Source organism: Echiichthys vipera (genome assembly GCF_963691815.1).
Source record: "Echiichthys vipera genome assembly, chromosome: 18".
In the NCBI taxonomy this organism is placed as follows: domain Eukaryota; kingdom Metazoa; phylum Chordata; class Actinopteri; order Perciformes; family Trachinidae; genus Echiichthys; species Echiichthys vipera.
This window is the reverse complement of record NC_139843.1, coordinates 8,253,786-8,325,200: the sequence shown is the minus strand read 5'-3', so window position 1 is coordinate 8,325,200 and position 71,415 is coordinate 8,253,786. Positions and strand designations below refer to the sequence as shown.

The window sequence follows — 71,415 nt, the reverse complement described above, 5'->3', positions numbered from 1 at the left end:
GCATCTGTGTGCATTGACTAACCATCTAACTTAATTTGCTTGTTTGCTTTTTTGTTTGGCTGACAAAAGTTACATTGATGAAAGCTGACTTGCAAGGTATATCGCTTTGTGTGAGCATGTGAGACACGTGTAGGAGGGTGGGAAAATGTGTGTGTGAATCTGTGTGTGCGCGTGCGTGTGTGTGTATGTATGTGCGCGTGTGTTGAAACTACCCAGTGGTGTCCAGTGTTGTGTGGATCCCAGTGATCCAGAGTCAAAGGTCAGAGGCCTGACCTGTCCTCTCCTAGCCACCATAGTGACTTCATCACAGTAGTGACATCACCACCGCCTGACTTGAGTTGACCACAGCTCCACCACCCGGGTTGCCTAGCAGCATGCTCTTTAACCCCTCCTACTGACTCCCAACCTAAACTTCAATACTCCATTAGTGAATCCTTTCACATGCTTTCCTCCACGCCTCGTGTTAGCAGTGCAACGGAGGAGAGCTACGTTTAGAGCTTTGTCATTCTCCTCCTGTGTGGTTTTAGCACGAGGCAGGGAGCGAATGGTGACAGACTGCTGAAGAACGAGTATTGGGATGAAGGCCTTTAAACATAACTCTGCCCTCTTATGTTTAACCTCTCCTCCTGTCCTTGCCCCATTCATCTAGCCTCACCACCTGCATGCTCTCCACATTCGGCTCTTTTCACCAAGTACCACAGATTCAGTTCAGTTTATATTCATAATCTAGTATCTAGCGGGAGCCTATTAACAATATCCTAATGATTTTCTACTAATACTACTAATCACAACATCATTGCAGCACAACAGTCTACCCGGCCTTTTTAAAATTTCTCAGCGAAATGCAGTCTTACAAAAAACATACAGTACTGGCATACTGTTGTGAAAACGCTGGGCTCCAGACAAAAACATTTTTAAAAAGTGTGTGTGTGTGTGTGTCTGTTTATCTTATCTCCTAACTTTTGCACTCCTCCCACCCCACCACCTCTCTCACTGCAGGTCCCAGCACTACTTGTCAAGAAGACTCGTGCTCAAATCAGGGGGTTTGTTTGCAGCAGTGGGAGGGCTTTACCTGTGACTGCAGCATGACATCGTACGCTGGACCGCTATGCAACGATGGTGAGTCTTTGCTTCTCTCTCAGACCTAGGTGAAGATAGCTACAGTAGGAGTGGGAGCTGCAACGATTAGACAACTCATCGATTAGTCGATCGACAGCAAAATAATCTGCTCCTTTTTTTTATCTCAATTGTTAGTGGTTTTTCATGCAGAAATGGATGAAAATGCTGTTTTCAGCCTCTCAGATATGAAGATTTACTGCCTTTCTCTGTTTGATATCGTATTAAACTGAACATCTTTGGGTTTTTTGACTGACAAAACAAGACACTTAAAGATATCACCTGGGACGTTGAGAAGCTTGGATGGACATTTCATAGAAGAAACGATTAACTTAACAATCTAGAAGTACAGCGATAATGAAATTAAGTGTTAGTTGCACCCCCAGTAGGATGACTGAGCTTATTTCGACCTGTAGAAAACATCTTAGTGTGTGTCACATGTTTTCTACACACCCTGGTGAATAACTGCAGGTCTAAAACTGATGCACCAGCTGATGTTGGTCTCTGAAAGCATTTTTTTTGTGTGTATTTTATCAGAGCCACCAGGTGAGGGCACTGTCAACTGTTCATTCTGAAGTGGGACAAAAATACCATTTGCTCAGCGTAGTTTGGTTATTCTAATTCTCCTTAATAACGTCCTCTTTGCATTTCCCATCATCAGTATCATCAGTAGAAGTAAGATTATTAAGTCATCCTGCAGTGGGTCCACTAATAGGCTGTTTTGTTTTTTGAGCGTGTAAGAGGAAAAGAGAAAAAGTAAGGCCAGTCGGCTGTGACATTTTCGAGTTTTGCTATTATTTCCCAATATGACCCTTGTGTATTAAACATTTAGGTGAAAAACAGTAGCAGTAAAGAACCCCTGATGATAGATAACACTCTTTATGGCATATAGACATGCTTGCAATTACATTTTTTATATCCGTGTGGGCCAGCTGGGACCACTTACATCTTTGGCCGTGATGGCGGTGTGGTGGTTTACACGTGGCCCCCTAACGAACGTCCCAGCACCAGAGCAGACCGGCTTGCCCTCGGGTTCAGCACTCAACAGAAACACGCCATTCTGCTCCGGGTGGACAGCGCGTCTGGCCTGGGAGACTACCTTCAGCTGCAGATAGTAAGTACAGTTATTTTACTCTGCCATAAGGAATTCATTTCTTCAATGCATATACTGACTAGACACGCTGTGCTTTTATTTCTGTAACCACAGTTAACCACAGAGTTTCATGAGATACATGGGGTCTGTCCCAACAGCCGCACTTGCAGTTAGGGGGTTGTGCTCATTCACAGGCACTCAGGTCAAGTATCCATGAAGATGTCTAAGTTTATGACATGTTGAATTCAGCATAAATATTATTATTCACGTCCAAACAAGACAAAATATTGGCAGAACATGCACAGACTACAAGTGTGAGTGTTTGGACAGACGCGCTGGGAATCTTTCAAACACTTGAATGAGTGTGTGTGTGTGTGTGTTTTGTGTATTTAATGGGTTTTCAAGATTTCAAAAGGGCTTGGAATTATAATTGAGTACTTGAAGCTGCTTGAAATTAAGGTTATGTAGGATGCCAAGGCTACTTGCAAACAGGTGACACATTTTGAAAAGGGAACATTTTTTTGTGTTTTCCTATCATTTGTTACCCTTTTAATTTGTGTAAAATGTTGTCACGAAACATAATTTTGGCTGTTTATTGCACAAAACATCAAATGTACATGATGAAGAAGTTCAATAAACAGTATGCTGTATGTACTGTATACGAATATGTCATTTACCACAGCTGTAACATGCTGGAAAAGCTTAGAAATGCAACTTGAAATGCTTGAAAAGGGCTTTAACTTGGAAAGGGTGTTGGAACGCTGAAGGCAGTCACACAATATGTTAGGCATTTAGTGCAATATACTAGGACCTAATTGAAGAAATAGAAAAAATGACATTGTTGCCTTCTTAAATGATTACATGACTGCATTTTCCTGTCTTCTCCTCTTTCTCCTCAGGATAAAGGCAACATCAGAGTAGTGTTTAATGTCGGCACTGATGACATCAACATCGAGGAGAGCTCCAAGTTCGTCAACGATGGAAAGTACCACATAATTCGGTTCACCCGCAGCGGAGGCAATGCGACCCTCCAACTGGACGACCTGCCAGTCATAGAGCGCTATCCCTCAGGTAGGCCCTGCCCCGCCCACATAAGCCCAACCCTCTGACCCACCACAGCACTGCCTGTCCTGGGACAGAGCTAACTACACCTTAGTCCAAATCAACCCAGCTGCTGATTGGTGAATCACATCAATGTTCCTATCAATGTTTATATTCAAACACTGAGGTTGAGAAATATAATTTTGTTTTATGTTCTTGTGTTTGAAATGAAATATGTTTGATCTGATATGAAACGTGACTTTTTAAACCATTAAAAGAGATAGTTATTACAATAGCTTGTATATTAGCCAGCTATGTCATGTCAGGCCTGTTAAATAGTGTTAAAGGTAATTTATGAAAATATTCAATTCAGGTGTCAGTTGTTTTTCTCACCATAAAAGAAAATAATAACAGTTGGTGCATTTTTGGACAAACAATAATTTAAAAACATGTCATATTTTGAGTTAAATGTATAACTAGAGAGAAAAAAAATAAGAAAAAGAAAAAAGTGTACTTTGTTGAACATAGTATTTGTTTTTATATTTGTTTGTTTTTATATTTAAAGTGGTAATATAACACAATGAGGTCCAGGCTTTAGGTAGCTGATAGTTAAAATGCTAAATGTTAGTTGTTGTGAGGTGTGTGTGAGGGTTCTTCCTGTATGTAACTCTAAACTCAGTCAGTCATATAGGCAGTATGTGGCAGCTGTAACTTTATTTCCCTGTGCTCTTGCAGATGTTAACCCCTGAAATGTCTCTTTAAATTAAACCCAATGAACAGAGAGTAAGAGTCCGCTCACTGGAAACATAATGAATTTAACTCCTCTTCTCTTAGCACATCAAGCTTACCTTAACGCAGTGACATGCTAACAATGAGCAGACCATTACTTTCTTTTCATTGCTGTTCTTTTTGTATCCAGCTCCTGTACCACGTTTGGATGTGCGTAATTACTACTGTGTTTTCATCTCTAAATTAAAGGCAACATTGATAACGAGCGCCTGGCCATCGCCAGACAGCGAATCCCCTATCGGCTCGGTCGAGTAGTTGACGATTGGCTACTCGACAAAGGTAAAAACCCTGATTAAAATTCCTTAAAACTTTGAGCTTAAATAATACAATTTGAAGGCAGTTGAATATACTATATTGTGCACCATCAACTAACATCTAAAAATAAATCCATAACTAAGTATTTAAAAGTTGGGCAGCTGTAGTGTGTAATACTGTGTAAACTGTAGTGCCTGTGAACGTATCTTGTTAGTGTGTATCTGATAATATCAGGTTAAAGGGACGATGGAGAGATTTAAATGTGAATAAATCAGATAATAGAAAACGAGTACTGATAAAAGATGCTTTATTAAGACTGGTAAATAATTGTGTTTATTATCAAATTGTAAACAATAAAGCATTTATTAAAGATTATATTTTGTAATCAAATTAAAGTACATGCAAAGTATTGTGACATGGGATAATTATGTAAATTTGAAATGACTAATAGAGCGATGCTTTTTGAAAAGAAATGTAAAAGTTTTCCTCCTAAACTTCAGCAGAGCTCCTTAAATAGCCTCTAGTCCCTTTAACAGTGAGCAGAGCTTATAACCTGTGCATGCTTCATAGGGCTGTTACAGCAGTTCTCTAGATCTCTGTCTCTCTGTCTGCCTGTCTGTTGCTCCTTCAAATACAATATCGTGCCACACAGCCATCACCATAGCAACCATCTGTCAGCCCCGTCTTCTCAGGACCCTCTGACTCCTCTCATCTGCTGCCTCTTCCTCCTCCTTCTGTTCTATGTCTCTTCATCCTCCTCCTCCTTGACTTCTCAGTCTCTTCACCCCCCTCCTTCTTTTCCTCTTCTTCTTCCTCCCCTCTGTTTTATGTTCCCACTCTTATCTCTCACAGTCTCAGCCCTCCATACGGTTCTCCACAGCTTCGATTTGCTCTGCCATGCTTAATCTATCCCATCCTCTCACCATGGCTTGGGGGTGGTGGATTGTGTAACACTCAAACACTCTTGTGTGTGTATGTGTGCACGTATGTGACCACTGGTATGTATGTGTGTGTGACTGTATTTGCGTGTGTCTGTCCACCTTCCTTCCTGGTGTGTGTCTCTGTGTGTGTTTCGGTGCGCGTGTCGTGTGTGCGTGTAGGTCGCCAGCTGACCATCTTCAACAGCCAGACGACGGTGCGCGTTGGCGGAGCTGAGCGGAGCGTAGGTATGTTCCAGGGCCAGCTGTCCGGACTCTACTACAACGGCCTCCGCATCCTCAACATGGCCGCTGAGGGGCACCCGCACATCCGAGTGGACGGCAGCGCACGACTGGTCGGAGACATGCCGTCCTCCTCCATCACACCACAGTCCAGTGCTGCAGCTGGAGGCAACCGCTCTGACTCCGCTCCCTCTATAAGTGACATCACAACCACCACGGCCACCAACAGGAAACAGGGCGCCACACAACAGGTCAGAGCACAATCACACTTTCCACAAATCTCTTTTGCGTGTGGTTGTACAAAGATGTACTTCCTCAGATATCTTGTACATATCCTTTTGGCGTGACAATTGGTAATTACAAAGTTTTAATTTGCTTTGATAAGTTTCTTTAAGGGGATTAGCAAGCTCACAGCCCACTAATCAAGGACTAGGGGACACCAAGATATGTCAGGAGGAGTGGGATTGTTTTAAACTCCACTCGAGGCAGAAGAGTTTATTTATACCACATATCGCTGGCAAGGACCACGCCAACAACATGATGTGTTTTTTCATTTATTGGTGCTCTTCCACTTGCTGACAGCGTTGTGGAGAAGCCTTGGTAGGGAATATGACGTAGCACGACGGACCCCCTTTAGGCCTCTACAAAGGAGAGTTAGAAAGAAACCGGGGGGAGAGGAGAGGGTTAGGTGGTTATTTAAAGCATAGGGTTGCTGGAATAGGTGTGGTCCTGCTCTGAAAATTCAATTTGTACACAAAGGCAAATCAAAGTGATTTACGTAAGGAATTAAAATTAAGAAAACATTAAAAATACAAACCGGAAATATGGAAAAACATTTAAAGACATATGATTGTAGTTCAGGATCGAAGCACAAGGTGGATGAAAGAGATGGAAGAGTACATACAGTTTTCTTTTAGAGATAGAACAAAATGCAAAGCTGAAAGGAGATGAGGAGGTGTTAGAGGAGTGATGACAGGCATCAAAGGTCCACAGCAAGACTCGAACCGCAAAAGTTTTAGACCTTGATTTAAAAGTCTTACATCATCTGCACTTTTAGCTGTAGATTATTACTTTATTTGACAGGGACAGTGTATATTTATAACATTTCTGAATATGCCAGAGTTCGCCAGAAGACTTTTCACCTGTAGTCCCTGGACAGGCAATAGTTAAAAGTGCAGGCATTTAGAATAAAAGCTTTGAAAATACAAATCAACAATAAAAAGCAGTGAAAAATAAGCATATCAAACGGCCTGCACTACATAGAGACAAGAGAGACAGCTCTTAACTTCACACTGAATCAACAATTACACGACACCAATGAACAGATGGCATGACGATTCAATGTTAGGTAGGTAGGAGCACCTTGTAAGACCACAGACAAAAAAAAATACACCTCACCGTCCTTGTGTTCACAAGTTTGGTTTCTAATAAACCAGGCTCACAATGTAATGGAGAAGGACCGGTAGTTGGCACAGTTTCTTATGCGTCCCAGTTCTTTGAAGCAGAGTAACTAAATAGTGCTTTTAAGTACTGATTTACAAATCTATACAATGTATCACCAGATATCTGTAAAGTCTACTTGAAGAATGTCCGACACACACGCAAACATCAATAAAAATCCATAAGTTCCTTCTTTCAGGAACGTCTTCTTCTTCTTCTTTCCAATGAATGATTCATAGTGTTTTATTTGCTCGGTAGCATCATCCTTATCGAAAGTTGCACGCATAAATTCAAGGGAGCCCAAAACATTTCATCAAATAAAAGATTCTCACACGCATTTAATCTTTCTGCTACAGCACTTTTCACATGAGTGGATTAGATGGTGAATTCCCAACTAAGTGGTCCCTACCCTCTAAATTACAGGAGGAGAAAGCTTTGTGTTAATGGAGGCTGTAATAGATTTTCCATCCAGTAAACTGATGCAAAAGGGACTCACCGATAGACACACATAGCTGTTGTTCGAGACGTCTTTATAGTGGATGCAGCTGCAAAGTCGGTGCTAATGTCAGAGGATACATTATAAGCAGGTACACCACAGACTTTTTTGCTCTATTGTTCAGATCACTTGTGGGATTTTGTCTGTCTCTTTGTGGGCGTCTGTGTGTACTGCAGTTCTTCTTCTGTGTTATAAAACTGCCTGCCTGCCGCACTGATTTTTTTTTTTTCTCCAAATGATACAAGTTGCCATGGAGATAGTGAGCCCCACTACCCGTTCGTTGCTTGCTTTTCTGTCTCTCCCATCCAGACTCCCATAGAGAATAGCTCCTCTGTGTATAAACCGCCAGCTGTTTCAGACATAAATAATAGAACGCAGAGAGCTGTGAGCTAAGCCTCAGGCATCAATAATGGATATGAGAGCTGGATGGATAGCACCGCAGAGTGACAGCGTTGTCACAGCAGCTTGTTTTCACACTTCGCCTCTCAATCTCGGCCGGTTTATGTGTTTTTAAATCAACTATCCCTGCTCTTGTGATATGCTGATCTAAGTGCTGAATCTGGGGTGCAGAGTTGTGCACTGGAGTCAATATTCCTGTATAAGAAGTAGGTCAGACCAAATATATGTTCAATATGATGCAGTGTGTGCTTGTCTCTGTGAGTCGAATCACTCCTGCTGGCCCCCAACTCTGTTCTGGTTCTTGTTTAAGAAAAATCTACAGCTTCTCCACTGAGGCTGCCTAGTGTTGCCTGGCAACCAACCTGGCCCTAACCAGTGTACGCATACAATGTGAACACAGAATGCATACACACACACACACACACACACACACACACAAACACTCAGGTGGATTGAGAACAACTGGCTTGAATTGCAGCATATTGCATCAGAGGAGGGGCAGTGAGAGATGTCGTCCAAAGGTGGTTCGGGTCCAAGCAATTTATCGATTTCACACACACACACACACACACACACACACAGAGGCAGATCCACTTCAAAACACAACCAAACATCGGGCGTGTTTTGAAGTGGATCTGCCTAAGTCGCCCCATGGGTACACTCTTACCATCAGTACTTTGTGCAGCACGAATGTGTGCCTCCACAGTTTGTCGATTTTTTGCATGTTGAAAGGTGGAAGGGAATAATAATGCATGGCAGCTGAGCACCAACAAGGAGGTGTGCGTGTGTGTGTGTGTGTGTGTCTGTGCATGTGTGTGGGTGCGTGTGCATGTGCGTGTTTATGCTAGAGGCTGCTCTGAGTCACATATCTTGTGTTTTGGTTTTGATGTTTCTGTGGATGAGTGCGTTTGTGCATGTGTGTACCTGTGTTTGATGGAAAGACGGATAGAAGAAACCAGAGGCCCGATTGGCTCTCAGGAATCAGCTGACCCAGACACTTCCACAAGCCCTCTGAACATCTATCTCTTATTTGCTCCCATCCTCCTCCCTGTCTTATTTTTCCCCCTTGCTCTCACATCTTTTTCTCCCTCTTGCTTTTCTTCCGCTCGCTATCCATCTTCTGGAGATACTTTCTCCTTCCTCCCTCCCTCGCTCACTTTCCTCTTTTCCTTTCTTCTCGCACTCCTTTTGCTCTCTCTCTCTCTCTCTCTCTCTCTCGCTCCCTCGTAGCTTTCCATATTTACCCGGCACTCCCCCCTCTTCTCACCTCCCTCCCTCCCTCTTTCTTTCTGTGGTTGAGCTCCAGTGATAGGCTGTTAATGCAGGCGGTGTATGAGTCTATCTCACCATCTGCAGTAGTGGAGCTAGCTTCTCTCCTCTCTCGCCAGGATCTCTTCATCAGCCTGCCAACTTCAACCTGATTTGCTTGTGTGCCTGTGTAGATGTGTCTAAATAGAGAGAGAGCAATGGAGCGTGTATGGCTATTATAGAGGCTGTGTATGTACATGTGTGTTTGATATTCCAGTTGTGAAAGTAGCAGCCAAGCTGTTGAATCTTCTGCGAGAGTGTGTGAGGACAGTGTGCAGCTACTATGTGTGAACTAGGCAGTCAGGGAGGCATGGACGGTCGTTGGCACTGTTCGGCTGCTCAGGTAGAAATTTTGCTCTTTCAGCATGCAGATGTCCTTCTCCTTGTGCTCTCTCGCTCTCTTTGTGTCTCTTCTTTCTCCTCCTGTCGTTGTGCATCTGTGTCCATCAGTATGTCAGCATGCTCTATTGATAGACGGTGAAAAGATGGGGACAAAGAGGGCGGGATAGAAGGAGGGTGAGATGGACATCTTCTATAAACTTCTGGGGTGTATCGATGTGATTTAAGTTGTGCTTGGCATGTCTCTAGTTTTCCTTGCGTGCATTGTTTCCCATGTGATAGGTGGATCGATAGTCCAGTCGACACCTTGCCGGTTGAATGGGGTGATCAGCTGACAGGGGGATGTCACAAATTAGAGGAGAGGCCTGGTTAAATGTACTTGTCTGCTTTTGTTTTAGCTGAAATCAGGATTCAAAACAGTGGAGGGCACATAGGTGTCCTGGGGATCAATAATCAAGCATGGTGGCTCGACGTTGATTAGTGACAGACAGGGGTGATGTGTTTCCTACTGGCTGATTGGTTCTCGTGCTATTTGAATCCTGGCAAAGGCACAGAGGTTTATTGACTGGCTGGATTCCAGAGGCTAAGCTCAGCCTAGCAGCATTTGACAGCCCAGTGGGCAGAACTGATTGGAAAAGCATTGGAGGAAAGAGACAAAGTCAAGCATCAATAACTTGATATACTGTATGTTTCAGGCCAAACTAAACCACAGTAGACTCGTCAGCACCAAGACCACACCACACGGGCACGGTGCGGGATTTTTTCAGATGAATAAACTTACTGATTGCTTATCTAACCTTATGTAATGTCTATGTTCTTACAAAGGAGGCAAATAAATAGAGAAACCAAGGACAGAGAGCAAGCTTAATGAGTTTCTGTTTGATATACTGTCTGTAGGTTTCAGCTAAGACCATATAGTACTTTGATTCGGTTCCGATTCTGTTCTTGTCTGGTTGTACTCTGCCTCTAGAGCTCTTCTCTTTTATAGCTCTGCCACTCTCTCTTTTTATTCTGTGTGTTACTAACATCCACTGCAATGCATCACAATCCAATTTTAATTTAGTGCTGGCACCGAGCGCCCAGTGTGGTTAAAACACACACACATTCACATCTCAGCGTCAACGCGGGCGATGTTTAACAGTAGTTCATGAATATGCGGAGCACATTAGCACGGTGTTAAGTAAAGACCGCAGCACTTTGAAGTCCTCCTCCTCCTATCCCGTCTTCTCCTCTCTCTCTTTCTCTCAAAATTCCCCTCAAATTCCTTTTATCCGTCCATCTATCTTTAACTCCTTCCCCTCCCTTCTCTTCATACTCAGGCTAGAATGACAAATCAATGCACAGGTCCCCACTGAGGGTGCACAATCCTTTTTTTAATTATTTTTTTTTAATTATTTTTTTAATTATTTTTTTTTTATTCCCCATCATTTTTAACAGCCTGAACTTAGTGTTGCCATGGCAACAGGAGGAGCAAGGATGGAGAGGAAAAAGGGCGCCTTTTCCATAGAGAGGGAGCAAGGCACAGAGAATGAGTGGTTGTTGAGAAGCTATTACTTGGTTGATACAGGTTAGAGGTGGAAGTGAAGTGCGTTGTTGACATGGTGCTTATAGAGAGGCATTCAATAAAGGAGATTTAAATGAAGTGCTTAGCTGGAATTTTTAATGAACACTGGCAGGGGGAGAATGTTGTATTCCTCTCTTTTGCTTCACACTGCACACTCTCCAACACTCATGAACACTAGCCAATATCAGATGGAGAGAACCGAACAAAGGCAAGCAGGGAGGTGTGAAAGATAGAAAGGCCAGAGAAGGAAAAAGAGGGGGAGGGTCAAGAGAGTAGGAGATAACTGACTGAACCCTTGTGGTTTTGAACAGAATTCAATGTTTCTCTCTCCTCCCTCCTCCTTTCTTCTTCTCTCCTTGGGACTCGTGGTGTTTGTGGAAAACGGGTGGGCGATGGATTGGTGCTGTATGCTCACGCATGTAGAAAATAAGCAGAGGGGGTGTGGAGCACAGGCAGTTTGTGGATTGCTAGCATCTACATACGTGTGTTTATGTTCCTACTTTTTTTCTTGATCCTCTCTCCGTAGTCGGCAGATGACCTGCTGGTGGCGTCAGCTGAGTGTCCCAGCGATGATGAAGACATTGACCCCTGTGACCCCAGTTCAGGTGAGACTCCTGCTCCCTTCACAGAGTACACACATCATCACACTGCCTCTTTGGCTATATTTTTGTCCTCCTCACTCAGCGGCTCAGCTCTTTCCTGCCGCTTGGTCGCTCGCTACAATGAATTTTTCATTTCCACTTAGGTTTTTGCCTCCAGGCATTACCTAACATTCTCCATCCACTCCCCAATCTTCATCTCCATCTCTTACTTTGCTTTCAACCCCTCCCCTCACATTCTTTTGTCCCTTGTTATTCATCCTCTCTTTTTTATTTTCCCCTTTAACTTTCCTTTCCTGCTTCCCCCTCCCTCACCTCCATCAAGCCATGAAGAATTCACATGCAAATTATTTTTACAATCACTTAATATGGTGTCATACTGTATGTAACTACTTTACAGGCCTTGCTTCCTGTGCATGTCATAAAGTGGCAAATGTATGTAATAAAACTGATTAAATGTGCACCTGTGCTCTGGCCCTCCTATCAATATGGTGTAATGTAATCTGTTTACACATTATGTGATAATATGCAAACAGCTTTGGCTCTAAGCTGCAGCCTTCCCTAGCCAGCATGTAACATTATGCGAAAAGCATGTCAAATTATTCATCATGATGATGCATTGTATCTTCCCGCCCCAGCCCTCTACACATCGCCTTTACATGTAATACAAATTAATAATGCATGCAGTAAACTGTAATGCTATATCACACGCCTCCCCTCTCCTCTTACAGCCCGCCCTCCCCTTCCAGAGGTGAAGGTGTTCCCAGGTCCATCTGAGGTGGTTCGGGAGAGCAGCAGCACTACAGGTATGGTGGTGGGCATCGTGGCGGCCGCAGCCCTCTGCATCCTCATCCTCCTCTACGCCATGTACAAGTACCGCAACCGCGACGAGGGCTCCTACCACGTGGACGAGAGCCGCAACTACATCAGCAACTCAGCCACACAGCCCAACGGCAGCGCCAAGGACAAGCCGCTGGGGATCGCCAAGATCTCCAAGAACAAGAAGAACAAAGACAAGGAGTATTACGTCTGAGGCGGAAGACGTCCGACACACAGACATATACGCATACACCTTTATATATAACGGTATATGTACATAAATAGATATATTCTCAAAAAAAAATACACACATACACATCGACATGCTGATGTTAATGTTTACTCTCCAATAATCACATCTGCACACATGCTGGCAAGCACAAACATACACATTCAAGCACACATACACTTAAGCACAAACATACCCACAGACACACGCACACACACACACACACAGACAGACTGGCCCATGGGCATGGACCCTTATTGTACAGTATTTACCAATGAGCAGAGCCTCTGAGAGAGGCTTGTTTTATGAACACAAACACCATTCCAAATGATTTAAAAAAGCACCAGTTCAACTCCCAGCTTAGAACCATTTTGGGGCCAGCCAGATAAACAAGACCAGTCACTCCCCTGCCACAGTAGGACCTCTCCTGTTGGACTCAGGGAGGTCAAGGAAGACTTTTAAGTGAAGCACATGGCAGACTGAGAGTGTTGAGCAAGGGGATAGAGCACCTGAACAAAGATGACGTAAAAGCACCAAGACAAGCACTAAGTGTCTCTTACAAGCTTCTTGGCCTTCCTCCCTGTTAGCAGACAGGACTCGACGATGCACTGAGGACGCTGAAGAAACGAGCACAGTGACGTTCCAAGTCTCACCCCAAGCAACAGGACAGGAAATCAGGGTGTAGACACAGGGACAGTGAATTATGAGTGAATAGGCAAAGGCAGGGCTGCTGCCGTTAATATAATGGATGGTCTGTGGTGCTGATGTTTTACAGCACTCTGTAAATCAAAAAAGGTGGAATCAGCGGAAAACTGAGAGATACTTTCCTGGACAGGATACTTGAGACTTCAGATGCTACCTACTGACACCAGTCGTGCGTGACTACGATGTGTCACACACACACAGACACACACACACACACACACACACACACAAATAAATCTAAACAATCTATACCTGCAGACATACACGTACCTGCGATGCTAAAGACCCACCATATCTTCATAAGTGACACTGAAGACTATACAAGAAGACAATGGTGAAAATGACCATTATGATAATTGTTTTGGCAATGATAAAGATGAATATGAAGAACATTTGGGCAGTATAGACTCTTTTGGGGAGGGAGGGGGGGGTCTTATTGCACGTGAATTATCTTACTCCGTGTGATTTATAACGCGTTGAAACTCCAGAGGTTACACCGTGATGCACCACCAACATAAAAACCTACCACCATTGCTTGAATTACTCCTAAATACGCACTTCAAACGGTTTTCGGTCTTTGGGATTCAACCCTGATTTAATCACGGAATCAACTCTCAGTTCAAAATCCTCATTGACAAAGTGTGACCATCTCGAGTGTGCTGCATGCCTGAGTCTCTGAGCTGTGCTGTGAAGTAGTGGCGTGTCCCACTAAGTCCAGAGGTGGTAGGTGTGTTTGTGGGAGGTGTAGGAGCAAAGGGGGTTGTTGCGGGTTGCAATGCAACTCCGGCGCGACGCCTGGATGTGCGCGCCCACCGCAGGCCACGTCCTGTTTTCTAGCCTGATGTCTTATAGGCCACGCCCACTATACCTGCTCTAACCAACCACCTTTTATAGCAAAAACCAGCCGAGGAAAAGAATCAAAAACAGAACAAAGTAAGTGTTACCATGTGTTGCAAATAGATAGAAAAGTCCAGTTCATGATGCCATTGACTATTTGACAACCTGAGTTGCTTTGATTTCATTGGCTCTCCCTTTTCTCTCTTTCTCTTTGCGTCCTTTTGTCTTCACGCTATTGGTTGACTGATTCATCAATATTCATGACGTGACCGATACAGGACAGACAGATGGGTTTCCGGCCACAGTATAATTATCTGCTTATGGACTTTCGCAATGTCTGAGCCCTCTACAGCTTAAGAATTGTAGCTCCATGATATATCAATACAAACAGTGCCATGACTTGAACGAGCCCCTCCCGATCTTCCAAGCAACATAACCAACCAGTCAGATGCATGCAAAATGACCCTAAAGAAAGGAAATGAAAAGGACGTGAGGTCAAAATTAACTTAACATATTCCCTTATTCCCTCCATCCTTTACTGGCCTTGACCTCCTTTTCCTCCCTTCTCTCGTTTTCCCCTTGTTAAGTATGTTTCTCTATCCGCCCTCCGAGTTCCTCCGCGTCTATCTCTGTTGTGTTGCCATCTGAAACAAAGGAGGTGTCTCATCCAATGGGATTCTACATCTAGGTGTTCATTAACCATGTTTATTTTCTATATGTACAATTTTTCTACAGTATTTACTTTTATTTTTATTGTTACGGTTCTTTGATGAACATAAAGTGGAAATTTATTATGAAAAATAGTTTTGAAGATTAATGAGTAAATAAAATATTACCCAAGTGAGCCTGGAGTGCGTTTGTGTGCTGGTTTTTGCTCCCATTTTTCTACAGATGGAAATACTGTGTCTGTGTCTCTCTCACATCGACTATGAGAGCCCATCAATGGACAATTAAGACGAACTAAAAGCAACTCAAATTGTGTTAGGACGCAGATCTTACAGGAATAAATGAGCATTGTGGGAAATACAATTCTTCACTTTCTGGGGAAGAGTTAAATGAGAACATCAATACCATTCCTGTGTCAGTCCATTAGATACACTAATGGAAACAGGGAAATAGGCAGAACCAGCTCACTGTTTAACACAGCACGTCTTGTTTGCTTATCTGTACAAAAACAAGATGGAAAATGACAATTAGCTGTTTTATGGGGGGTTATGTACCAGACGATTTCTTTTAAACACTTAAACAAACACAACACTTCATATTAAATAGCTTTAGAGATGCTGGTAGGGGACTTTTTTCAACTTTGAACTGCAATGATTAATCAATTAGTTAAAAAATAATCAATAAGTTGGATAATTGATTGTTTAAAATTGTAATCTGTAAGATTTTCATCTATTGAATTGTCTATTAAGTAACTGTCTATCAAAGAGTGACTTAACAAAATGGTGATTGATCATATGACCGCCTTATGAAAGCAATTCTACTTGCCTTTTTGCAGAGTGTCTGTGGCGACATTCATGGGCTAAATCTAAATACGCCGCCATAGTGACGCCATAGTGACGCCACTGACGGCGGTTGGTCTACCGGACCAGTCAATAACTCTTATGCTGTGTTTACTTGTGACGGGAAATCGTGAACTTCCTGTTTCTAAATCAGGCTTGTAGTAAGGGCAGAAGTGTAACAGGAACGTATGTGTGTGTGTGTGTGTGTGTGTGTGTGTGTGTGTGTGTGGATTTAAGAGGGTGACATATAGGGGACAGACTGGAAGTAGTAGTAGATGTGAATTTGTTTCAATAAAGTTTACAAAAGCACAAAAAAAATTAACACGTAGTGACCATGAACGTGACAAGATGGAGGCTCTGACAGAACAGGCCCATCTGCAGTTACATCTTACTGCCAAAGGGGCCGCTAGAAACAACGTATCTCAATTCTTATGGAGTACAACTTTAAGTATTTTTTTAAAGCAAACTGTCTGGGCTAGCCTCTTTTTTTTCATTTGTCTTTCTGACAAAAATTAGGTTTATTTTCTAATACAAATACAAATCAGTTTGTACTTTAGCAGTTGCTATTAGAAATTGAAACCTTTTTGAACAAACATAATTACTTAGTTAGCATGGGAAAAAACTACAGCTCCCATAAAAATCTACAGCAATGCAGGTACTTTTGCTTGCTTAACTAAACAAAGACCAGTAAAGAATAGTTACATTTGAGGAAACAGAAATCCCATCTGTTGCATGTCTGCTATTTATGCACACAATAAAGTACTCTTTTTTTAAAGTTTGAAGCACAAATACTGTATAATATTTTAACGTAGATTAATTTATAATGAAAGTTATTAGTTCCAGTTCTTTGGAAACAGCTAACCAGCTGCTGGCTGTGGCTGTAAACACAAATCAGTGCATTTCCCAAAACGTGGTAATATTCCACTTCAAACGATCAGCACATTGTGTTCCAACACCTATTCCCTTTCACCTCTTATTTTATCAAAGTAAGAAAAGTAGCATCTTTTTTCCCCAAGTCCCACTGTAACTGGGACAGTAAACACACATAAATATCCCCTCGCACACACTGCACAGGGCTTTGAAGTATGATTCAGTGCGGTGAGCGGCATAAGTCTCTGCAGAGTTGTTGTTTGTCGGATGAAAGATCCCTGAGACTGCGGGGTTGAGCTCGCATCCTCAGGTGGAGGAAGCTACAAGGACTTGCTATTTCAATAAACACCTCCCTAGTCGTGTTCTCTCTCTGTTTGTCTATCTTTCTACTTTCTTTTTGTCTTTTGCTGAACAGTTTGTGCTCAACAAAGGGCTCGTGTTAGGCTGTAGCCATCTGCCGCTGTGCTGTCCTTGACCACAGCCAGCTGAGATAAAGACACAGCCCTGCTATATCCATAGAGTAAATAAGGAACATCTTCAGTATGGAGCCATACAAGTGCCACAAAAAAGAATACATGTGGAAGTATAATGTCTAATAACAAAATATCAAATCCTTTTAAGCGTGATTTCACATTTATTTCTCTATAAGAACAGACAAAAGCAACAGGGAAAGGAATGTAGCCTTAAGCCACTTGAGACTATAGCGGTATGCTTTAGCCTAGATATCCTTTCCGCTGCATCAGTTCTTATACTTTCCACTGCAAGTCCAGTAATGTTATATACGTATAAGTGCAATGCTAAATGAATGTGTGGTTTTCTCAACCACGAGTGACACAAGAATTTAGTCATTAGTTTAGAGGGGTAGAGTCATGAACTTAAATGTTGGACAGTAGTCCCTTTTCACAGCAGACGTGTTGACCTGTCAGCAGGAAAAGTCCAGGTGTCAATCATCACAATAACGATGGCTTCATGTCAGTAAGTGAGTATGCAACCGTTATTATTTTGTATTAATTTCACCTGTGCTTTTCCTGCATTTGTTTGTTCGGATCTCCTTTAGCTTCAGCGTGGCTAGAAGCTATTCCTCCAAGGGTTCTGCAGTTTTAGGTTGTGACAATACAATTCACACAATCACATTAAACACAATACTCAAACAGTACATTACACAAGATACAACTCAAATAGTGGCAGAATTATAACTCATGGAATTAAACAAAAAGCCAAAAAACAGACAATACACGACTCCGAATGAATCCATATCTAAAAAATTAGTGATAAGAAAAGCCCATGCAACCAACACACTACAAGAACCAGCATTAGGTACTGAAGTTTGGTTGAAAATGATATTCTTTAAGTGATTTTTTAAACCTATATTGAGTGTTTTGTTGTTTAATATGATTTGACAAGTCAAAATGTGTGCTGTGAAAAGGGTCTATAGGAAATACAGAAACAGAAACCATCATAAATGCTCCCTTTTCACATCAGGCATTTGACCACAGGTTGATCTAATATCATTAACGTCGGCTGTGTTCCATGAAAGTGCTCCACCAAAGCGAGTCTTAGTGTATCAAAATGCACACAAGCAGGACCCTGGAGCTTGACCACCTGAATGCATTGCAGAAGAAATATTGAGTTGTTAAAAACAACTTCTACACATATCTGCCCCGCACAGGTGCGGAGAAATCAGAGTAATGTTAATCAACAAATTCATATCATGCTTTTTTTACACAAACACACACACACACACACACACACACACACACACACACACACACACACACACACAAACACAGACACACACCTTCCACAGTCCTTTATGTCCACTCCTTTCTGCAGCTGCAATTTGTCAGACCCTGTCAGTCTTGCTGTCTTTCTTTCTCTCCTTCTGTTTCTTTGCCTTGTGTATAAGCAAAACTCCGGGACTGTGTGCATGTGTGTGTGTGTGTGTGTGTGTGGGTGTGCGTGTGGGTGTGCGTGTGCATGTCCGTGTGTGTGTGTGTGGTCATATCAGGAACTCAAGGCTGCATTTTTTTGCTTTGGAATAAATCATAAAGAGCTCTGGTCATCTGTATAAAGTTCCCACAGGACAACACACGCCGTGTTATCAATAAAGGAGAATGTGTGTTGAGAGTAGAACCTGAAGATGCATAAAAGAGAACATTTAGCCCAAAAAGATATATTTATAACTTGCAAAGAGAGAGAGAGAGAGAGAGAGAGAGAGAGAGAGAGAGAGACAGACAGAGAGAGAGTGAGGGTCCTTGCAAGCTGGCTGTCCTGCTGATGTGTGGAGAGTGCAGTGAAAAGAAATATTATGTCCATCGCTATCAAAGTGTGCTCATCTTTCAACACAAGTCTGTTCCCCTTAATTATTCTTTTGTTAGTTTGTTGACACTACTTTGAAGCTAAAAAGGAAGACAATCTGCCAGAAATATCCTCAAAGCCATTTCAGTCAAAAGCAACTGGACTGGTTATTTGTCTAGGAAGAGGCTTCATCAGTTCATGTGCGCATCTGACCAGTCCCAGCCTGGTCAGATGCGCACATGAACTGATGAAGCCTCTTGGATGAGAGGTGAAACGTCTTCCTAGACAAATAACCAAGTCCAGTTGCTTTTGAATGAAATTGCTTTGAGGATAACGACGACCTGGACGAATGAGAACATTCACAGGCCTGCCAGAAATAGTCCCTACCGTCTGTACTTTTTACTCCAAAACTATAAATAATCCAGATTTGCTTGCTATTATGCAACCAAATCACAACAATAATAATCTATTTTTAAATTGAAATGTAGCGTAACGTGACTGTGGAGCCCCAAAACTGACAAAATGTAACCGATGAGGTTATCAAGACAAGTCAAAAATAGAACTGAATACATCATAATTACTTTTGTTGGTTAAGTAATTCTAATGGATTGTGAAAAGAAATATAAGTAGTGAGGTAAGTAATTTCACTTCTCTACTATATTAGATTTTTTACTTTATCAAGCCTACTATTCATTTTTTTCAGCTTTCTCCTCATAAGAATTAACTTTTAAAGGTGGTGAATGAGGTGAGTCTTATTGCAAAGGATTGTTACAGTGTATGATTTTCAAATCTGTTTTGAATATAACATAATTACCGTTTTTTTAAGAAAAGTCTTATTAGAGATTTTTAGGTCAAATGGAAATGAATGAAAAGTGAAAACAGATTTTTGGACGGACAAGATCATGTCATCTTTCAAGATCTGTGCACTACTGTGATGCTTTTTTTACACAAACACACACACACACACACACACACACACACACACACACACACACACACACACACACACACACGTAAACACACACACAGACACACACACACACACACACACACTCAACCCAGCAGAGACCTCCTACATCCTCATACACCCTTAAGGCTTTTCACACGCCCCCATTATTCACCACTGCATGGCAGAAAGCACCAAAGCACGTCTCACTTCTTCTGTCTTTCGATCTGGCGATGAACCCACAAGTGGATAGACGGATAAACAGGCAAAAACGTTTATTTCAAACGTGGAGTGTGGGCTCTGGTGGAAGGCCTTGATACATATAAAACACCACGTGGGACACAGAGGGTCCGAAAAACAGAGACAAAATCGGAGTGGGAAGAAAAAAAGGGGAAGAAAAACAAGAAGATTTGAAAAGTGAAAACCTAAAATACAACAAACCGGACTGTGTGGTCAAACTGCAAAGATGATGGTGATGATTCTGATCATGTTCTTGATTGTGCTGATAAAGACGGCAGCAGCGTCGGCGCCTGGTCCTGAGCTGAACATTAAACCTGGAGTTGAGACCGGCTTTGCCAAACGGACGCTGCACTTCTGCTACCAGCTGGGCTTTGGGGTCACAGAGATTCCCTCCAACATCTCCAGCAACATCCAATGCCTGTGAGTACACAACTGCACATGCATACAAGTGGATGCACAAATATCTGCAGCATGTTTCCGTTTCACCTGCTTGCTGTACAGCTGTTTCAGATCTCAAATGAATTATCACAATGCTAATTTAACTCCAAAGCTGCACAGCTCTTAATACTCTTCTTGTCTGCAACTGCACGAAAACCGCAGGATAAGCTTTTGTTGAGCCTATTGTCAGAATCATCTTGTGCTTTGGACTCATTCCTTTCATTAGATGGTTTTGTTGAACATGTATATTTGTGGGTTTTCTTCTTTTGTATTAAACAAAGACTTACAAGAGAGATTATAAAAAAAGAGAAGGGCCAGAATTGTATCAGCAAAAGCAAGACATCCTGACTTTTGGTCTCCCATAATGTAGCTCAATAGCATTTTTGTTGGACCCTCCATGCCTGGACTCTCTGGCATAACTCTGTAGTCTCTAACCCTGTCAACATGGTTATTTTTCGGTCTTTAAAAAGCTCTGAATTCATTATATAGCTGTTTTCACAGTCTGACTAGCACTCCTTATGATGAGTAAACTGACTTCCATGTGTAAAAGCGATGTAGTGTCGCTCTACCCACAATAAGTGACATGCGTCAATATTACATAGAAAATATCCAAATTCTCATCCCATCTGACACGATACAGATTTAGGGAGCATGCCATGCTTACAATTCAATATCACATCCATGAGCATGCATAATCATTTAGACTTTCCTCCCTAATCCTTGCTCATTTCCTGCTGGCTGAATTTTGCACCAAATTTGCAAATATTGGGTTTTATGTAACATTCATTTACTTGATGGAATTTATGCAAAGTGTGTCTGCCCATCTTCAGTGACCCCCAGTTTCTTGTAAACAAGTAAAAGTTATATTTGCGTTCAGTGTTTCTCACAGAAGAACATTGCGTACAGTACCTGTGCACTGTTTTGACAATCAAGTGAAGTTTCTCAACGCCGCCAAACTCCTCTGAAAATGCCTGCACACCTCGATCTCATCCTGTTAAATGCCATGGGTGATAAAGTACGCAAGAGAACAGTATGAAACTGGTGGAATGGACTGTATATTGTTTTGTCCACGTGTTTGCACCGCTTACATCCTCAAACGACAATTATGGGATTAGTGCTGAAAGTTAGTATCACAGTAGCACAAAAAAACAAAAGTGTCATTAACATTAACCATTCTAATCTATTGGTCATATGGGCCCAAGAGTATTGAACTTAGAAAGGGTGCATTGTCTCTTAATTTCATCATCTCATGTACATGACTGTCTGTACGGTAAATATCAGGCTAACAGCACCTGGATCATTTAACTTGGGGACACAGCTTGCCCTGTTATATTGTTGAATTGATGCATGTTTTTGTATGGATTGATGTGATAAATGAGCCCTGGGTGTGCATGTTGTTGTCAGACTAGCTCTTTCCCCCAGCTTCAAGTCTATATGCTAAGCTAAATTAGCCAGAGTGGTATCAATCTTCTCATCAGAAAAGCTCAAATCAGAGTGATGTTCTGTGTGGCTCCAAAGGTGTTAATCAAAAGTGCTAGTGGTTTAAGTGTCAATGACAGTGACACAGCAGAGGCCCAGATATACACTGCAGCTGTTTTTGTCCGGTGAAACATTTTGAAGGAATCTCAAGGCCAGAAGGGGGATGGGATGATGGGGGCCGAGGGTGAGGGTCAGTATAAAAATTAGAATCGCCTGAAGCATAAACATGGACCTAGACATACACAAGAACAGAGTACAGATGTACATAATCTTACTCAAATATACAGACGAAACACACACACACACACACACACACACACACACACACACACACAGACGAGGACGTACTTTCCCAAGAGACGTTCAGGGAACTCCCAGGTGGCAATGTGTGTGTTCTCATCTGTTCTGTTCTGCTCGAAGGTCGAGGGTTCAGGAACAGTGGGGATATTTACAAGTATGCAGCAATGGAGGGCCATTTCAAATGTGATCTACAACCACCAGATGTAAAATAAGCTTGGGGTCTTTGTAAAGACATTCTGTGCACAAAACTGTTTGTTTCCTGCCTTAAAAGAAAATCCCCAACATGAGTGAGTATCTGGCCATGGCCTCTCAGACCTCCCACCCTCGCCCCATGACCAAAATGGCCACTGATGACTTTTTAAGGATGCCTCTTCGCTGATTTATGTCCCTGTTATCGGCCTATCACTGAGAGCTGATGTGAGCGGTGATGTGTTTCTGTACCAATAGGGAAGTTAAGCAGACGCAGATCAGAGTGATTCCCCAGGGCGCCCTCACCAGTCTGCAGCAACTCAGGAAACTGTGAGTGTCTGTCATTCATGTTGATTCTTTTAATGTGGAACATAATAAACGGAGGAGGTCAAAACACTCAAGATGTGGCTCATCCAAACAGCGGTAAAGTGGTCGCTCCTCACCTTCATCTCTATACATAGATTTGGTGTTATTCCTCCAAGTTAAAAAAAAAAGTTTTATGGTTAGCAGGATGTTAAATACAGTGCATGAACCTGGAGAATTCAAAGTATCCCCGACATTCATCATATTTCTACATGAGGTTAAATTACTTATCCTTCAACCTAATGGAAGTCAAAAATACTGAATTATATTTGGGCCTCAAACTTGACTTTTTATTGTGTGTTTATACAGACAATAGTCACCATTATACTGTATATCATTAATCATGAATTTCCTAAAACGAATGGAAAACTAGAGTTCAGTTCAAGCGTACGTTATTATATTTGTGCTACAAACTTTATTTGTCTTGTATATTGTACGTTTCGTGTATGACAGCCCACATGCAGCAGATGGGATTTTTGTTTGCTCAAGTTAAATGAGTCTCAACAAAATCTGATGTATTTACATGCAAAATGTCTTTTTCTGTGCTCAAAATGTGCCATTGCACACTCAGAATTGACTGAAATGATCCTCTATATTTGGTGTTTTTGGCCTTCTGGTTCCTTAGCCTTGTTGTTTTGGTGTGTGGTGATTATCTCAGTAGTACTACTGTTAGTGTAAGATGACAAATGTCTCCTTGTATTTTATTTACAACACATCCTCAAAACAAAACCAAAGTCAATAATGACTAATTACGTGACCCTTTTTAAACATTTGGTTAACGCTTCAAACCGGAACTTGTTTGGGTTTAACTGAGAACGTTTGTTACGGACAGAAGTCTGCAGCGTGGTTACATCCGTGTCATAGTTACACTGGTTAACTTTCAAAGAGTCGACAATGACTTTTGGTTTCACGAAGGACACAAACATCACCCATCCACCACCCCGATGTCCTCTTTATGCAGACTTTGGCGCTCTTTATTTTACGTCAGCTGTAAATATGGGTCATAATAAGCTGCCTGCACAATCAACCTATAAGGCAGTTGTTTTTTGAGAGGAGGGTTGATTTACTTGGGACCATAATTGTTTTTGACTGAAGTTTCAATGAAGACTGTTAACAAGTATATCTTAGATATTATCCTCTTCTCCCCCCCTTCCACTTCCTCCAACCTTAGTACCCTATCGGGGAACGACATACTGGAGAGCATCGGCGAATTTGCCTTCGCCAGCCTCCCTCGGCTCACTGAAATGTGAGTATACGACCGCGGTTGGCTCGTGACGTATTTTATCCAAAATGCTTGTGGGTTTGTTATGGAACAAGAAGAGCTGCACACTCTGAGAACGCTGATCACCCAAACAGCTGAGGAGCAACTTTGGCAGGGTGGTAGAGACATAACACCTCAAATAATAAGTGTGAATCTAATGTGATCCATGCAACAGATCTGCCATAAACCCTACCTTTATAAACATTATCATGTTCAGTTTTGATTGACACTGTCAAATAGGTATTTATGTGTTTATTATTGATGTTGTTTGCAGCGATGTTGAACTGGACTGCATTGTATTAAGAGGTGTTTCTAATATTTTGTCCACCTATTTATGTATAACACTGCTGCAAATTACAGCCTATGTCCCCCTGAATGTTTAGAGCGTTTGCATTATGTCATATTCTTCTCCACACGTTTGTGTTTCCCTCAGCGCCATCTCTGGGAATGTTGTGTTGAAGAGTATAGGAGCTTTTGCTTTCTCTGATCTTCCTGAACTCATTGAGATGTGAGTATAACTGGCAGGATAATAGCAGTGCGCTGTGACACTCTAATGGTGAGAACAATCGCTTATAATGAGTACATGGCTCCGTGTGTTTCTTTCAGCACCATAAAGAATTCAAAACACCTGCGACACATCCATCCAGACGCCTTCAAGGACATTGTGAAACTAAAGTATCTGTGAGTATCTGTGAGCGTGCAGCAGAGAGGAAAACTTTCTTCTTCAGTTGGTGTTTTTAAAGCTGGTTGGGAGTCCGAAATGGGTCATGGGTGCTGACAGGCCTACTTCTAAAGGGCCCCCACGTGACCAGAGACATCATTTTTTAATTAGCTTGATTCCCTGGAAGAGAAATACCAGAGTCACACTTTCATCTCATGAAAAAAACAGTGATCCATCATTTCAGCCATGTTTAATGTATTTGTTATATACAAAGCACAATACGTCGCCAAAATCCCTCTCTGACAATTATCCTACTTTGTGAGAACTGGGACAGATAAAATAGGGAGTTTATGACACTGAATTATTAAACGATTTAAACCAGGACACATTAGCTCAAGAGCATTATATTTTGAATTACCTCAAATATTTCATTTCAAAACTTTTCTTGAACCTTGTTTAATATTTTTAACTTGTTTAAAAAAAGGTCAAAGGCATTGCATTTGGAGATTGAATACAAAGATGATTTCATCATCATCATTCAGTCATTCAATGTTGCATAAGAATTACCCAAAGAAGCCAATTTCAGATCCATACATGTATTGATGCAGAGCGCAGAGCTGATACAATTATAGGTTGTTTCAAAAAATGGTTTGATATCTAAAATGTTGCCTTTCAAAAATATATATCTAGCCGCTTAGGCACCTGTTGTTCTCACCGTGTGTTAGCGTGCCAGTACTCAGAACATGGCAGATATTATATCTGATAAACATCCGCATATGTTCACTTCACCATGTGAGGATGTCATGACTATGGCGTCAAAGGAGTGCCTTAATAAAATGAATGTTAAGATATTAAAAAGAATAAATTAAGGAGTAAATGATAATTATAAGCCTTTACATTTATTTTCACATTATTGTTTCATTTGTCTTTTTATATGTGCTCATATATTTTTAAATAAAGATCTATATTCCTCCTCACATTTCCACATTTATTTTCTTATTCCTTAACAGATGTTTTCTTTTTTTATTGCACTGGTTACGGCTTCATAGTTACCATGACAATGCAAACGTTTATACTCACTTTATACTGTCCCAATTCTGAATAATCTGTGTTTTGCAGTCAAATATTTCAATTATACAAAATGTTTCATCTGTTAGCAGTTGTTGCCCAAAAAAAAGGACAGTTATTTGGAACAAGGAGCTCCTTAAATGTCAGATGTATCTCTCCGCCACCTGAGCTTCTCTCTGAATCTCTTCACTTGCTAATTTGTATCTCTGTCAATATAATGAATGGGACATTGTCAGATTGTATCACAATGATTCACTGCACAGAGTACCTGTTGTTCAGTGGCCGTGGTGTGAATGTCGTAACATTTACTGGTTAATCTGCACATCACAGGAAAATCTCCAACACTGGATTGAGAATGTTTCCAGACTTCACCAAGATCCACTCCACGGCCGTCGACTTTGTGTTGTAGGTCTCAACACAATACACACATGAACTACAAATGCCCACGCACCATTGTTCCCACGTGCACACAGAATTAAATATGCAGTGAATACCAATGCACTTAGTAGTCCTTACAGAACAGACTCAGGAATAGAAAACATCTGTCCCTGTCCCCAGCATTTAAGGTGTAATTCCGAGGCAAAATCATCCCGTGGACTTTTTCGGCGCAGCCATCAAGACAGGTTTTTTTTCATATATGAACTATTAACAGAGAAAGGGAGAGACGCTAAGAGCCAGACATGCCTACCACTGATTAGCTTGGGGCAGTACAGTGAAGGCATTTAAACGTCTTATTAAACACTAATACTGTTCAAAACAACACCAAACCTCTGCAGTAGCATGAGAAGAGTTCTTACATATAATACAAAGCACCAACAACGTAGTTTACTAAAAGAGCATTTTGAAAGACTTACCTACTGGCTCCTGTACCAGCTCCTCTCATAGTAAAGTGCATTAAAGTGGATTAGCAAAGTCAATCCAAAAGGAAGGAGCCCATTGGTGCTTTGTTTTATGGGTAGAGACTCTTCTCATGCTACTGCAGAGGTTTGGTGTTATTCTGAGCAGTATAAGGGGTTAAAGAAGCCGCTTTAATGCGTTCACCGTACTGCCCAGAGCTATCGGTGATAGCCACGTACGGCTGTTAGCAACTCTACAGGAATTCTGCGTTATTAGTTCATACACGAAAAAAACTGTCTCAATGTTTTATTTGATGTATTTAAGTGCTGAAAAAGACCATGGGGTGATTTTTAGCCGGAATTACACTTCAAGGAAGTGGATTTAAAGGGGATTGTAGCATGTATTCCTGATATTTTGCACCTTAAGGATACATATATCTGCCGTTTTTACTATTTACGTTATCAACATTTGGTATTAATCATTGTGCTTTTTATCCATGTGCTGCTTAGTGACCTGCAAGACAACAGCCTCATACAGCGAGTCCCCGCCAATGCCTTCAGAGGTCTCTGCACTCAAACTATCACCGAGATGTAAGCGATTCATCACTCAATATTAAGAAACACGTGCACCACCCTCACACAGTTCAGTGTGGGCATTACACAATGACGAATGTTTCCTGAAATGCCCTCTTTACTGTGTCGTGTCTTCTGCTATACTGATCTGATCATATATACTGTACATATGGCCTCTTTATGTTTCCCACTCAGTACTTTCCATTTTCTGCATTTTCTCCTATTTTATATTCATCCTCCAATATGTTTAAAAAATTTAAAAAGGGAGATGTACTTTTTACTCTCTTACTCTCCCCCTCTATCCTATCTCTGGATACTTGACAAATTAATATTTTACATAAAAAACATGTCAGCAGTTAATAAAAGATGATGCACGTTGTAGATTAAACTGTCTAACAAAACGGAAATAGTCAAAGGAGCTCCCTCTCAGCCAGTTGCGACATTAAAATGCATCTTAAATGGTCATGCATCAGTAATACTATCTGATGTTTAGGCCGTTATCATGCACTGTTGGTACAAAACAGTAAATAAAACAGTTATTTTAACCCAAGCCACAATCTTTCCTAAACCTAACCAAGAAGTTTAGTTGCCTAAACAGGTTGTGCACTGCAGGGGGCACATTGACTGACCACTCATGTTGCTGGACAGACGTCTGTGTGCACACTGTTTCATCACATATATGTATACAAACTGTTGTATGGGACACTGACAGTTCTTCCACATTGTAATTCCCTTTCCTTTTAAAAGCCTACTTTAACTGCCTTTTGCTAATAATACCCCATAATACTTTAACTTGATAAAGATAACTTTTACTTTGTAGTATTTTTTTTTTTTTTGTTCAAGCAAATGTAAGACATCTGCAAGAAAGTGTGTTCCCCAAAATGTTGAACTGTTCCTTTAAATAACATGTTGACTGCATTACTTACAATGAAGAACTTTTAAATAGTGGTCTTGCTACTTTTACTTTAATAAAAATCTGAATAAGCTGCCAAACATATCCAGCAAATGTAGTTTGTCGACAGCTTCCAAGGTCTCTGAGGAAGACTTATATAATAATACTAATTATAATAAATACAATTAATTGTTGAGTTTTCTGTGTGCCCTTCTGCAGCTTTTGTAACTGAGAACAAAATAACTAAACCTGCTAAAATTAGCTTTGATGGTTCTGAGAAGTTTATTGCTGGTAATTGTTTGTGTTGGAGCCACGTGACTGTAGTTTGGCTTGTCTTTCTGGTGACAGACGGCTCTCCAAAAATGGCATCAAGGAGGTGGCAAGTGACGCCTTCAACGGCACAAAGATGCACAGATTGTGAGTCACTGGCAGAGACACGATAACAAACAGAAGATTTGCCCAAAAAAAAGCTCTCATATTTAATTTGTCCCTCTCTCTTAGGTTCCTAAGAGGAAACCAAGAGCTTACTCACATCAATCCCAACGCCTTTGTGGGTTCCAGTGAGTTGGTGGTACTGTAAGCATGACATCCAACAGTAACTCATGCCTACATGATTCATCCTCCTCATTATCACTCTTTAAACTATGAGAAAACGAGAAACAATGTGGCATTTGTCTAAAGGCTCAGAAGTAAGAAACATGCCAGGTTTACGGTAAAAATAAACTGAGAGCAGGTTACCTGGTGGAGAGGGGGATTTCTTTTCACCTGCTCATTCCTCAATCAAAGAGACACCCTTTTCTACTGAAGTAGTAACCAGGGAAACACTATTGTTTGTTTCTTTTGGTCTGTCCAGCGATGACAGACCAGAGTGTCTTTTGACTCCACATCCCTGCAATCACTTGGCAATCAAACATGGGCTCTACCTGGAAGTTTTCAGTGTTTCATTCTGAGAAAAACTGGAGGGTTTCTTCCCTAAGAAAAATAACAGCTTTTATGAACTGATCATAGGTCAAATGCCTATTATACTGTATAAAACAAACAATGAGGACATCTGTTAAACGTAGCATGGATTCTGAAATTATAATAACTGTTACTCCTCTGTTACCAACTTGTTTGTATTTGATTGTGCAGGGACATTTCCCAGACAGCCCTCAGCTCCCTGCCGGACTACATCCTCGGTGGACTCAAGAAGCTGATCGCAGAGTACGCCGTGGATCTAAAAGAACTTCCTCCTCTGCAGCTTTTCACCAAACTCCGGCAGGCCAACCTGACGTACCCGTCACACTGCTGCCTCTTCCAAAACATAAAGAGGAACAGGTACACATGCATTATTGTCAAAAGGTGTCTGAACACATTATTCTTGCAGATAGTTAGAAAACTAATATTGTATTGCACATAGAGTCTTGATCTTGAGGTTTTAAAAGAACGTTTGCTTATTAAAATGATGAAAAACTGAAGGAAAAAATGCATGTTGTATGATAGGTCGGGGTTGCACCCCCTGTGCTCCCACCCCAAGGCTCCGGATGACCTTCACTTCCACAGGGACTACTGCTCTAACTTCACCTTCACCTGCAGCCCCACCCAAGATGAGTTTAACCCCTGTGAGGACATCATGCCTGCCATCCCCCTACGGGTCCTCATCTGGATCATCTCTATCCTCGCGCTGCTGGGGAACACAGTGGTACTTCTGGTCTTGTTAGGTATAAAATGGGAACATTACCAAGTCAATTCATTTCTTTCTTTCTTTCATTTTTCACTTTTGGCTTTTCTTTCTTGTGTTCATTCTTACATTCTACCTCCTTCCTAATTTCCTTCAGTCACAAAAGAATATAGTTAATTGTCTCGTCTTTTTTTCTTGTGTTGTCAGGCAGCCGCTCCAAACTAACTGTTCCACGTTTCCTCATGTGCCACTTGGCTTTTTCGGACCTGTGCATGGGCATCTACCTGATAGTCATAGCAACTGTGGACACGCTCACCCGTGGCCGGTACTACAACCACGCCATAGACTGGCAGATGGGCCTGGGCTGCAGCGCTGCGGGCTTCTTCACGGTGTGTATGGCTGCATGCATGGAGTCCTTTACACACATGTGAAGGCTCTACTTAAATAACAACACACATAAACGCCTGTAAATGTTTGTGTCAATTACAGGTGTTTGCCAGTGAGCTGTCAGTGTTCACACTAACAGCAATCACACTGGAGCGCTGGCACACCATCACAAATGCTCTGCGGCTCGACCGTAAACTTCGCCTGAGACACGCCTGCATTGTCATGACAGCAGGCTGGATCTTCTCGTCCCTCGCTGCTTTGCTGCCCACAGTCGGGGTCAGCAGCTATGGCAAGGTGAGTGCACACTCTCCATTCAAATCCTTGTGAAAAAATACACAATATGTTCCTTCTAAACTCATATTCTACAAACTGACTTATAGGCATCAAAATATGCTCCAAAATATGCAAAACAACAAATACGATTTAATGTTATTGTATGTCTGAGATGTCATTCAGTAGATAAAGGGCGGTTGTTATCATTAGCGATTAATCAGCCAATTATTATTACTCGATTAATCGTTTGGTTCATAAAACACCAGAAGAAAGTGAGAAATGGTCGTAACAAATTCCTTTTTACTGCCATGTAAATATATGGAATATATATTTATACATGTGTATATATTGGATTCTATGTATGTTATGTACAAAGTGTTTTATTTGCTGACCCACTACTGCTGTGACAAAATAATTTCCCAGTCTGGGATTATTAAAGTCATTCTATTCTATTTTATTCTATGTAATATAAGAAAAAGCAGCAAATCCTCACATTTGAGAACCTTACATGACCATTACATGTTTGTAATTTTTGCTTGAAAAACGACTTTTCCAATTAATTGATTATCAGAATCGCTGCAGATTAATTATTTTCATCAACTAATTAATAATGGACTTAATCTTTTCAGCTTTAATTAGAAATATACAAGCACTATTGTCACACAGAGTAGAGAGGAGCATCTTGTACAGCAACGTGTATAATGGCTTCACCATGTGTTTGTTATTGCTCTTTTGTTTTCTGTATATTAAATTCATTTACTGACCTTAAGTTGGCCTACTTTTTTAAATATAATATGTCCATATAAAGTGGGTGTCTGTTTGAATGAAGCCAAGGACGGCTGTCTTTGCCAATATTTTGTTCCATGATGCATCTCGAGATCATAAGTTAATTATTTAGTTATCTCGAGAACATGAGATAATTATCTCGGCATCTTTATTTATTTATGGGCACATTTCATATAACTCAAGGTCACCTTACAGCAGCAAAACAAGTCATTTAAAACAAGAACACAAACAGCTATATAAAAACAAAACAAAGAACAAAAACATCATTGTATTACTTATAATGTTGATTAGAGATCAGAAGATAAAACGGCCCAGAGTGAGCTGTGGCGAACACTCTCCACATCATGCAGCACCAACAGCCCTATGATAACAAAATGGCACCTTACGGTATATAGGATGTCTAACTAATGAGGTAGAGCCCATTCCCCATGTTGACATGCTCCCCTTTTGACGAACCCCATATCCCCATAATCATCCTTCTATACACGTACATCTATTTAGAAACACAACCTCATCCCCAATTCCAGCACGTTACAATAATAAAATACTCAGTCTTCCACTTTGAGGCCCCGGAACTATAAATATGGTGCCTGATTCCTGGGGAGGCCTTTTGCCTGAACACCCTGGAGACAAAAGAGACTGGGGAGGGTCATTTCACACCCACACACACTTTACCATTCCCAATATACTAAGACACACACACACGTTTGCACAACATATATTAGATTAGTCACATCATGTCATCTTTGCGTTCATTTACCTCACAAATGCACATTAAATCTCATGTCCCTCTTTTGCAGGTGGAACCATGTGGCCATCACAGAACCTACCAGCACAGATAACATTTAAAAGGACAATGAATATGAAAACTATATTTAAGAGTGAAAATATGCAATTTGCCATCTGTGCAAATCCAATAAAGTGCAATTGCTTTCCAACGGTGCCTGTGCATGTATCCCTGTTAGAGTGCATTGTGAAATATTTCCCCCAACCCCATCTCACGCTCCAGGGAACAAAGTCCTCTTCATTACATGAGGAAACAATCTTTTATTATCTTGTGATCTCAAGATAACAAAATAATTAACTCATTATCAGAAGAAAGCGGCATTAAAAAAAGATGATTGCAGACACAGCCCTTCTGTGGTATAACATACCGGCCCACAAACCTTTACAGAGTCCGTTAGCTGGGGTTTAACTGGCCCAGAACTCTGAAGTGAAGCTTTTTGTATCCCAGGTTATGTCATGGAAATAAAGTACATTCAAGGCCCTTATACTTATTTTTTTAAAATGTGTCTGCATTTGTTTTTTTGCAGGTGAGTATCTGCCTGCCCATGGAGGTGGAGTCTCCGGCCTCTCAGGTCTATGTGGTGTCTCTCCTCCTCCTCAACATCCTGGCTTTCTTCTGTGTGTGTGGCTGTTACCTCAGCATCTACCTCACCGTCCGGAACCCCTCGTCTCCGCCGGCCCACGCCGACACCCGTGTAGCCAAACGCATGGCCATTCTCATCTTCACTGACTTTGTCTGCATGGCTCCCATCTCCTTCTTTGGCGTCTCAGCCGCCCTCAAGCTCCCTCTCATCACCATCTCAGACGCTAAACTCCTGCTGGTGCTCTTCTACCCGATCAACTCCTGCTCCAACCCCTTCCTGTATGCCTTCTTCACCCGCACCTTCAGGAGGGATTTCTTTCTCCTCACAGCTCGCTTCGGCCTCTTTAAAACCCGGGCGCAGATTTACCGGACAGAGAACTCCTCCTGCCAGCTGCCCGCTTGGACCTCTCCAAAGACCAGCCATGTGACGCTGTACTCCTTGGCCAATTCATTAAGTCTAGATGGGAAACAAGAGTGCTGACTGTCAGTCAAAAATCCACAGATGCAGACTTTCAGCTGTATTTCTCTCCCCCACAGAAGTCATAATTCTCTCAGGCAAATCAAGAGAATTCCTCTTATACCAACACACTTCTTAAAGAAAGTCAACTTTGTTTCCCCTTCTTTACACTTGTGTGTCCGTGTGCAAGCTCTGGAGACACTGAACAGACAACATAATGCCCCAACTTATCATTCTTGTGCATTGGATGATATTGAATTGTTGGTGTTTATTTTTTATCTCTGGTATGTTGCCGCTCTGTGAGAGTCATGTACCTCTGCTTCCACCTCCTGCTCCCTGTGCACTACAGTTATTGGTGTCTGAGACTTCTCGGCTCTTCCCTTTAAAAAAACAGGAGTTATTGTAACTTATTATAATAATAATACTGTAATATAGTGTATTTAAAAGCAAAAAAATGCATTGCACAGGGAAACTAAAAAAAAGATGAACTTACTCCCAAGCTGCTTTGGTGGCTTTTCTTTCTTTTTAAACATTTTCTCGTTTTTTTTTTTTGGTTTTTATTGTGTTTATGAGCTGCTTGATTTTCACAACAGCCCCAATGTACAACACTTGACAATCATGAACTCTTTTCTAGACTAAACAAGGGTTTATCAGACCCTAAATGCAATGAAAGCTGCAGGTTATCAATCAAATGTCTATTTGAGGTAAGGCAGTGTAGTATATGTTGGAAATAACCGCATGTGGTATGTAGCATTTGAAATTGGGAACACCCAGGGAGCAGAAGGTGGAGGTAGAGCAACATAACTTTTTCACACATCGTCCGTCTCATTGTGCTGTCAGGACAAAGTGACGGTGTCAACGCATATGAAAAAAAAGGCAGAAAATGACTGACTTCAGCTTTAATGTGACCCATGGGTATATTCGTATGTACAGTGTGTACACAACTGCAGATGCTTTGACCAAATCTAGGTCAAAAAGATGTCCTAGATAATTCTGTGCGTTTGTTTTAACCTGATTTGAACACCAGATGGGTGGAGTTTGCTGCATCATAACAACTTAGGCAGCGAGGAAATGTAGAAAGAGTGGAGGAAGGTGAGTAAACTCATTATACTTTCGTGCATCGTCTTGCGTAGCAAATGCCATCCATCTGTTGTCTTAGGATAATTACATACACTGAAGTACTTTGAAATAGTTTAACAAAGGTTCAACACTCAGGATATCGGCTAATGCGCATCAAGACATCAACATTCGTTTAGCATCCAACGTGATGATTGAACGGTATTCATTAAGAAGCACACCACAGGGATCTGCTGATTAATAATCTCCTCATACACTCTGTCTGCTGTAGCTCTCCATTCTTCCACACCCCTCCTACCATTCAGTTTCTCCTAAAATGAAGGATGTGTAATTATCCTTGTAATGTAATTAAGTGTATCGTTTGTAAATGGAAGTTTTATTAAGTGCCACGTTTTTCTCTGTCTGTGTTTTGTACAAATATATCTTTTTATGTTGATTTTTTCATTACAAATTTGTTTATTTTTTCCGAGTAGATTTTGTATGTTGTATGCGAGCGTACGAGGAGTAAAAAAGCAAATGAAAACACGCCAAACAGAGGTGTCTTTATCTAGAAATGCTGTCCTTCAGAGCATCCAAAGCTTTCAAGGACAACGTGACCCCTACCAACCTCTGCTCTGTGAGTGCCAGGGTGGGTGGTGGTTTGTGGGAGGGAAGACTACACAGCTGCTCTTTCTGCTTATTACAGGAGGATGGATTTGGCATCTAGATAAAACACACACGCGAGCACACACACACACACACACACACACACACACACACTCAGAGGCAAGCAACCCAGGGTTTCAAGGCTGCAGCTGCTAGCAGGAATCTGAGTCCCTCTCATTGGTATGGATACACTTCCCTCTGCATGTCAACAGTGAACGTGTGAGTGCATTTTTACTCTTTAACCACCAGGTGGTGCTATTATCTCTGCTCTGTTGTGATCTATTATGCTGTGAGCAACATATTTATAGTCAGTGGTGGAAAGAAACTACTAAATACTGTAAGTAAGTGCTAATTTGAGGTACTTTCTACTGCTACTAGACGACATTTTACTCCTGTTACTGTTACTTTACAAATTAAGAGCATTGCACACAAAACATATGTAGTTTATAAAATATGATGGTTTGTTAGAATTTAAACTAACAAACCAGGCCGACAAGAACAGCGGACATTACCAACCGGATTAATCAGTCGGTTGATTGACAGAACTATTTATGATCAGTCATTTTTTATGGAAATTTTTGTTTTAAGTTTTTTCAGTACATGTTTAACCTTTTTTTTCCTTTATCTATTAGGGGGAGTGCACTGAGCCTGTGTTTTTCAGGAACACACTGATCACATTCACACCTGGAAGCTGCTCAGTGCAAACGTAGTCTGTTCGGCTGACCACTGAGCAGCTCCACTGCGGTTTTTGGGATATGGGCCTTGCTCAAGGGCACCTGCTTCTGCTGCTTTTTCACTTCCCCACCCAGATTTATCTATTTTCATTGAACCGGCGACCCTCCAGTCACAAAGTCACAAGCTCACAAGCTCGCTTCTCAAACCTTTAGGCCACCACCTACCAAATTGTAAGTGTATTTTCCTACTTACATACTTTAACTTGATTCATAAATAAGTCATAGAGTGTGGTCTAGACCTTCTATATATGTAAAGTGTCTTGAGATAACTTTTGTTATGATTTGGCTCAATAAAATTTGAACTGAATTAAAATTGAATTGAATTTAACATTTTCAATGCAGGACTTTCACTTGTAATAGCATTTTAAAAGATAGATAGATAGATAGATAGCTTTATTTATCCCCGAGGGGAAATTAGGTCATCGTAGCAACGGTACAGAGCAATCAGAAGTACTAAGAATAAGATCTGATCTGAATACTTCTTCAACCACTGTTTAAAGTCACTCAACAGGAACTACAAGCCATTAATAGTGACAGCAAAGCTCAGCCGTTCAGCATGATGTTAAATGAGATGCAAAAACATACATCGGTGTGGATGTTGAGTTTTAACAGAACAATAAAACGGACTTTTCCCTTTACAGCATGGTGGTATTCTTTCATAACATGCCTTCATAAAAGAATATCTGGAATAAAACAAGAGACATCAAACTGTTATGTCATAAAACTATACATGAAGACATCATTGTCGCTGTCTGAAACAATGAATTCATGTAATCATCCTCAAACTTAAATTCACTGATCAGTATAACGGATTAAGCCATGCTTTTGTTGAATGTACAAAGGTGTTGGAGGAGCTCCTACATAAAGATCTTCTCCAGACAGAATAAGAACAGAAAGAAACCCTCCAGATCAAACCTACAATAGCATAAAACCTTTCTTAATGTGTCCTTCAGTGCTGTGAGATCATAGTCTCATCGTTTGCAGCTCAACAGTGCCATCTGGTGGTCCAATTACATGTAATTAATTGACAACACAATGTTTATTAAAGTGAAATTAAGTGTCTGTAAAAAAAATATTATTTAGTTTGAATTTATTTGAGTTAAAAATTGACTGTATGAACACTCAAATAATTAAAGGCTTTTTCAATATCTAATTCAGATTGATTTATTTATATTCTAAATGTCAAATCATAAATTCTTTGATTTCATTTGTATTTATGTGATACATTAAAAGACTAAAATTAAAAAATAATGACAAAAATATTATTCAATTATTCTGTTTTTAATTATTAATTAATACATAGACTCCTACAATTAAGTTTTAAAGGGCTTTTACTTTTTAATTGTATTCTCCCTATCATGCTCCATATCACAGTCCATGTATCCTTCTGAAACATTCACATTTTCATTTCACTTTCATTTTTTATTTTAAAGTGTGAAAATGTATAAACTTAAAGAGTTCATGCACCACACCCCAAGCGTCTGTCCTCCATATGCTCAGTATGTTCCATACACTCATGTTCCCACTGATATTCAGCCTATAGATCAAATAATAGACTAAATCATTTAGACAGGAAGACAATTAGACACATTCAAGGTTATGCACTTTGTTAATAATTAAGTGAGAGTGATTGTTGAAATGCTTGGTTTAACATTAAAGTATACCCTGTGTCACTGTGGCACACAATAGAATAATTAGCCCTTGTAACATAATGTACATTTTTTTTAATGGTTATTTTATTTTTAACATTTTATTTCAACTTGCTATTCATTACAAATGAGAAAAAAACGATAATACATCACATGTTTTTAAGTTTATATAAAAACATACAGAATAATAAAAAGCATATATATACAAAACCAAACAAGTAAAAAAGTAAAAAATAAATAAACAAACAAAAATAAATAAGAAGAAACAATGGGGGGGGGGGGGGTCATTAAAGAATTTAAAATAAATGTATTATGGATTAATTGCAGAACACGATCTTACAGTTGGCTGACTTGGCAGGGAACCGTCGGGTCGCTGGTTCAAGTCCCAGTGTGGACCACATATGGAGCGTGGACAGGTGGCTGGAGAGGTGCCAGTTCATCTCCTGGGCACTGCCGAGGTGCTGTTGAGCAAGGCACCGAACCCCCAACTGCTCAGGGCGCCGGTCACCGGCAGCCCCCTCTCTCTGACATCTCTCCTTAATTGCACGTATAGGTCCTGTTTGTGCATGTGTGTGTATTTCGGACCTGTGTGTGTAACATGAATAATAATAAGAGTGAAAAAATGTAACTTCCCCGTTGCGGGATAAATATAGTAATTCTTCTTCTTCTTTAGTTTTTTGATTAATTGTCTTAATATATAACGCCATTTCTAACATTAAAGTGAGGTTTTACTTGACAAATTTACATTATTTTAATTTTAATAAGTCTGCAAAGAATAATTTGATATTGATAAGAAAATATTCTTTCCCAAATACAGCTTCGTATCTAACAAAACCAAGCAACTTTGAATGGGTATTATTATTATTATTACCAGTGCATTGATCAAATCGACGCTTGACCGACTCCGAACCTCAACAATAAGGGTTTTATCAACTCCTATGATACGGAGCTCCTGATTGGCCGCTGGAGGGAAGAACTCATGAAACGCGAACTGTGATTGGACGAACGGTCACACTCTCTCTCTTGCTCTTTTTTTCTCGCGATTGTTGTTTCCCCGTGTGGGTTTAATGGCTCCTCCTGCTACAGACTGAGACGGAGCTGTGTAACACCACGGAGGGAGAGAAAAAAAGGCGATTACACCCCAAATACCAGCGGGTTTTCGATCGCAATTTGTAGCGGTGTATCTGGCGGAAATAAGAAAGGCAGTTTGGTTCGAGGATAGCAGTGTTATTTTATCCAACAACCAACTCCCCAGATGAACTCCGTCAGAGCCACCAACAGGAGACCCAGGCGAGTGTCGAGGCCGCGCCCGGTGCAGCCCGAACGGAACAACGGGGATAATAGAGGTAAAGCTAGAGGCCCACGGTCACGGCTAATGATTTCACACGGAAGAAAGTAGCCGTTAAGAGTCTTCACCCATAACAACCCTGGGTTTTTGTTGCTACTGGCCTTGTTTTCCCATTCCTTAGAGACGGGTGGGTTCACTAGGAAACACCGAGGCTTCTTCTCGCTCTGAGGCTTAGGCCAGGCCGCGCTTTGTTTGGCTTGAGTGATTGGGAGCTAACAGCTAGCTCACCAGGTTTATGTGGAGGTTGGGGGGTTGTCTAACGTAATGCGTATGTAGCTAAAACGGACAACATTTAATAGCGCAGGTAACCTCAGCTGGAGGCAACAAGGGGGCCGACTTCATGCGCTCTAACCCACAAACTGCGTGCCTTCCTCGGCCGTCGCATTCCCAGCTGTCACTAACGATTCTGAGGGTGTAAATATCTGCGGCGTCGTCTTCGGGACTGCCATTTTTTTGGGGTGTAAACGTTAACAAAAACATTAGCAGGCGAATAGCATTGCCCCCAACCTTCCTTCCAGGAGGCCACACACAAATATCAGCTGTGATAGATGATACCTGTGTGGTTTTTGGATGAATTCACCCGATTTCAGTGCACCGCAAAGCAACATTGTACCCACATCCCCTTTCCTTGTTCTCGGAGATCCTGCTAGCTCGATTTGTTTACACCGCGGATTTGCGAGCTACGCAGTTCGGTTTTTTTTTAGCCATTAGCTGATCGACTTCTTCATCTGCGGCCCTTTTTATTTGACAGCACCAAGAAAGATTGAGTCATATTGTGCACACAAATATAGCACCTCGGAGACACGCACACATTGCCAAATATCAGCTGTTAAAATGACTAGACATGAAAAGACTGGTAATGTGGCTGCAGGGGGGTTCATCTGCCATTATCAATCACTAACCTTTGTCTGCCTTACCAACTATTACCCTGTCTGTTAGCCTGCGCAGTGTGCATACATGCATGTGAGCTGAATGCACACCATTGTCATTATTAGTGAGAAGAATAAGAAAGTCAGTGGTTTAAAGTGTTTGACGCAATTAATGGAGAAATATTAGTTTGAGCAAAAGAGGCATGATTGGGCATGGTGCTATAATACCCATGCTTTTTTTTTAATGGCATGGCCTTGGCCTATCCTGCAGCTTTGTGCATTGAAGTGCCTCTTGAGAAAGTGTATGTAAAGGAAATCTGTTTTCCTTTTTTTGTGCAGATGAGGAGGCTCCTGCAGCAGCTGCAGCAGAAATGGCTATTGAGGAGTCCGGTCCAGGAGCTCAGAACAGTCCCTACCAGCTTCGACGTAAGACCCTGCTTCCCAAGAGAACCGCTTCTGCCTCTGCCACCGCCTCTGCCTGCCCCAGCAAGGGCCCAATGGAGGTTAGACTAAAACATTAAAGTGCTTTTTTTGTGTGTGCATGGACTGCAGTGTGCATGTCTACAGACGTAAGTGTGTGAGTATGAGAGAATTTCTTATCGATTGTCCTCCTTTTTAAGAGAACAATGATTTTGTGACCAAGCAGGGAATTTTCTAGTTGATTACTTAGCGCTTGAATCTTGGCATGAAGTTAACGTCTTATTTCCACTCTTTTACAGGGAGCTTCCACTTCATCAACAGAGGCCTTTGGCCATCGAGCCAAGCGGGCACGAGTGTCCGGTAAGAGCCACGACCTGCCAGGTGTGTGTTAAATCTCTGCAGCTGGGGCAAGAAGAGTGAAAGCCTTTTTTTATTTTATTTTTTTCATTTTTTTTTTTTTTTTTTGGATCGTTATTGATTTTTCTGGGTGTGCTGGTGAATCTTATTACTTTTTGCAATCCATTAAATAGCATGACTCCAAAGTTTAATGTGCTGAGATTTTTTTTTCCCCTAAAGCTTACAGTGTGTGCGTGTGTCTGTTTGTTTGTCCGTGTGTGTTTAGCAGCCCCAGCAGAGCAATATCTGCAGCAGAAGCTTCCAGATGAGGTTGTTTTGAAGATCTTCTCCTACTTACTGGAACAGGACCTCTGTCAGGCAGCATGTGTCTGCAAGAGATTCAGTCAGCTAGCCAACGATCCCATCCTATGGTCAGTGCTTCTGCAGAGATGGAAAAGTACATTTTATTGTTCCTTTCATTAAAAGGCAGACAACTGAAATGTGTTTTATGTGATGTTTAATCGTCTAGGAAACGTCTATACATGGAGGTGTTTGAGTACACACGTCCCATGATGCACCCTGAGCCAGGCAGGTTCTACCAAGTCAGCCCAGAGGAGCATGAACACCCAAACCCCTGGAAGGAGAGCTTCCAACAGCTGGTAAGTCTGTCCCTGTTGTTCTCTGTGTGCTCTCTTGTACATGTGTATGGGCAGCAATAAAATCCATGCCACTCACTAGGGTAGACTTTACCTTGAGGGGGGAAGAGTGCCTGACTGTAAAGTGGAAACTATTCACAGACACACATTAGAAAGGGAATAAATATGAAACATGAAATATCTCAATATCACAGGAAGAAATGTAAGGATAGCTATTACTATATAAAGTAGATAAGTGCAGGAAAATGCACTTGATTAAGAAACTGTAAGCAGTAAGAATGAAAATCAACAGTCAAATAAACTTGGCTTTGAAATTGCTAATGCTTTAGTGTTTGTGTTTGATCTCATATTATTTTATGTAAACAGATAATCTACTCATGGTTGTGTTGTGCCTTTTGTCTGGGGGAAAATTTTGGTCAAAGCGTTAAGACCACTAGCTGGTTTTTTTCTCCTTATTTGTCCAAAGTTCAGTCTAACAATAAATGTTTTCAGTTCATTCACAGACAGATCGGTGCAACATATGGACATGTGATAACAATGTTGTTCCAAGACTGTCAACAATAGTATGTTTATCTAATTATGTCAATCAACTTCTCAGACTAAACATCATCTGAAGTCCTCAGGTTAATGGGAAACACACCTCTGCTTAATGCATTCTAATTTGAAAAGGAACATTTAAAACATTGATTGATGGTCACTTGAGTCCTACCTCTTACTGTTACTGCCTAAGCAGCGTATTATTGTGTAGAAATAATAAGAGTGCAGTGCTTTGTTGTTGCATCTATTGTAATCAATCTGAAAGCTACCTTCACATACATAGTTCTTCTTTGGATGCCAGTGGTTCCTAATTTTGGGTTCTGGAGTTTCAGGATTAGGATCAGGTTAACCAGACAGGAACCAGAAAAAAAAGAAATTCCACCTCACAAAATTCAGTAATAGTGTTTCAGACTGTTGCCCTTTTCCAGTGACTTTAGTTGGATCATTTTACTTCTTCGGGGAGAAAAGGGTCTCTGGTTGAAGTGTTCATAACCAGTAAACATGCACCAGGCAACAAGGTGTCACAAGTGAACATGCTATTAGGTGTTTCAGGGTTTGGGCAGACCCTGATTACATTACTTGTCCACCGTTGCTTTTCTTATTTTTGTAGAAATAAAACCCTGTTAATTCATTTTTAACGAATCAGTTTCCCTGTAAACCTCTCTGCTCTGCTCCAAAGAGTAGCAGGATTCAGATTTCCCTCATTACATGACAAGAAGATGGCCGGGGATTTGGTGTCAAGGGGAAAGCAAAAATCTGATCATCTATATTATGTAAAGTATATTTATAGTGCCTGTAATAGATTATCAGTCTGTTTTCTTGCCAGATCCACTCATGGCTTGTGGAGAAAATAGACCACAAACTAGATCGTGTGCTGGTTGTGGAGCTCTGTGCCACTATAGTCTGAACAGCCCAATGGGTCAACCTCATATTTATATACAATCTATGGTGGATATGAGTGACAAAGGAGGAAGCAGGCAGTGCTCCCACCTCCTCCCTCAATTTGTGCTACCCTCTTGTGTAGCACATTCAATTTGCACTATTTGTCTAAATACTGTTTAAAAACAGTACTACACCTAAGTAAGCAATATTTTTAAGTCAAACATTTGTTTTAGCTTCAAGATTAGTTTGCTACAGAGGTTATATGTGGACTGTGTGAATGTGAGGTCACCAGAAAGTTGACTTTGATGTTTTCTGTGTTGCAGTACAAAGGTGCTCATGTAAAACCAGGCTTCGCTGAACATTTCTACAGTAACCCTGGCAGATACAAAGGCAGAGAGAATATGCTGGTAAGTCATGGCTAAAAGAAATTCTTCAGGATTTATTTTAATTGGCCATAGCACTGACATTTATGCCAAGCACATGTAAACAAATGTAAACACCTGCTTGCTTTTCCAAATGGCCCTTTGGTGAATTCTAGGTGTGTATATTCGGACTTAAAGTGGTTTTATTACCTTTCTCCTGCAGTATTATGACACCATTGAGGACGCGTTGGGTGGAGTACAAGAGGCTCACTTTGACGGTCTAATCTTTGTCCACTCTGGCATCTATACAGACGAGTGGATTTATATAGAGTCCCCCATCACCATGATTGGTGCAGGTAAGCGGGTTTCCTCCACTGGAAAGTACTTAAGACTTTACCTTGATGCTTGTGCCGCAAGCAATCAATATTTCTCTTATGATGGGATACACTCAGGTGTGTTTATGTCCATATGTATGAGGGTGTTAATGAGCGTTCTCTACTTTCCCCGCAGCTCCCGGTAAAGTAGCAGACAAGGTGGTGATAGAGAATACTAGAGACTCAACGTTTGTCTTCATGGAGGGATCAGAGGATGCCTATGTGGGATACATGACCATCAAGGTACATATAGAGGTCACCTTTTCATTGATTTGACCTCTTTTCAAACAAACTTGAAGATTGGCTGTATATTAATAACCCTGTTTATGTATTCATAGTGGGAAAGTCCAGCTCAGGCTGTAATTTATTATTTATTCATAGTTGAGGATAACATTATTATATCCCAAATGGAGACTCCTGGGTTTCTGTAAGTGAGAATCACAAATGAGGTGAACAACAAACATTGTGAGGATACAAAAATTGCTCCTTATAACAAAACCAAAATTTGCGGTCAACTAGAAAATTTGTCTCTGCACTGTTGACGATTGGAAAAGGACACTTTGACCAACCTATAAAATATGTTTTGATGTGGTACAGCTCTACATGGCTTCAACAACATGTTTTTCTTTCAGATGGGTTTGCTGATCAATTGTTGTTCCACTGATTTTTATATTTAATTTTTTTTATAAATGCTAGCTAGAAGGTTGTAACATGAACTGTGTACCACGTTAAAGAGCTCAGGAAGTAGATGTGAGAGTAATCAGACTCATTTATCAAACTGAGATAAACTTAATGTCATACAATGCCAATTAAACATTTCACATCACAAGATTTGGGTTTATCCGAATCAGAAATGCTTTAATAATCCCAGGGGGAAATGGTTATGTGTGACTGATGTGTGAAAGGTGTCATTTCTCACAAATAATATTCATTAGAAACTAGTAATTGGCCAATTAATCGGGCAGGTTAATGTCCTTTTGAGATAATCTGCACAGGCACAAGGCTGATTAACTGCTGGCTGCTGTCCAATAAAGTTAGCACTCCCCACTTGGTTCATGGTGGCAAGCCTTCAGCCAGCTAATCTAGGTTACAAGGCTTGAAAAACTATTGTACGGGCGTTTGTCGCGTTCAAAACTCTGAGTTATAACCTACAACTAAACAGAGACAACTATTACTGTGTAAAATATATGTATGTTTGTTTGAGTTCAGCAATTTCATGTTTCATTCTTTTTATTAATAAATTGTTATCTAGGGATGACCCTGAATAGTCCACTTTTCTTCGATTCGAGGAGCCTGATTCGACTGCCGATTGTATAGTCGAAACGTCGCAAAACTGTGGTTATGAAACAATAGATCATACCCTTCGGGATCAGGGGGTGCTGAATGTCTGATTTTACATATAGCTGCTTGGTTTCTCCCAATAAACCATGATAAATAGCCTATTTGGGTATAAATATAAGCTTATTAATAAATACTGTTGCTAAAAATATGAAATGAAAAACCACAGTTCTAAATATACTGTCATCTATTGTCAACAAATGATACAAACAAAACACATTGATGTTATAACGACAATTACTTTTGATAAGATGCCCCTTTCAGAGATCGCATCTCTCAGTAACCCTCTGCCTGACACGCGTGACCGTGCAGAATAACGTGCTGCTGCCGCTGTCTGCTTCATGTCCATGGCTCACTACCCCGGATCAGAGGTTTTTCATGAGCAAAAAAACAACTGATTTGACGATCAGTCGACTATAGGCAATACGTGACTAGTCAGATTCAACTATAAAAACAAATCAGTATGGGACAAATAAATTAACATGATATCGGCTGCCCTGCTGTCTAAATATCAGCATCAGCCATATAAAATCCTTTATCGGTCGATCACAACTTGGAACAATTTGACTCCTCTTTGAAGAGTTGTGTCGAATCATTGCCCATCCCTACTGTGTTGGTTGTCAAGCCAGTTTTGTATATTGAGTTAAACCACCTATAACACTTTGTATATTATGGGTTGTTAAGGTGTCCCATCTGTTGCAAATTATTCAGTAACAAAAAATAAATCCCTGATCATATTGAATATTCACTTTTTTTCTTCTGGTGTTAGATATCTCTGTGTCCTGGTTATATCCTGTTGGCAGCTACAAGTATTAGTGGCACGAATGCCTCCAGTCAGGAGAGTCCAGTGTGGATGTGGTGGGTGGAAGAAGCTTGATGTTGTCAGTAACCGCAGCGACAGTCTGACTTCTGCTGCTCTTCTCTCCTCAGTTTAATCCTGATGATAAGTCTGCACAGCACCATAACGCCCACCACTGTCTGGAGATCACAGTGAACTGCAGCCCCAACATCGACCACTGTATCATCCGTTCCACGTGCACAGGTAAGGCACACACTCATCACATGTTGGTAGGGGAGGATACAGATGCAACATCAGCTTTTACTTTATTTTTATTATGGTACGTGTATGTGTGTGTGCACTCTTTCATTAAAACAGCCATGGTTTACTGTGGTTTATAACACAATGTCCCTACTTTTGGTATATCCCTAAATAATCAGTGTGTCCATTAGGTCCCAGGCTGAGAGTCTAAATTTGTTATTTGGGTCTTGGACTGAAAACCGAAAAACCCCAGAGCAGTATTTTTTTTTGGCAATTACTTTTATTATGACAGTTTGTTCTCTTTCATGAAAAACTGTGGGGTTTTGGGTTGCAGCAGTGGGAAATCTGGAAGGACCTGTGCTAATATTGCACAATATGACACAACCCCTAATGCATTGATGTTTAGCTTCCATCAGCCTCGGTCATGTGACCTTGTGTAATATGATTATCATCTTCATGTAGCTTGTCACAGCAATACATTGTATGTTTTAAAAGCAATACGTATTATGTGGAATCAACTGCCTAGAAGATCTCATTACCTTTATTATTTCTAAGGGCGGTACCCAGGTTTTTTTTTTTGGCTGCTCAATATGAAGATTCGACTATTTGTTTATTTTATTATTTATTATAAATTATTTTTACATATAAACTGTTTGGCAATCAGAAAAAAGTGTCTCAAGTTGTTAGCTTTACAGCACCCCTCACCGAGACCTCGCTGCTTCTCAGGGCTGGGGACTTTTAGTGTACACTGCACCCTCTCTCCCTGCGGGGAGGGCCGTTGCCCCTGTCGACTGTCAACTGGGGCGGATTGTCCTCAGTGTGTCAGGGCTCTCTGGCGATTTGGCAACCCACCCAACCCGTCTTGGAACACAGACTGCATCACATTACCATGTAGTGTTGGTGTGACTTGACTGCTGTGTCATAATGGCTATAGCCTACAACCACCTGTGAAAAACACTGTTCACATGGTTTCTTTTAAGCAAGCAAGCTCGCCCCGCTAGAATCTAAACATGCTATGTAATGCACACTGACGGATAAAAAAGATGCAGAGGGGTCACTGAGGGATGATTTGACTCATCGACGTTCAGTGTCTGCAGAACTGAGGTGCCAGTATTTTGGCACTTTACTTTTTATGTGTTTGTACTTGTTAGTTTTCTAGGCAATAAACAAATTATTTGGTTATGTATATAATGGACAGCAGAAAATTAACCAAATAATTATTATACTGATTTTAGTCTTTATAAAAAATATCAAACTTTTGCTGGTTCCTGCTCCTTAAGTCTCAGAGTTTGTTTTCTTTTGTCTGCTCATGTCATTGTAGATATAATACCTTCGGCCAGCTGTGAATGAAAGTGATCATTACTTGCAGCTCTACAGGCGTGTGACACTTGTGGTTTTTTCCCCTGCTTTAGTGGGTTCAGCTGTGTGTGTGAGTGGCCAGGGAGCGTGTCCAACCATCAAACACTGCAACATAAGTGACTGTGAGAACGTAGGACTGTACATTACAGATCACGCACAGGTAAAAAGGACTTTGCCTTCTCTGTGATAACACAAAACATTTTTCCATAAATGCATACACAAATGTTCACACAGGCCTCTGACTCTGTCTTCTCTGTCGTTCCAGGGCATTTATGAAGACAATGAAATCAGCAACAATGCGCTAGCAGGAATTTGGGTGAAAAACCACGGTAATCCCATCATTAGACGTAACCACATCCATCACGGACGAGATGTCGGAGTGTTCACCTTCGATCACGGCATGGTAAATACACCACAACTGTCATGTTGTACATTTTCACATCACAGACATCTAATACATCTGTTCTGTGTTTCAGGGTTACTTTGAGAACTGTAACATCCATAGAAACCGCATAGCAGGCTTTGAGGTGAAGGCTTACGCCAACCCCACGGTGGTGCGCTGTGAGATCCACCATGGCCAAACGGGAGGCATCTATGTCCACGAGAAGGGCCGGGGACAGTTTATAGAGAACAAAATCTATGCCAATAACTTTGCTGGTGTGTGGATCACGTCCAACAGTGACCCGACGATACGGTGAGGACACAGACACATTTGTAGTGAACCTATGAGAGGATACAGGCTGTTTGGGTCCTGGTTGTGTGCAAAATCTGATTTCAATGGAGACAGAAAAATATGAAAAGGTCAACATGTCTGGTTTTGATATGGAAAATACATGATTGTGTATGAAACTTGAGATCTCTGTCTTCCAAGATTGTGAATGTTTTTCCTTTTCATAACCAGGGGAAATGCTATATTCAATGGTAACCAAGGAGGGGTGTACATATTCGGCGACGGACGGGGTTTGATAGAGAGTAACGATATCTACGGTAACGCCTTGGCGGGAATCCAGATCCGAACCAACAGCTGCCCCATTGTACGGCACAACAAGATCCACGATGGACAGCACGGGGGCATCTATGTGGTAAATGCACTGTTCACTTTGGCTAAAACGTAACCTTTTTTCCAGCAAGTAAAAAAAACCTTTAACCGCTCTCCCTGTCAAGAAGTTTTTGACAGCTGGTCCTGCTTTGCATTTCAGCACGAGAAAGGCCAGGGGGTGATCGAGGAGAATGAGGTTTACAGTAACACGCTGGCTGGAGTCTGGGTGACTACAGGCAGCACTCCTGTCCTCCGCAAGAACCGCATCCACAGCGGCAAACAGGTAGAACTAACACGGTCAAACACTGCCTGTATTAAACCAAGGGCTATACCCCGCTCAGATTTTTGTCAGTGTAGATTTTGCCATTCAAAAGGAATATTTTACTGTTCTTTAGGATTTTTTTCAGCAAAGTAAACTGAATATCTTTGAGTTGTGGACAAAAGACATTTGACAATGTCATTTTGGACTATAGAAATACTTTTCACCATTTTCTGACATGTTGTAGACAAAACAACTAATCGATTAATCGAGAAAATAACTGATAACTTAATCGGCAATTAATATAATTATATACACACACATATATACACACTCACTTACAGCGTTCTTTAGCTTGCTTCTTTTACTGTGTACTTTCCTTTTCTCAGGAAGAAATGACTTGTATATTGAATCTACAGTTAACAACTCTTAAACCTACTGTGCCGTTTTATCCCGTTAATAGATCTGTATTATCTTTTCTTGTGTTCAGTGTTATGATTTTTCTTTGTTTTTTAGGTTGGCGTGTATTTCTACGACAATGGGCACGGTGTGTTGGAAGACAATGACATCTACAATCATATGTACTCTGGTGTACAAATAAGGTAATGATTTCAACAGTGTATTCACTGTACATTAAAAAAACTGTTTTTTCTAGCTTTCTTTTTTCTGTGCATTTGTGAATGATTCAAATAATTACTGTTGAATGTTGACAGGACGGGGAGCAACCCAAAGATCAGGCGCAACAAGATATGGGGAGGCCAGAATGGGGGGATTTTGGTCTACAACTCAGGTGTGTATTTTTCACTCTGCTGCTCTGTTTGTCTCATGATCTATGTGTGCTTGTGTGTGTGTAATCCTGCGGATTATTACAACAGGTCTGGGCTTCATCGAGGACAATGAGATCTTTGACAATGCCATGGCCGGGGTGTGGATCAAGACGGACAGCAACCCCACACTGAGACGGAATAAGATTCATGACGGCAGAGATGGAGGCATCTGCATCTTTAATGGAGGCAGAGGTGCTTAAACAGCAGCTGGATAATTTGGGAAACATCACATAGCTTCTGAAATGTTTTTAATTTTTGGTAGATATGTCTGAAACTTAATATGATCAACCTACAATTAAACTTGAGTGTTTAGATTCACACGTTACAATTTGCTCTTGTATATCTGCAGATTGTACCATGAAATATTTTTCTGTGTAGGTCTGCTGGAAGAGAACGACATCTTTAGGAACGCTCAGGCCGGTGTGCTGATCAGCACCAACAGCCACCCAATACTCCGCAAGAACCGCATTTTTGACGGCTTCGCTGCAGGTTAGCTTTTTTTTTTTTACAAAATCGACCCCATTATCAGCATACACCATCTCAGTTTATTTTTCCTTTTGGTGCTGACGACAGACTTTTATTTTTCTCCTCCAGGTATTGAAATCACTAACCACGCCACAGCCACACTGGAGGGCAACCAGATCTTCAACAACCGCTTTGGAGGCTTATTTCTGGCCTCAGGAGTCAACGTCACCATGAAAGGTACCTAGCCCCTTTTGTGAGCATTAAAGCTTTGGTCAAGCTGGTTGTTTCTGCTTTCTGATCACATTTTCTGCCCCCGTCTGTCAGATAATAAGATTCTGAATAACCAGGACGCCATTGAGAAGGCAGTAAGCAGAGGACAGTGCCTCTACAAGATCTCCAGCTACACCAGTTACCCCATGCATGACTTCTACAGGTAAACTGCCTCAGATAAAACAGAGTTATTATAGTTTTGTATTGATTAGTTTTTATTTAGTTTCTGAGATGCTTGTTTCAGTTTGTTTTTTATTATTTGTTTTATTATATTATAATATGTGGGGGCAAGATTTAAGAAATTCAGAACAGTATTTCAACACAAACAACTTTACAGTAGTAATTGTCAAAATACACGAGTAAGGAGTTGTGTTCCATTTTAACTATTGGCTTTTAATTTTCCATTATTGTGGTGTGAATGCATGTGTCTTGTCTCTCCAGATGTCACACCTGTAATACAACAGATAGGAACGCCATCTGTGTAAACTGCATCAAAAAATGCCACCAAGGGCATGATGTCGAGTTTATACGGCACGATCGGTGAGACATTTTTAGTTTCTTCATGACTTTAATATCTGAAAGACAGTGACCTAAGGGGTAGGTTTAACATTTTGTTTGATTTATTTTAAAAGGACCTTGCTTCATAATCCCTGATCTGTTCCCTCTAGGTTTTTCTGTGACTGCGGAGCGGGAACGTTGTCCAACCCATGCACGCTGGCCGGAGAGCCCACACATGACACAGACACTCTGTATGACTCGGCGCCGCCCATCGAGTCCAACACGCTGCAGCATAACTGAAGGCATCCGGTCCAGTTACACTCTCTCGCATAAGCATTTAAACACATTACATTGCACACAACTACACACATAAACACACACACACATGCACACACACAAGCACACACAGTTACATACACACATACACTTGCAGCCATAAGGACCCAGAGAGACTCTGTGATTGCGGCGCTCTCACATGGGATCAAGGTTATAGAGGCTGCAGAGGAAGCAGCTTCCTGCCCACTGCAGTCAGACACACTGCAGCGGAGGCACTCTCCACTAGAGGGAGCAGTGGAGCTGAGGGTAGACTGACAGAACAGCCACAAGAGATTCCTCGCTCGAGTATTTCTTATTGCAGTCTGTAGACAAAGAAGATGAGGAGAGAAAGGCTATGCAGAGGGGCTGTCGATGGCGGTCAGCACGTAGAAAGATCCCCCCCCCGTTGTTGATCCTTGGCTCCCAGCCCACTTCTTCTTCTTCCTCACAAGAACTGCTGTCAAAGAGACTTCCTGCTTCCTCGCAGCTGCCATCCCCATTGGCTGCCAAGGCAGTTGTAACTAGGCAACAATTGGGCGGATGTTGCTCTGTTGTGTGTGGATAAAGAGCAAGATTGTGTGTGTGATGGAGCACTTGGGCTTTTTTAAAAAAAAATATGTTCTGATCAATGGATTTTATTTCAATGCTTTCTCATGTAGTTTTGTATTTTCAAGCAAAAAAGCTGACTGTATTTGAATGTCTTTTATTTTATTATATATTATTATTATAATTATTATTTTCTTTGGTTAGCATCCCTCCTCCCACCCCGACTCCAAGGCAATGTGCAGAGACTTAAAACGTTCCAGTGGTGAAGTTCTTTCTGTGAAAGAGAATCTCGTTTAAACACTAAAAACCCTCTCCAGTATATTAGCTTAAATGGCAGGTGGAGGGGCTCCACACTTGTATAAAGGTGTGTATGTGAGTGTGTAAATGTGTGTTGTGTGTACAGTGAAAGTTGTATGTGTGTGTGTGTGCGCGTGTGTATATGTTTATAAGTTGATGCAGTCAGTGTTTTGTGGAGAGGGTTTCAATAGGAGGCGTCAGAGCTCCTTGGAACTGGAACTGAAGAGTCAGTCTGCAGTCCTCCCCGCCCGACCCCCCCAACCCCACCCCCACCCCCCGTGTATCGTGGTGACTGTGGCTCCTCATGCAGCCTGAATCGTATGCATGTACCATAACATCTAGACTTAATATATTGTGAAGTATTCAATAACCATTATGTAGATGCTAGTTGGAATTCAAAAAGGGGTATACTTTCTTAGAAAGACAAAAAAGAAAACAGGAAACTGGCCATTTCTAAGAAAATAAAACTTTATTAGATCACAGGTGTCTGTCTTTAAATTCACATCCTGCAGAATCACCAATGGAGAAGGGAAGTCCCTATAAAAACACACTTTTTTATAACACACTGATTCATGGAATGGGATCCTCTTATTGGCTGAGACAATTGATGGGCGGAGCTGAGTTCAGACTTCTTAGTGTGAAATAAAAACTACCCAGAATAAGCTTCAGTGGCCAAGTGAGTGTGTACTCACACACTTTGAGTCTGGCTTTTTGGAACACTTGTTGCACAGAAACAGACATGCAACTGAAAACAACGGTAAACAAACATCTGGCTACTATGTACAGTACAGAAATAACACTGGGATTTTTCAAGGTAATACAGTAAAGCAAACGGTGCTGGAATCAATGGATATTAATAGTGACATGAACATGCTGAATTTAAATTCAAGCTGTACTCAGAACAACATTTAAAGCTGATCCATGTTGGGAAACAAACTTTATTTCTGTTCCTGTAGCACACGTTTCATCACGGAATGGATGTTTTTCATCAGAATAATTAACCAATGGGGCAGCCGGTGCACAGTGGTTAGAGCAGTCGCCCCATGTAAAGAGGCTGAAGGTCCTTGAGGCAGCGGCCACGGGTTCGACTCCAACCTGCGGCCCTTTGCTGCATGTCTCCCCCTCTCTCTCACCCCATTTCCTGTCTGTCCTATTTAATAAAAGGCTTGAAAACTGCCCAAAATAACACTTTTAAGAATAACCAACCCACCTGTTGTAAACAAGTGTCACAAAGACTAAAAAGCAACTACACCGTTAAAAAGAGGTGATTCTTCCACTTAAACCTGAATAAATCAACTGACACATTCTGTATCAGGAGGTTTGGACTCTTCATCAAAGCTATTTGATGTTAATGAGGAAATATTTAAACCCCAAATGCTTTTATGGCTGTCAAATGGGATTATTCTAATTCTCCATAAATTCAGCTCAGTTTGTTGTCAAGTAAATATATATACACAAATATTTTTGGTGGAATGATTTCTCTAGTAGCTGATCATTTGTAGTAAAACCAGCATGTCTCAAAAAAGAACCCCTGGGAAGTTATGCTATCATGGATAAACTAAACACACACATCAGTCTTGTCAGGTGACGGTGAAACAAACATTTCGTGGACCTGGACCTGACATGAGCTCAAGCTGACGACATTAGTCATGCAGTTCCATGTGAGCTGATGCCTCACACAAGCAATCACATGCAGGCAAGTAATTAACCTTTATGTTTTACCGGTCAATCAACAGAAGTAAACAGTTCCAGCTTCAGTGTCTATTACCACTTTCCCCTTCAGCTGAACAGTTGTGTAACCACGTATCTGAATCAGATGATCACGAGGCGATCAGATAGTGCAATCATATGCTATATCAACGGCCATAATCTTTTATAATGCATATTTCATCATAATGCTTTATTAGTAGTAGTAAGTATAAAGCATTTCAATGAATTTAAACTGTCATGTTCATGTATGTTCAATGGTCTCCATATTATGATCATTTTCAGGGTCATGGTGTGCCAGCGTGTCCACAACAACCAAAATCTAAGCATATAAAAAAATTAATAAAATTAAAGCAGAATAGGATATATGCAGATTCACAGACATGGCCCCAGAAATAACAAAACAAACCAATACATGAGCATAAAGACAGGTTTTTCTCTCATACATCAGTTTCCTCCTCCCGTCCCAGGCTTTGGACACATAATCAGAAACTGCATACACTTTATCAAAAAGAAGTTCGATTGAAGCTCCATCATCCAAACCTATGAGATCAACATCAGGAGCATCAACGTTTTGAAACCACTTTTGGTGTAAATCATGATTAAAAAAAAGCGCAGTAAAAAATAAAAGGAATTTAAAGTTAAATCACAGTATTCGGAGTCTTTCTGCCTCCGACACACCTCTATATCGAGCAGTTTCAGCGTGCAGTGGTAATATGTCACACCATAACTGCACAGTGATCTGTGACTTTTTGGTCAATTATATTTGACACATTGTCATATGACAATAGGTTAGTTTGAAGTTTCTTCTGCCCAACGCCTTTTATATATCATCTGCATTTCATAACTAACTCCAGCTAACTCAATTTTATATTTTATTTGTGTTTATTTTTTAACTTAAACATGTTTGCATGCTTTACTATTAAAAAAACACAGTATTTTTCTCATACTGTCTCTCTCTCTGTCTCAGTCCTCACTGTATAAATATATATATATATATGTATATTTATATATGACCAAATTAATTATGTTTTATTATTATTATTTATTATATATATATTTATTTAGCATGTGTATGTTTTAGTTTTGACCCAGTAGTTGTCGTGAATTCAACTTTTTAGATGCCGAACGCCCCAAAACACACCAACGAAGAAGAAAGAGGAGAAGCGAGACGTCATTTCCTGTTTGGCCCCAGCGGTGGCGGGAGATTCCAGCATGGCGGTGCAGCCGAAACAGAACCTGTCCATGGACAGTGCTGCCGAGCACGGCTTCCTAAGCTTCGTTTTCTCCATGCCGGAGAAACCAGACACTACTTTGAGAATATTCGACCGTAACGACTACTACACTGTTCACGGGAAAGACGCCATTTTCGCAGCGAAGGAAGTTTTCAAGACGAACGGGGTCATCAAGTACTTGGGCTCAGGTAACATAGCATCTAGCTAACCACTTAGCTGGAGCCTGCAGACTGGTGTTAAGCTGCAGGCTAATTCAGCTGCGTGTGATGCATAATGAAATGTCGCCTCAAGCTACAATTGCCCAGCTAGATACTTTTTTTTTTTTAATTAAAAATATTTAATACAACATTACCTTTCTTACATGTTCTAGAGTTACACACCAGGCCAAACATGTACTTCTATTTGTAGAAATAATAAAAACAACATAATAAAGCATAAAAATAATGAATGAAGAGTAACAATAATAAATAAGAACAAACAGGTCTGATGCTAAACTAACGGTGTAAATTTCAAATGCTTAAATAATTTTCATAATAGTTTTTGCCAATTTATTATTTTTGAAGTTTCCCATAGCGTTCAACTATCATAAATAAGTCATAGTGTTCATTAATAAGTCATAAAAATAAAAAAGATATATAAAAGGCGGGTAGTTTGTTAAGCCAACTCATTTTATAGTTATAGTACTTTGCTAAGGGAATGATCAAATTAATTATGCAAGTTTCATCTGCTGAATATTTGAGATTGTTAAGAATTAGTCATAAATCCTTTAGTATTACATTTTTTACAGATTACAATGTAAATCAAAGGAAACAGAAGTAACATGAAAACAATCTACATGTTCAATGGTCTCTCCTTTGCTAGAGCTGTACATCATGATGCTTCACAGGGAGCTCTGCAGGAAATGTAACGCAAAGGTTTGTTTCTGTTTTCTCATCAACGTGGGCGTGTTGGTCTACAGGGAGTCGCAAGCTGGAGAGTGTGGTCCTGAGCAAGCTGAACTTTGAGGCCTTTGTGAAAGACTTGCTGCTGGTGAGGCAGTACAGAGTGGAAGTGTACAAGAACCACAGCAAGAGCAGCAAGGAGCACGACTGGAAGATCGAGTATAAGGTAATCTGTCAATTTGTGTTTTTTGTTTGTTCAAAGACCCATCCACCTTTTTTAAATGTAGATGAGATGTGTTGTCCTACTCTCATTGTTCCAGTACGCCATTACGAGTAATGCGTTCTTTGAAGAGGCCCTGCAATGTATATCATTATCTTGTGCTGTCACTTGATAAAGCTGCCCTTTGTAGACCCCACTTTCTATGTAAATATTACCTAGGGCTGGGGGATATACCTGGTGCTTAATAAAGTGTCAGTGTGGTCGTCTGCTGCTGTTCCCTATCTGCTAGAAAGTAGGTGTTGTGTGTTCACAGATGCTCTCCTGCATTCCTCTGTTGGAACCAGTGGTTATTTGAGTTACTGTTGCCTTTCTATCAGCTCCAACCATTCTCCTCTGACCTCTGGCTAAAACAAGGCATCTGCGCCCACAGAACCCAGAAGCTAAAGAGCCAGATAATTCTATCAGGAGTTGGAAGAGAACAAAAATAAGTCAGAAACAAGACTCCATAATAATTATAATGGTGCTCCATAACTTCTTTATGTTTCATTTGGCAAAATTAGCGTTCGCAACTTGTTCCTGCTGTCCCCAATAAGCTGCCCCCACCCAAAAAAAATCAATTATTGCATATTTAAACCAATAAAATAAAGGTTGTCTGTCTGTCTGTTTTTCTGTCGTCCATTTCCTCCACCCTCAGGCCTCTCCAGGAAACCTGTCGCAGTTTGAGGAGATTTTGTTTGGTGGTGGCGCTGGAGCAGAGGGTTGTGCCGGAGTCGTAGCCGTGCGGTTTTCCAAAGAAGCCGATGGACAGCGCGTGGTCGGGGTCGGCTATGTGGACGCAGCCCAGAGGACGATGGGCGTGTGCGAGTTTCCAGACAACGAGATCTTCTCCAACCTGGAGTCCCTTCTTGTCCAAATCAGTCCCAAAGAATGTCTCTTGGCCCAGGGCGAAGGCAACACTGATGGCAATAAACTACGGGAGGTATGTGGCGGCAGGGTTATTTTCTTCTATGTTTTTCGCGTGATGAACCGTTCATGCAGATAGATGTTTAGTAGGTCCACACCCATGCTTTAAAAGAGTGTGTGGAAAAAAACGGCTTACCTGGTGATTGTCATGAAGAGAGAAGAAAATAATTTCCAGAGTTGTAAAATCATGTCTGCACAGCAGTTTATTATATTGTCAGAGTTTTGCCGTCTAAAAAGTCTTCTGTCTCACGTATGTGTCAAACTGGACTTTCTGGATTGTATTTCATGACTCACTGCAACCTAAAACGACTCGCTCCCTACAGTGTATGCATTTTGTTCCTCCCACTATTAGCCTAGAAAGATACTGGTGTGAATACATTATCATTCAGTGTCTGTGTTTGTGTAGGTGGTACAGCGAGGTGGAATGCTGGTCTCTGACAGGAAGAGAGCAGAGTTTAGTAGCAAAGACATGGTCCAGGATCTCAACAGGCTGCTAAGGGCCAAGAAAGGAGGGACGGTGGCGAGCAACACGCTGCCTGAGCTGGACAAACAGGTGAACAAAAGAAAGAGCTCCCAGACACTCGAGAGGAGTAAGAAACCCAACACTTTCTCTCAAATCACTGTCACACATGACACCATCAAGGACAACACCAAAACGATGACAAGTGACATCTGAATAATGTTTAAATGGTTTATGTTTATGTGCGGTTTCATTCACAGGTGGCTATGTCATGCTTGGCTGCAGTGGTGCGTTTCCTTGAACTGCTCTCTGACGAGTCCAACTTCAACTCCTTCAGTCTGACCACGCTGGACCTGGGTCAGTACATGAGGTTGGACAACGCTGCCGTGAGGGCTCTTAACCTCTTTCAGGTCAGTGACATGGGCCGGGTCACAGGAGATCACATTTTCCCCTAATTATCATAAAAAGAAAAAAGGTCAGTTCACCCGAATCACAAAAGAAAATCCGATCACAAGAGTTTCAAATTCTGTTCCGTGTGCAGCTGACAGTGGGCAGAGGCTCTATAAAGGAGATGAGCTTAAGCTTTTTACCCTTTTTTAGATTCTGCATCAGTTTGAATTAATTCAGCAATTATGATTTCACATCTTGTTCGTGAAACGTCACGCCTCTTATTGACTGCTTCTTCAAAAATAACTGTCCGAGGCTCACGTTAATGGCTTTGAAATGCGCTATTTGAATTGTATCCTCCAGGGATCACCTGAGGACACCAGTGGAGCTCATTCATTGGCCGGTCTGTTGAACAAGTGCCGTACACCGCAGGGTCAGCGGCTGGTTAACCAGTGGATCAAACAACCACTCATGGACAAAACCAAAATAGAGGAAAGGTAATGCAAAGATGGATCAAACAGTCAAGATCAAGTATGATCACAATGTTTCGATTAGCTCTCATTCTCCCAGTTATATATTCACTCCTGTTTCCCACAGGTTCCCATAGATTGCCATGAAATCTGCTATGGAAATTCATTACACTAACAGGACAAATTTTGAGGACAGTCTTGATGCTTTTTTTATGTGCCCGTGCGTGTGTGCGTGTAGGCTGGACTTGGTGGAGAGCTTTGTGTGTGACTCTGAGCTCAGGCAGACTTGTCAGGAGGATTTGCTGCGGCGGTTTCCTGATCTTCACCGTCTGGCCAAGAAGTTCCACCGCCACTCTGCGACGCTGCAGGACTGCTACCGCGTCTACCAGGCCGTGAGCCACGTCCCTGCCCTCGTCACAGTCCTGGAGAGATACTCAGGTACAAACAAAGCTGCAGTAGATACAATGTGTGTATATATCAGTGTTTGACACAGGATTTTATGAGACTGGTGTGTGTGGGCCTTGGACAGAGGAAAATTGTGAACAGTCTGAAGTTAAATGCATCAATCTAGTGGTAAATGGACTTTTATTTTTATATATAGCCATTCTAGTCTTCTGACTACTCAAGGCGTTGAGCTTCTGTAATAAGTTAATTTGCCTCTTGTGAGATCAGTTAAGTTTAATATTTTGTCTAAATGGTAATGACACGGTAAAGAACAAAATCACAACCACAGAGCATGGCAAACAAGACTGTGTGTTTCAAGATGGGTCAGGTGGGTTTCATCGCCACAGACCCCTGACGCACTGAGCACATTCTGCCCCGGTCAACAGTCGCGCTGGATCAAGTTGAATCCCCCGGGCAGACTGTGTTGTAGCACGGAGTGTTAAAGCTCATGCACGATTGTGTTTGCGCACATCGCAATGCTAAAGCGATATATTGCGTAGCCCTAAAATGTAGCTATTTCAAGGTGGCACAAATGTGAGACTTTAATTTAGGCAATTTCAAATTGCATGCTAACTCTGGGGCTTAAATTTGAGTGAAGGCTGATGGTGTACCTGATAAACTGGTCTAATTTATATGCGCTTTTAGCCTCCATATAAACACTATAGTGCATTCATTTGTCATCATTGCATACTAACTATTTTGACTTCTGTCGTGTGTGTTTCTGTGTTTTTAATAGGTAGCTACCAGGTTCTGTTAGAGGCGGTATTCCTCTCTCCTCTCAGAGACCTGCACAGTGACTTTGTTAAGTACCAGGAGATGATAGAAACCACACTGGACATGAACCAGGTCTGTTGGTATTTTATGTACATGAATGAAATAATATTGGTCTCTTCCTTGCCTTTGCGTATGGTCGATTCTACACGTTGTTTAATCAGATCAGAGTCAGAAATACTTTAAGAATCCCCAGGGGAAATTCATTACAAAACTCCAGATATACAAACAACAAATATTATACAGACAACATATATTAGAAAAGCCAAATGTTTTTCGGTTTTTCATGTGAATGTATCTTTTCTTGCATGTGACGTGCAGATTGACCATCACGAGTTCCTGGTGAAGGCGTCATTCGATCCTGTGTTGAGTGAGCTGAGAGAAAAGATGGACGAGCTGGAAAAAAGCATGCAGGCGGTGCTGAACAGTGCAGCCAGAGAACTCGGTGATTATAAAAACACAGACACGCACATAACTGGATTATACATTTATCTAACATATATATGTCATGGAAAACCTGGAAAAGGCGTGGAAGTTGCTAAAATCCTTAAAGTTTTGCATTATGTAACGCCACGGTCATAGAGTCTGACATTTCATGGTCTTGACCGTTATAAATTGTCATGACATATTGTCGTCATATATGTCGTATAATGCAACATCTCAGGAATAACTTGAGGGAATTTCTTCAAATTTGGTGCAAACATTTTGGGGTCAGGGTCATTGTGACCTCAAAAACATATCTAATAGACATTTCAAAAACATATCTAATGGTATGAAACAGTGAATTGATGACCTTTTTATATGCAAAGGGTCAAAGGTCAACTTCACTGTGACCTCATGATGAACTCAATACTGAATTGGTGACACTAATCTCGAAGCTGTGGTGATAGTATAGATCATCTAGATTTTCATACAATAATTAACATTTGGAATAAAGTATACTATACTATACTCATAGGTAGTTTATTGTTGGTCCTTGAAAAGTCATGGAAAGGTTAGAAATTGTGTTCATGAACAGCGTGGGAACCCTGAAAGAAATGTTACTCTGTATTTTCAAGGAGTGACTGCACGAGTTTTTAAGATGTGGTGTGACAAAGATGGCAAAGTAAGTCAATTACAGCATGCACTCATGTGCTACCGATGTTTTTTGGTCGTTGTAAATTCATCAGGTCCCTCCAACTGAATGACTGAGATTAAAAACCAGACTGAATGTTAAACTAAAACCGTAAGCGATATTATATGAGCTAACTGCCTTTTATCAACTAGACGATGAATGAATGATGGTAAGGCCACATCTCAACTTTGAAAGTCTGGTTTGTTTATTACTTTTTATTTCTGTAGTTTTAGAATTCAAATTTCTTTGAAATTTCAGACTTTGACAGACGTTTGTAAAATGACAACATTACCATGAAACACTTCGTCATCGTCGTCCGTTTACTGATTTTCTCTGCTGGTTGCTCGGCCATATTTGGAAAATAGGCCGCACTATTTTTTTATTTTACAAGCGAGAATTATAATCCAACTGAAATCACGTTTAGTCATCCCTTTTTGTGGTCAGAGATATGTCCTTTTTATGGTGCTGTTAATAGTTGTTATTAAAAGGAAGTGAACATTTCTCTGTAGCACTATCAGATATGTGCGATGGAGTATTATGGCTTTGTATGCAAAAAAATAAAGAATACATTGAAGAGGTAATATATGGAGAAAAAAACTCACTTTCCAAGATTAAATTCCTAAATCTACGAGAGAAAACAAACTTGGATATTCTCTGAGATTAAAGTGGTAAATCTATGAGGAAAAAACACAAGTTGTGAGAAAAAACTCTGTTAAACACTGTTTTGAAGTTTAGAAACAATGAAGAAACCCACAAATTCCGATGACAACGTCATGCATAATAAGTAGCCATATGGATTTACCTTAAGTAGAGACAGTTGGTGTGTTTCTGCCAGCAGATTTGGCCAAAGATTTGTGGCAAACTAAGAAAAACAGTTAGAATATTTAAAGACAGCTTGTATTTAACTTGTTACAATGATCCTGCTGCTTTTAAAGGTTATTTTATTCCACATTGGACGGGATGCTGAAGCAGTTCTTGTGATTCCTTATTTTAGTATTATCACATGAGAACTTCATCTATTTTTATTTTGCGAAACCATTAGTGATGATGATGTTGATGTCTAATCAACATTGCGTGGAAGTCTGGGATAGTGCCAAGGGAGTGGCAGACCGGGTCGGTGGTTCTCCCGTTTAAAAAGGGGGACCAGAGGGTGTGTGCCAATTACAGGGGTATCACACTACTCAGCCTCCCTGGTAAAGTCTACTCCAAGGTGCTGGAAAGGAGGGTTCGTCCTATAGTCGAACCTCAGATTGAAGAGGAACGATGCAGACTCTGTCCTGGAAGTGGAATAACGGACAAGCTCTTGACTCTCGCAAGGATCCTGGAGGGGGCCTGGGAGTATGCCCATTCAGTTTACATGTGCATTGTGGACCGGTAGAAGGCACGTTACCGGGATTCCCGGGAGATACTGTGGGAGGTGCTGCGGGAGTATGGGGTGAGGGGGTCACTCTGTGGGCCATCCAATATCTGTACACCCAAAGCGAGAGCTGTGTCCCTATCTTCGGCAGTAAGTCAGTCGTTCCCGGTGGGGGTTGGCCTCCGCCAGGGGTGCGCTTTGTCACCAATACTGTTTGTGATTTTCATGGACAGGATATCGAGGCGTAGTCGTGGTGGGGAGGGGTTGCAGTTCGGTGGGCTGAGGATCTCGCCTCTGCTTTTTGCAGATGAAGTGGCCCTGATGGCATCGTCGGTCAGTGACCTTCAGCACTCACTAGATCAGTTCGCAGCCGAGTGTGAAACGGCTGGGATGAGGATCAGCACCTCTAAATCTGAGACCATGGCTCTCAGCAGGAAACCGATGGATTGCTTACTCCAGGTAGGGAATGAGTCCTTACCCCAAGTGTTCAAGTACCTCGGGATCATGTTCACGAGTGAGGGGACAATGGAGCGTGAGTTTGGCCGGAGAATCGGAGCAGCAGGGGCGGTGTTGCACTCGCTCTACCGCAATGTTGTGACGAAAAGAGAGCTGACCCCGAAGGCAAACCTCTCGGTCCACCGGTCAATCTTGGTTCCCACCCTCACCTATTGTCATGAAAGTTGGGTCATGACCGAAAGAACAAGGTCGCGGGTACAAGCGGCCGAAATGGGTTTTCTCAGGAGGGGGGCTGGAGTCTCCCTTAGAGAGAGGGGGAGAAGTTCAGCCATCCGTGAGGAACTCGGAGTAGAGCCGCTGCTCCTTTGCGTTGAAAGGAGCCAGTTGAGGTGGTTCGGGCATCTAGTAAGGATGCCCCCTGGGCGCCTCCCTAGGGAGGTGTTCCAGGCACGTCCAGCTGGGAGGAGGCCTCGGGGAAGATCCAGGACCAGGTGGAGAGATTATATCTCCACACTGGCCTGGAAACGCCTCGGGATCCCCCACTTAGAGCTGGTTAATGTGGCCCGGGAAAGGGAAGTCCCCTGCTGGAGCTGCTGCCTCTGCGACTCGACAGCGGATATGCGGTTGAAGATGAGATGAGATGAGACATTAGTGATAATGAATGGGTCTGCTCTTATCCTTTCCAAGGAACTCCTCCAGACAATCAAACATTCAGGATATATTATGAACCCAGGGTTTTGCAATATACAAAGGAACAGAAGACGATAGAAAAGTTCTTGGAAGAATGTTTATCTTCAGTACTTCCCCCCTGCCCCCGTAAAGACAGAGGCAAGAGTGACCAACTTTTAAGGTCTTCCCTTAAAGACTGTAATAAAGGTTGTGCATTCAAATCCAATATTTTCTTGTGTTCTAATCAGTACACCCATATATTTAAGCCCCTCCACTTTCCAGATAAAGGGATCTGGTCCAAGATCAGTAATGTATGTGAAGTGGTTTTGTTGGTGGCAGAGATTTCTTCTGTGCAACATCATTATTTTTTATATATTTTCTTTGCTGCAGCCAGGATATTCTTCTTGTCTCCCCATCTCAGAAGCAGCACTATGATGTGGCAGGGTGGATCCTCCGGGTGCGGGCGTGGCCACAAGGCTAGGTGGGCCCAGTCCACTTCAGGCGACAGGGTCTCGCCCAAGCTCAATACATAATTAAGTTTGCGGTTCAGTAGCCCAGTTAGATCACCCGCCTCCGTTTTCTCTCTCAGGCCAACTATTCTGATGTTATTTCTTCTGCTGAGCGACTCGATGTCTGCGACTCGTATACCCGTAAATATTTTGCTTCTGTAATACTTTGTCTGAATTTCAGCAACTTTGTGTTTAAGGCCTGGACGCTGGTAAAACGGTGAAGTTGGAGTCGAATGCCATGCTGGGATTTTACCTGCGAGTCACCTGCAAAGAGGAGAAGGGTCTGAGGAACAACAAGAAATTCACCACGCTGGATGTTCAGAAGAACGGTGTGCGCTTCACTAACAGGTCCGTCTCACTGCATCACACACCTGATGTTCGCCTCAGATAACAGTGCTTGCTCTGTCAACTGATGTTCTGTTGCCTTGCATGTGCTCTTTCACATGTCTACAGTAAACTGAGCTCTCTAAACGAGGAGTACACCAAGAACAGAGAGGAGTATGAGGAGGCCCAGAACGCCATTGTAAAAGAGATCATCAACATTGCCTCAGGTGCGGGATGTCATCACATGCTGCTCACTGTCTCATCAGCATGGCATTGATTTAGTAGACAGAGTAAATTAAGTTTCCTTCTAAATTGCATGGAATTTGTCTTAGGCGGCCTTTTAATAATTGATTAATTCACTTTTTCTACAAGGAAACCGTACGGTACTTTGAACTTTCAAATTGAGATTGTGATCAGGTGATAGTCTTTAATCCGATTTAAATCCTTTTTGTAGCTTGCGTGTGCTGTAGTCTCCAATGATAATTTTTTTTTTTTTGACTTTGTGACCCACCAGGTTACGTGGATCCCCTGCAGACGCTGAGTGACGTAATAGCTCAGCTGGACGCGGTGGCAAGCTTTGCTGTCGCGTCCGTCTCTGCCCCTGTGCCATATGTTCGGCCCCGGCTGTTGGCGGACGGATGCAGGCGTATGGAGCTGCTGCAGGCCAGGCATCCCTGCATGGAGACGGACGCGGACACCGCCTTCATACCCAACGACATCACCTTCACCCAAGGAGAGAAGAACTTCTATATTATAACAGGTGCAAAGACATGACGCACTTCCAAAAGGGAAATATTAAAGGTTTTAAAATACTTTCATAGTGATTATAATGACAAATATAGCTGCGGTCTAGGGTTTTATTCGTCACATTGGGTTCGACATGCGGGTTGTGGACTGGACAGCTAATCAATGAGCTGAAAGTCCAGACATGCTGTACCTCCGCTACACACACTCTGCAGGGGCCAACAACCTTCAGCCAGCCTAAACCCTAGCACCGGGGGCCTGAGTCCAGAAGAGCAGCAAACTAGGTGCAGCCATTACAGGACAGCTGTCAGCTTTAGATCCATCTCCAGGCTGCAGAATGTATAAAGGATGAACAGCATGTGTGTATTCTGCTGCCTCATTTGTTGATACTAGCAGACTCAATCACTGTCAGCTGTAGGCGAGTTGAAGAGAGGTGAGGGAGTCGGAAGTGCGCAAAATGTCACATGCTTTGGAGAAAATTTATCCTGAGTCCTCCACATAGAAGTCAGTCCACAGGCTGGTACCGGCAACAGTGATTAATACACTTAAAAACGTTAAACTCAAGACCTTTTTACACGTGTGTCTCAAGTAGACTTTCCCAAGAACAAAATTGAGAAGAAACTGGTGAATGAGGCCCATTGTTTTTATATTTTCCCACCACTTTGAAGACAAACGTTAAGGAGGTTTTCCTGCTCCCTGTCTCCCTTTCACCCATTCAATCGATTCAGAAATCAGTCGCGACAGCACAAACAAAGAAAAGTTATTTCCTTGTGTGTGAAAAAAGTTTTAATCGCAGCCGTAAACATTGTTATCGATATAATCTTCAGGGTTTTTAAGATTTCTTTGTAAACAAATGATAGTTCCCAGTCTGATTCTTGAGCTTGAGTTCCTTTTCTGGAACTAAACAAGCCTGTCTATGAATGAGGACACATGACAATAATCACTTACACAACACTCCTCTCTTCTTGGCTGCAGGACCAAATATGGGCGGCAAGTCGACGTTTATACGACAGGTGGGTGTGATCGCTCTGATGGCTCAGATCGGCTGTTTTGTGCCGTGCGAGAAGGCGGAGCTGAGCGTGATTGACAGCGTCCTGGCCAGGGTTGGCGCGGGAGACAGCCAAGTCAAAGGAGTGTCCACCTTCATGTCTGAGATGCTGGAGACGGCTGCAATTCTGCGGTAAGAACAGATTCACAAGCTCGTTTACTGCTACAAAGATAATGGCCAAGCCTTTGCTCAATCTTCATGCTGTCCCTCCAGCTCAGCCACGGAGAACTCGCTCATCATAATCGATGAGCTTGGCAGAGGCACGTCCACATACGATGGCTTCGGTCTGGCCTGGGGCATCAGTGAACACATCGCCTCCAAAATCGCCTGCTTCTGTCTGTTTGCCACTCACTTCCACGAGCTGACGGCTCTGGCAGCGCAGCAGCCCACCGTCCACAACCTGCACGTCACAGCCCTGACCTCCCACAACACACTCACCATGCTGTACAGAGTCAGATCAGGTCGGCACACAACACACATGGTTCTTATACATGATTAATGCAGTTTTGTTCATTTGTCCCAGCCCTAATATGAATGTAAACTGGTTTAAGTTGTCTATTTTCTTGTTTCACTGGACTAGTTTGAGACTGCCAGTGTAAAGCATAGACTTTATAAAACTAATTACAACTTTAATATAATTTAAACAGTTGAGTTGTATAAAAATGTAACTCCCGTACAGTTGTCATGAATGGGGAAATTAGCTATAGTGACAAAAAATGTACCAAATTGCACCATGTTTATTTCTGCTGTTAAGTTGGGAAATTTAACATGATGGTCCGTGGGGATTGACTTGCTTCTGGAGCCAGCCTCAAGTGGTCATTCAAGCAACTGCAGTTGTTTTGTCCCTTCCGCGCTGGCCTAACTTGTCAACCCCACGTATTGCTGCTTGTTGTAAAGTATGGAGGAGAGGCAGGTGAACTGATCCAGACATAACTGTGTGTTCAGGTGTGTGTGACCAGAGTTTTGGAATTCACGTTGCCGAGCTGGCGTGCTTCCCGCCGTCAGTGGTTGCCATGGCGAAGGAGAAGGCGGAGGAGCTGGAGGAGTTCCAAGAACCTGCGGGGGAGAAGTCGGAGCAGGAGCAAGAGCCTGAGGCCAAGAGACGAAGGACAGACAAACAAGTAAGCTCTAAAAACGAATATGTGAACGCACTTTAAATGACTTTAAAACAACGGTATTCACCATTCATGAAGACGTGAGACAAATCTTTATCAAACAACAAAACAGTTCAATAGTTCTTGAGCCTCTTGTTAAACTGATGTGCTGCCTCTCCTGTAGGTGGGGGAAACCCTGATCCAGGACTTCCTGGAGGAGGTAAAGTCACTGCCTGCTGCCACCATGAGCGAAGAAGAGGTGAAGGCGGCGCTCAAGAGAATGAAGCAGGAGCTTGTTTCCAAAAACAACACGTATATCACAGAGATACTTTCACGCTGTGGTCCTGCAAAGACTGCTTGATTTTTAGCTTTGTGTGTATTCACGACCAACAAAGGTCAAAGTTCATGTACTGTAGGTAGCCATACAAGAGTGCTTGCATTGTATAGTTTTTCAATAAATCGTTATTTCTGGATGTGCTTCTGGGTCGTTGGTGGTTTTTGTTTTGTTTTTTTGCCCCTTTTTTTCATCCTGTTTAAATTGTGCTGTAAATAATACATTTGATGTTTGTCATCTTAAAAGATGAGCAGCAAAAAAGAAAGTGAAATGGTCTTTTGACAGTTGTATTGACATCACAGCTTTCACTCCAGTTTCAATGTGAATGTTTGTCATACATGGAAATACAAAATTTAATGTTTAACTAAGTGCTTTGCGTTTCAACTTAAAAACCCTCTAGTGTTTCTTTGGACAGAATCTTAACCTTCTCTTTCTAAAACAAATATCACGTTTGTAATCACGTAATTCAATAAAACATTGTATTTAGGGTTATTATCAAAGGTAAAACTCAGCAACGATACCATCTGTGTGGACACTACCCACGTGCCATCTGCAGCAGTTTCAGCGAGATAACGGTCGTGTGCGATGTGTGGCTTGGGCGAAACTCACCCCGGCTGGTTTTAAGCCCAATTGGGACGGGATTAGTTTAATGTGGGGACTTGGGTTAAGGTCATATTTACCAGAGGTTTTAGTCCTGTCCAAATGCGCCATGTCAGTAATTATTCCAGATAATGTCAGTAAAATATAGATTTTTACCTTCTGTAAAACTGCTACGAAAAAATCCCTCAGGGAAAACTAATCCCTTCCGAATACGACCCTCTGTAAAACATATACTGATGTACCGTCATCCTGTCAATATTTTTGAGCATGGAGGTGCATTTAGATAATTGATTCTGTCCTTTAGTTTCCTGTTTACTTAATTTTGTGATATCAGGAATGTACGTAGCATGCACATGGCGATAGGGAGGTGAGGTAGTGCTTAAATGGACTCCCACCTCTGGTAGAATACAAGGATTTCTTAATCCCTTGGGAATTGGCCATTTACAGTACAGATGTCCTGAGGTAAGACTAGTTTACCCCACATCAAACTAATCCTGTCCGAATGGGGCTAAAGGTCACTCCTTCTTGGTGAAACTGGTGCTGTTACAACCATCCCTGGTCTCCCCTACCCCAAAATTGAAAGTAACTTTCACCACTGCTCATAACTAGTGAACTGGTATGGATAATATCTGTCCAGTGGCTCTTAACATGTAATCGTGGATGGATAATGAGACAATGGGCCCCTGGGAACAGACATGTAAGAGGCCCTTACACGGTCCACGCAGGAACAAGACACCCATACTTGTAGTCATTTTGTGTCACTTTGTCGTCATTGTGCACTTATTTTTAGACGTTTTCTATGTCTTTGTAGTTGTTTTGCATCTTGTTGTGGTGTTTTTGCATCTATATTTAGACATTTTACATTTCTATGTCTTCGTTTTGTTTCTCTTGGTGGTCTTTTTACATCTATTTTTAATAATCTTGCGTGTCTTTGTCAATGCTTTTTGTCTTTGTGGTCTTTTTGTGTCTATTTTCAGTCATTGAGCAGCTCTTTGTGTTAGTTTTGCATCTCTGTAGTCATTTTGGTCGTTTGTAGTCATTTAGCATCCTTTTGTGATCATTTTGTGTTTTTTCCAGCAACATTTTATGAGTCAGGGCCCCTGACTTTATGGGCCCCTGGGCCTGGTAGGCCTGTTCAGTGATCCATCCATGCCTTTAAAGGCCTTTATTATTATTATATATTGCTACTTTCCTACTTTATAAGAAAGTACCTAAACGTGTCCTTTACCACTGACACTATCTTCCTTCAAGGGGTCATAGTCGTCTTCATGGCCTCCCCTCTCATGCTCACTGTTGACCCCTGGCCTCGCTGTACAACACTCCAGATTTTCTTCTTTCTCTGACTTTTCAGAACCAAAATCGACTAAAACAGACTTTGCTGTATACCGCACCCCAACTAGAGCAGTTGTTCCCCTAATTTAGAGGTGGTCCAAATTAGATCTTACACCGAAAACTGACACACACTCCAAACTACTAAAGGACTATAAAGCCTGACGTGACTAACATTGTGACCGTAATTCTAAGAATCCCAGTTAACTTTTGAGGAATCAGGATCAGGAGACAATTATGTTGCAAATTTCCCTTCACACCAATTCGAGAACCGTGAATCACCGTAATAATCACAGACCACATGCAGAGGATGAAGATAAGGCTGTCTAAGCCATCGAAGACATGAAGGAAGGGCGTCATGAGCCTAACAGCACAATTGTCCTTGTGAGACCTTCATTCTCCTCAGTCACTAACAGTTAACACGCCAACACTGACAATTTGTTACAGATTTATTCAGCCAGCATTTCTGTTTTTTATTTTATTTCCAAACTAGAAAATTGTTACGTATACATAAGGTGTTGAGGAGAAGACATACAGGGCATATAGATAAATACATAAAACATTAGTTATAATGTCTGTGATGGTGCGATAACAGCGATAGAGACCAGATGTGAACACGGTGGCTTATGTGTGAATGTGTGAATGTTTGAATGCTACAGGATAGATTCCTCTTGGTGTGCGTGGCTTCTTCCTCACCTTAGATCTTGGTGCCCAGCCATGTCTCCTCACCGACATCTAGTGTATATGTGCGGGTGTGTATGTCTGTGTGTTTGGCTATGTATGTGCATGAGTGTCTATGTATTTGTGTATCTCTGTGTTTATATTTGTGGGGGTGGGAGGTTTGGGTTTTGCTTTGTTCTGTTTTTATTTTCTGTGAGGCATTTTGTGCCACACAACGTATAAAGTGCCACATAAATAAAGTTGATTTGATTTGATACAGGCAAGGTTATGGGAGAAAGACAGAGAAAGAAAAAGACATGAAATAAATATAGAGGTTACAATATCATAATAATAATCGTCAAACGATATGATAATATCATTATTATCACTATTTACACAATATGATATAATAACCGATACCAGTGTTTTCAATGTTGTGCATTGTTGTTTATTTAATTTCTTGTTTTTTATGAGTCATAATTCTAAAAAATGTATTTCTATTTTATTTTCATTTATATGTTTTAGTAAATCAGCCCTTCCTTACACTATCATTTGAAAGATAACTGCTTTTAAACCTTTTAACACAACTTAGCCGCGCAAAATGGATGCAGCACGGCAGATAAAGGACGGCCACTGCATTCAATGATTATATCATCATCTGTCAGCGAGGCGAATATCGGCTGGTAGATGTTTTGCCCTTAAATCAATGCACCCCTAGATCCTGGCTCTGAACTTGCGAGGAATCAATTGTTCTTGTAATGATCATTGTTTTTTTCTTTCTGTTGTGCAACTAATATGTAGTTGCACAACAGAAAGAAAAAAAAAACAGTATGATGGTCTTGGATGCTTGGAAACTCATGAGTATTGGCAAAAAAAGGGAGAACTGGGGAAAATTAGAACCATAGATGTCATTCAGATATCTTGAGGTCAGAGGTCGAGGGAGCCCTGTGAAAATGGCCATGGCAGTTTTTGCCTTGATGAAATTTAGCCCAACTTTGGAGCATTATTGAGGCGGCTTCGTGACAAGCTGACAGGCTTTCACAACATAAAGAGCTTAATAAGGATTTTTATTCTAGGGTTGCTGAGATGAAATTGAGGTGTGGTCAAATCACAATAAAAATAATTAACTGAACATAAGTAAAAACCATCATTGATGTTGAAAACAGTGGCATATGTACTTTGAACTGTACAGAACAATCATTTTAAATTTCTATTTTTCTATATGCTGCACGGCGATTGTGCTTTTTATTTAGGATAGTAATACATTTCCCGAGGGCTGGGTGTAAACAAGTTGAATTTTTATTTTAATTTTAAGACACAAAAGGTCTAACGGCACTTTCATCCAGAGCGTGAAGTCATGAGCCTGCTCTAAGAGGGTGTGACTATTAATTAGGATCAACTGAACTAATGATGGAGACAGACGGGTGATGAGGGTGATGATGGTGATGGTGATGATGCAGCACGTGTCAGCTGACTGAACTGAACTTGGTTGCGTGACCTGAGTTGGGAGGGGGTTGCTCTGTGATGACATTTAACCGGAGACTATGGATTCAACCCTGCTGATGAAACTGTATTTTTGACTTAAGGCGGCACCTTGACGAATGGTGCGCACGCGGCATCGGGTTTAGGCTTTATAAAGCGAGCGCGCACCGGGCAAAGAAGAGAATAAGACCCGCAGAGCATCTCGACTCCAGGACTCGTCCTTGCATCTCTTCTCTCTTCTCGAAGTAAAGAAAAAAAAACCCAAAGCGTTCCGACATGAACAGCCACTGCAACGGAAAGGTCAACGACACCGTGGAGGAGTTCCAGTGCAACAACGGCTTCAGCAACCTCATCATAGACACCATGAAGTCCGCCGTCGTGCACCGCAAGCACGAGACGTCCCGTAAAGAGGCCGAGGACAAGTCCCGCTTACCTGCGCTCGAGGCCGCCTACACGAGCATCCTCCGAGAGCTCGGGGAGGACGCGGACCGGCAGGGGCTGTTGCGCACGCCGCTGCGCGCCGCCAAGGCGATGCAGTTCCTCACCAAGGGCTACCACGAGACCATCGACGGTGAGTCAACAGGTTCATCTCTGTGGGCTTTCCTCTGGGGCACGGGCTCGAGTAATTAGTTAGACATTATTATTATTATTATAGATTAAAAGGGAGAAATCAATGGAACAGTTGGATTGAACTATAGCTGTAGATTGATGTGGTGAAATGTGCATTGGATTGCATTAAACTCTGAGGTGTTTATGATATTTTCGAATGATTTTTACAGCAGAAATAGCCTAATAAAGTAGTTCCTGCTGCACAAATGTGAAGATTTTATGTTTTTTCAGCCTTCTGTGGTAGTCCTACTGTGTACTGTATAATACGTTAATGGGACAGAACAAGACGTGAAGATGACTTCTTAATGGATACTTTTCTCTATTTCCTTACATTTATCAAGTGAATCATCTACTGTAAGTGGACGGT

The 71,415-nt window shown here is 41.5% G+C and overlaps 5 protein-coding genes across 15 annotated transcripts in view; all 5 read left to right on the top strand.

The window, feature by feature from the left end:
- The window catches only part of nrxn1a (neurexin 1a), a gene marked incomplete at its 3' end in the record, with an annotated part of 60,703 nt that extends 45,679 nt beyond the window's left edge, over positions 1-15,024 (top strand). For 7 of the 8 annotated variants that reach the window (XM_083932706.1, XM_083932704.1, XM_083932705.1 and 4 more), the window contains 7 exons: positions 1,000-1,119; positions 2,049-2,230; positions 3,109-3,280; positions 4,229-4,318; positions 5,395-5,705; positions 11,527-11,605; positions 12,331-15,024. In XM_083932706.1, coding sequence (XP_083788832.1) covers positions 1,000-1,119; positions 2,049-2,230; positions 3,109-3,280; positions 4,229-4,318; positions 5,395-5,705; positions 11,527-11,605; positions 12,331-12,632 — 1,256 coding nt within the window. The remainder of the gene's footprint in view (positions 1-999; positions 1,120-2,048; positions 2,231-3,108; positions 3,281-4,228; positions 4,319-5,394; positions 5,706-11,526; positions 11,606-12,330) is intronic. The other variant, XM_083932707.1, reaches the window with a different exon arrangement.
- Positions 15,025-20,274: 5,250 nt separating this feature from the next.
- Positions 20,275-33,064, top strand: fshr (follicle stimulating hormone receptor; the record flags this gene model as incomplete). The annotated part of the gene is made up of 14 exons (XM_083932199.1): positions 20,275-20,468; positions 22,713-22,784; positions 23,989-24,063; positions 24,512-24,586; positions 24,685-24,759; positions 26,138-26,212; positions 27,154-27,234; positions 28,457-28,525; positions 28,610-28,684; positions 29,240-29,425; positions 29,591-29,808; positions 29,976-30,157; positions 30,258-30,449; positions 32,528-33,064. 14 exons carry the CDS (start codon positions 20,275-20,277, stop codon positions 33,062-33,064), a joined length of 2,106 nt encoding a protein of 701 aa, XP_083788325.1.
- A 5,149-nt stretch (positions 33,065-38,213) lies between these two features.
- fbxo11b (F-box protein 11b) lies at positions 38,214-51,661 on the top strand. Of its 4 annotated transcripts, none has more exons than XM_083932559.1 (22): positions 38,214-38,491; positions 39,702-39,865; positions 40,082-40,142; positions 40,408-40,549; positions 40,648-40,777; positions 42,517-42,600; positions 42,779-42,911; positions 43,066-43,172; positions 45,198-45,309; positions 46,719-46,825; positions 46,931-47,068; positions 47,142-47,359; positions 47,567-47,747; positions 47,865-47,987; positions 48,480-48,565; positions 48,677-48,753; positions 48,839-48,982; positions 49,169-49,279; positions 49,385-49,492; positions 49,580-49,688; positions 49,967-50,065; positions 50,194-51,661. In XM_083932559.1, exons 1-22 carry the CDS (start codon positions 38,401-38,403, stop codon positions 50,321-50,323), a joined length of 2,655 nt encoding a protein of 884 aa, XP_083788685.1. In that variant the 5' UTR covers positions 38,214-38,400; the 3' UTR covers positions 50,324-51,661. The 4 variants fall into 4 exon arrangements, with proteins under 4 accessions (XP_083788685.1, XP_083788684.1, XP_083788683.1 ...); XM_083932558.1 differs by having other exon boundaries at positions 40,405-40,549; XM_083932557.1 differs by having other exon boundaries at positions 40,082-40,163.
- Positions 51,662-54,103: 2,442 nt separating this feature from the next.
- On the top strand, positions 54,104-66,466 carry msh2 (mutS homolog 2 (E. coli); the record flags this gene model as incomplete). Its single annotated transcript, XM_083933280.1, has 16 exons — positions 54,104-54,311; positions 55,082-55,230; positions 55,919-56,203; positions 56,594-56,740; positions 56,908-57,057; positions 57,398-57,531; positions 57,743-57,942; positions 58,685-58,794; positions 59,041-59,164; positions 63,022-63,172; positions 63,278-63,375; positions 63,663-63,908; positions 64,868-65,072; positions 65,154-65,401; positions 65,886-66,061; positions 66,219-66,466. 16 exons carry the CDS (start codon positions 54,104-54,106, stop codon positions 66,393-66,395), a joined length of 2,808 nt encoding a protein of 935 aa, XP_083789406.1. The 3' UTR covers positions 66,396-66,466.
- Positions 66,467-70,715: 4,249 nt separating this feature from the next.
- Positions 70,716-71,415, top strand: part of gch2 (GTP cyclohydrolase 2) — a gene marked incomplete at its 5' end in the record, with an annotated part of 2,636 nt that continues 1,936 nt past the window's right edge. Inside the window, one exon of the mRNA XM_083932165.1 lies at positions 70,716-71,010. Within this exon, the coding sequence (XP_083788291.1) occupies positions 70,716-71,010 (295 nt within the window). The remainder of the gene's footprint in view (positions 71,011-71,415) is intronic.

Excerpts from the sequence above, each read along its gene's own strand:
- fbxo11b (XM_083932556.1), top strand. The coding sequence starts at position 38,401 with ATGAACTCCGTCAGAGCCACCAACAGGAGACCCAGGCGAGTGTCGAGG. Across the intron at positions 42,912-43,065 it reads CATCACCATGATTGGTGCAG|CTCCCGGTAAAGTAGCAGAC; the intron begins GTAAGCGGGTTT and ends CTTTCCCCGCAG. Across the intron at positions 50,066-50,193 it reads GAGTTTATACGGCACGATCG|GTTTTTCTGTGACTGCGGAG; the intron begins GTGAGACATTTT and ends TGTTCCCTCTAG.